Raw genomic sequence first — 72089 nt, forward strand, 5'->3', positions numbered from 1 at the left:
ATGAAAAAAAAAGATGGTTAATTTCTGCAAATTACTGGTGAAAATCAACAGCAAATGTGGAGAGGAATAAATACACAACGTTTAGGCCGAGCTCCCTTCAATATGCTTAGCCTGTGAACTCTTCTGCTTATTTGCTGCCTGAACTGCAGAGTTCCTCCAGCATTGTGTGTGTGTGGGTCTTTGTATTTCCAGCAACTGCAGAATCTGTTACATTTGTAAGAGGATTGTACTTTGGCATTAGATACACGGAATACCTGTTGATATTGAGCAAATCGTTTATGGGATCCGCTTTCTGTGTTAAAACAGCTACTGGGTATTCTACACAAAAAAAAACTGAGGTCTGGACATGGAACCGAAGCTTGCCGGAACATTTAATGGCACCGTGATTACCCAGAAAGCTCGGCATAACAATTTTCGCCGTCGCGGAAACACCGATCAAATGCGCAGGCGTCAGGGTTGATGTTTGTTCCCGAATATCGCGCATGCGCGCAGTGCAGTAAAGGCCTCGGAAAATCGGCTCCAGGTAGGAGACGGTTTACTGGTGGGGTTTTCAACACCGAATTCGGGATAATTATTGTGAGCTCCGGATACCGTGACCCGTAATCCCGGGACAGTCCTGTTCTCTTCCCTCTCTCTCTCAGCCCCACGACCCGTACACGGGCCCCGGGGAGCTTCCGGCTGGTGAGGGAATGGGAACCGATGGATCTCTCAGACAGAGCTGAGCTCCAGCTGTCTAAATGCAAGGATTGGGAACTCGGAGAAAGGGAACAAATCTTTTAAATCACCTTTGTTCTACCTCCTATCACAAACGAGAGAAAATCTGCAGATGCTGGAAATCCAAGCAACACACACGAATTGCTGGGGGAATTCAGCATTAGTACTCTTCCTTAGATGCTGCCTGGCCTGCTGAGTTCCTCCAGCTTTTTGTGTGTGTTGCTTCTTCTACCTGCTCTTGTTCTGGACTTTTCTACTCGTGAGAACACGGTTTGACCCACTCTCTCTGGGTACATAATTATATCAAACACTTTTGTCCTGGGCAACAAGTAGCTTTCACATCACAAATGTGCCGGACAGACTACTGCCTTTCCCTTCATATTCATTGGCATTGCCATCAATAAGCTCAGCACCGACAGTCACCTGGGAGGAGGGTTCAGGGGAAATATTTATGTACAATACAGAAACTGTGTGTATTGTGGTGATGCAAAAGTTGCTGGAGAATTTGCAAGTGGGAGGAAGTGGAGTGATATTTGGAAATCTGACTTTTAAAAGTGTCATTTAGCAAGCAAATCAGATATGGATGGTGTGCAAAAGCTGGAGTGAGAAAATTCTTCCTCACCCTGTACAGGCCTGCTATGTAGGTTGTGTGAGAGTGCAGATGAACTTGATCAAACCCAGAGGATAACAAAGTTCTTATTGACAGTGATTTACTAGCTGTTAAAATGAGTACCTCTATTTAAAGTTCAGTGTGCACATATTGTTGTCACTGGGTAAAAATTGCACAGCACAAGATTTTTTGGCACACCGCTCATTACAAATTAGATGGGACATTGGTGGGAAGGTGGGGAGACTTCAAGTGTCCTTGACACGCTCACCTGCTAGGTGTGCGTCCAGCTGCAGCTTGTAACCCTGCACGTTAGGGAGTTTGAGCTGGAAATGGATGAATTCCAGATCATTTGGGAGTTGGAGGCCGTGATGGATATGACATGAGGAGAGGTGAGTTACACCCAAGGTGCAAGACACAGGAAACTGGGTGAGAGTCAGGAAGGGGAATGAGGTTAAATAGCCATTGCAGAGTACTCTTGTTGCTATCCCGCACAACAACAGGTGGACCACTTTCGGAACTGTTAGGGGGGATTACCTAGCAGAGGAATTTCAAAGGGCTGATAGGGGCTTTGTTAGTTAGGGAATTAAAACTAGCAGAGGTCTAATATCCTAGTGGTGAGGCTTGCTAGCTAGTGCTAGTGTGTGGCAGGGGTTGGTGGTTAAATTAAAGTTGCAGGCGGGATTGGAGCCAGAATGGCAGAACAGATGGGTGGAAAGGGTGAATTGAAATGACTTATATCCTTAATATACATGAAGAGTAGAAATATTTACATTAATTCTCCATCTAAATGTGCAATGTGTAATTTCTAGTAATCTATAATAAATAGTACAGTCATTATAACATAGTAATACAATTTCATCAGTATGAATTAATCAGTCTGATGGCCTGGTGGAAGTAGCTGTCCAGGAGCCTGTTGGGCCTGGCTTTTATGCTGCAGTACCACTTCCTGGAGGGTAGCAGCTGGAACAGTTTGTGGTTGGGTAAATCGGATCCCCAATGATCCTTCGGGCCTTTATACGCACCTGTCTTTGTAAATGTCCTAAATAGTGGAAAGTTCGCATCTACAGATGCTCTGGGCTGTCTGCACCACTCTCTGCAGAGTCCTGCGATTGAGGGAAGTACAGTTCCCATACCAGGCAGTGATGCAGCCAGTCAGGATGCTCTCAATTGTGTCCCTGTAGAAAGTTCTTAGGATTTGGGACCCCATCCCAAACTTCTTCAAGCTTCTGATGTGGAAGAGGTAGACAGCCACATACCACACAGCCGGTGTGCACAGACCAGATGAGATCCTCGGTGATGTTCATGCCGAGGAACTTAAAGCTGCTTCCTCTCTCAACTCCAGATCCATTGATGTCTCCATTCCTTCTGTAGTCCACAACCAGTTCCTTTGTTTTTGTGACATTGAGGGAGAGGTTGCTTTCTTGACACCCAGACAGATGTTGTTCAGACAAAGTCAGCAATCAAAAGGTTGAGCATGGTATGATGAATGTGCAGAGCTGTGTTTTTCACAATGCAAGAAGCATCGTAGGAAAGTCAGATGAGTACAGGTCATGGAATCATGATATTGTAGCCATTACTGGGACTTGGTTGCATCCAACAGTCTGAGGGATTTAGAGGAACAAATTTGTAGAGAGATTGCAGACTATGCCAAGAAACATATGTTGATATCGTAAGTGATTTTTAACTTTCCAAATATTGACTGGGCCTCCCATACTGAAAAAGGACTAGCTGAGGTAGAGTTTGTCAAATGTGTCCTTCATCAATACGTAGAATTCCCAATGTAGAACTGTGCAAAAAGCTATTCGGAAATGATCCAGGGCTAGTGACAGAAATTAGTGTATGGGAACACTTTGTATCCGGTGATCATAATACCATGAGATTCCAAGTAAATATGGAAAAAGAGAGGTCTGAACCACAGGTTGAGATTCTAAATTGGGGAAAGGTCAATTTTGATGGCATCAGAAAGGATCTGACAAGTGTGTTTTGGGAAAGGCTGTTTTCTATCAAAGGTGTACTTGGTAAGTGGGAGGCCTTCAGAAGTGGAATATTGAATGTGTAGAGTTTATATGAGCATGCCAAATTGAAAGTTGAAAGGTAACTGGTGCAGGGATCCTTGGTGTTCAAGAGATATTAAGGACCCGGAGATCTTGTTCCTCTAAATGCCTCGGACTGTTGGGTGCTACCAAGACTCATTAATGACTGCAAATCATAAATCAATGTCCTGAGCATATCTGATTTTCTTTTTAGTTGTCTTCTGTTGGTTTTAAAAACTTTCCAATAGCTTTTGTTGTATTATTTGCCCTCTCTTTGGCCTTTATGTTGACGTTGGCTTTGTCTTCTCATTTCAGCCACGGTTGTGTCCTCCTGCCTTTCCAATGCTTCTACTTCTTTGGGATGTATCTATCACTCAGCTCCCGAATTGCTCCCAGAAACTCCAGCCATTGCTGCTCCATCGTTATTCCTACCAGTTTCCCCTTCCAGTCAAGTTTGGCCAGCTTCTCTGTCATAGAAGCATGGAGAAATTCTGTGCAGAAACAGGCCGTTTGTCCCCTCTAGACAATGATGATAATATTTAAGATGTCAAATGCAACCACCTGCACCAGGACCATCGCCCTCCATACCCCTACCATCAAGATACCTATCCCAGCTTCTTTTAAATGGTGAAATTCAGCTGGCATGAACCACTTGTGCTGGCATCTCATTCCACACTGTCACAACCATTTCAGTGAAGAGTTTTCCCACATATTCCCCTTAAATTTTCACCTTCACCACTTACCCATGACCTCTGGTTATAGTCCCACCCAACCTCAGTGGAAAAAGCCTGTTTGCACTTACCCTCATAATTGTGTATACCTTGAACAAATCCTCAAAGCAATGTATAATTTCCTTGTTTATGTTCAGAGCCGTTTTTACGTGTATAAGATGATGAGAGGCATTGATCGTGTGGATAGCCAGAGACTTTTTCCCAGGGCTGAAATGGCTAACACGAGGGGGCACAGTTTTAAGGTGCTTGAAAATGTGTATCAAGGGGATGTCAGAGGTAAGTTTTTCCACACAGAGAGTGGCGGGTAAGTGGAATGCACTGCCAGCAATGGTGGTAGAGACGGATACAATAGGGTCTTTTAAGAGACTCTTCGATAGGTACATGGAGCTTAGGAAAACAGAGGGCTATGCGTTAGGGAAATTCTAGGCAGTTTCTAGAGTGGGTTACATGGTCGGCACAACTTTGTGGCCTGAGGGCTCTGTAATATGTTGCAGATTTCTATGTTCTATGTTAAACAGCGAAACAACATTGGCTGTTCTCCAATCCTCTGGTTCCTCCCCCTGTCACCAAGGATGATTTAATTATCTCTGCTAGGGGCCCCGACAATTTCTGCACTTACCTCCGGTAGAGTCCGAGGGAGCACCTTGTCATGCCCTGGAGATTTATCCACCCTAATCTGCCTCAGGATAGCGAACATCCTCTCTTCTTTAATCTGTACAGGGTCCACGATGTTAATGCCACTTTCCCACACTTCCATAGACTCTGTGCCCATCTCCTGAGTAAATAGAGATGATCTTCCCCATCTGCTTTGGTTCCAAACATGGATTACCATTCTGGTCTTTCAGAGAACCAACTTTGTCCCTTGCAATACTTTTGATCTTAATGTATCTCCAGAATCCCTTAGGATTATCCTTCATTTTTTCTGTGAGGGCAATCTCATGCCTTCTTTTAGCCATTCTGATTTATTTCTTATTTGTTCTCTTGCATTTCTTATACTCCAGGAGAACCTGCCTGCCTATCCCTGTTATGCAACTCCGTTTTGTGCTCCACCAGGGTCTCAATATCTCTTGAAATACAGTTTCTATCTTTACCTTTTATTCTGACAAGCACATACCTGCTTTGTACTTCCAAAACTTCACTTTGAAGGCCTCCCATTTACCAAGCACACCTTTGCCACAAAGCAGCCTGTCCCAGTCCACAGTTGCCAGGTCCTAGTGTCATAATTCCAGGTGTTGATCCATGCCCTGAACACATCCGCCTTTCCTACGCTGCTGCTTGTATTGAAATATACAGGGCTCAGCATATTCACTGCACCATGCTCAACGTTTTCATTCCTGACTTTGTTTGAGGACAGAACAACATCTGTCTCCACAACCTCTCTACTATCTGTTCTGTTATTCAGGCTCCCATTCACCCTACAACTTTAGTTTAAATGTCCCCCCCCACCTCTCGACATGCAGCTCTATCACCCCTTTGGCTTTCATCTCCCAGATCAATAAAAAGGAGGTGCATACCAGGTACAGGAAAATAGGAACAAATGGGGTACTTATGAAGTTTGAGCCTCAGCTGTGGCAGCGTGTTTGTGTCTTTGAGCAAGGCACTTAGCCACACATTGCTCTAGTGTCTGTGCGAGGAGTGGCGCCCCACACAGACTTCCAACCTGCACCTTGTAAGGCATGAAAATGCCCGACGCGGGCCTCTCATGGCCTGAGTCGATGTTCCTTCCTTCCTTCCTATGAAGTACAGGAAATTCAAGTGAACACTTATGAAAGAAATAAAAGAAGGCATGGTTGCCCCAGCAGACAAGGTTTAGGAGACTCCTCAGGGATTCTGCAGACATGTTAAGAGCAAAAAGGTTGCAGGGAAAATATTAATCCTCTGGAAGATCAGAATGATAATCCATATGAGGAGACAAAATAGATGGGGGAGATATTTTTTTGCATCCATACTTACACAGGAGATGGACACAGAGTCTACAGAAGTGAGGCAAAGCAGCATCAACTTCATGGACCCTGTACAGATTACAGAGGTGGAGGTGTTTGCTGTCTTAAGGAAAATAAGCGTGGATAAATCACCAGGGCCTGACAAGTTGTTCCCTGGGACCCTGCGGAAGACAAGTGCAGAAATTGTCAGGGCCCAAGCACGGATACTTAAATCATCCTCAGTGACAGGTGAGGGACTGGAGGATTGGAGGACAGCCAATGTTATTCCGCTGTTCAAGAAAGGCTCTTAAAAATAAACTCAGAAATTGTACGTTGGTGAGCTTAACACCTGCAGTGGGAAAGTTATTGGAACGTATGTGCAGGAACCAGATATATAAGTATTTGGATGGATGTGGACTGATTAAGGATAGACAGCATGGCTCTGTGCATGGTTGGTCATGTCTAGCCAATCTTATCGAGTCTCACGAGGAAGTTATCAGGAAAGTGGATGAACTCAAAGCACTTGACAAAGTCTCATATGGGCGTTTGGTCAAGAAGGTTCAGTCACTCAGCATTCAAGATCAGATAGTAAATTGGATGAGACACTGTCTTTGGGAGAAGCCAGACTGTGGTAGCAGATGGTTGCCTCTCTGACCGGAGGCCTGTGACTAGTGGTGTGCCACAGGGATCAGTGTTGGATCTGTTGTTGTTTGTCATTTATATCAGTAATCTGGATGATAGTGTGGTTAACTGGATCAGCAAATTTGTGGCTGACACCAAGATTGGTGGTGTAGTGGACAGCAAGGAAGACTATCGTGGCTTGCAGTGGGATCTGGACCAGCTGGGAAAATGGTTTGAGAAATGGGAAATGGAATTTAATGAGACAAGTGCGAGGTGTTGCACTTTGGTAGGACCTAGAATTACACAGTGAGTGGTCGGGCGGTGAGGAGTGCTGTAGAAGCAACGGATCTGGGAATACAGGTCTATAATTCACTGAAAGTGGTGTCAGAGTTGAATAGGGATGGAAAGAAAGATTTTGACACATTGGCCTTCATAAACCAAAGTACTGAGAACAGGAGATGGATGTTATGTTGACATTGTACAAGACAATGTTGCAGCCTAATTTGGAGTATTGTGTGCAGTTTTGGTCACCAACCTACAGGGAAGATGTAAAAGAGGTTGAAAGAGTTCAGAGAAAATTCAGAAGGATGTTGCCACATCTGAAGGACTTGGGTTATAAGGAAAGAGTGAACAGGTCAGGACTTTATTCCTTGGAACATAGAAGATTGAGGAGCGATTTGATGGAGGTATACCACAATTAAGAGGGGTATAGATAGGGTAAATGCAAGCTGGATTTTACCACTGAGATTGGGTGGGACTATAACCAGAGGCCATGGGTTAAGGATGAAAGGTGAAATGCTAAGGGGAAAATGAGGGGAAACTTCTTAACACAGACGGTCATCTGGGTGTGGAGTGAGCAGCCAGCACAAATGGTGTATGCGAGTTCGATTGCAACATGTTAGGGGTTTGTATAGGTACCTGGATGGTAGGGGTATGGGAGTAGAAAGTTTAAATAGCTCGACAGCAACTAGATGGGCCAAAGGGTCTGCTTCTGTGTTGTACTTTTCTATGACTCTGACAAGAACCTTAAATAATACTAACATTCACTCTATAATTCCTTTTAACAGCTGTGCAGACTAACCATACATCTGAGTAGGAGATATTTACTAAAATATTTGCTAAAACTGTGGCACTTTAAATTAACAGTACATACAAGAAAATCCCAGCTGCACGTCAACAAAGGCTATTTGTGTGAGAGTGTTTCAGTTACTGTGGGGCCAGGAACCCATGCAGCTCAGTGTGAACAGGGAATAATACCAAGGGAGAGAGTCAAGCTGAAACAGGTGACAGATTGGAGATGGCAGAAATGCCCCATTCCTATCGAGACAGGAAGAACATCAGAGAGTTTGATGGTCATTTCAGATACCAGCACTGTGCCCAGTTAGAAGAAGATTTCTCTCTCCAACTTTGGTTGAACCTCACTGTAACAATGTGATGTCAGTTCACGTCTTAGCGACTGAAGTGATCTCATCTGAAATGTTGTCCTTCAGCCATTGATGGATTTTGTAAATCTTTTTACAGGTTAAAAATGACAAGAAATTTGTCTCTGGGAATCTCGAACACAGCACGCCAGTTTTGCTGTCTTTGGCCAGATATTTAAGAAGTGGAGCAAGGGATTCACTCAGTCATCCTACCTGCTCAGACTGTGGGAATGGATTCACTCGTTCATCTCAACTGAAGGTACATCAGTAAGTTCACACTGGGCAAGGCCATTTGCCTGTTATGTGCGTGAGAAGGGATTCAGTCGGTCTTCCAACCTGTGGACATACCAGTCAGTTCTAACTGGGCAAAGGCAGGTCATCTGCTGAATTTGTGGGGAAGGATTCACTCGGTCATCTGACCAAATGGCACACGAGCGAGTTCACACCGGGGAGCGGCCGTTCACCTGCTCAGACTGTGGAAAGGGATTCACTAAGTCATCCACCCTACAGAGTCATCAGCGAGTTCACACTGGAGAGAGGCCGTTTACCTGCTCAGACTGTGGAAAGGGATTCACTCAGTCATCCGGACTATTGGTACACCAGCGTGTTCACACTGGGGAGAGACCGTTCACCTGCTCGGACTGTGGAAAGGGATTCATTCAGTCATCCGGACTATTGGCACACCAGCGAGTTCACACTGGGGAGAGACCGTTCACCTGCTCGGACTGTGGGAAGGGATTCACTCAGTCATCCGGACTATTGGTACACCAGCGAGTACACACTGGTGAGAGACCGTTCACCTGCTCGGACTGTGGGAAGGGATTCCATGGATCATCCGACCTTCATAGACACCAGCGATTTCACACTGGGGAGAAGCTGTTCACCTGCTCAGACTGTGGGAAGGGATTCACTTTATTACATCACCTACAGAGTCACCAGCGAGTTCATACTGGAAAGAGGCCGTTCACCTGCTCAGACTGTGGGAAGGGATTCACTCAGTCATCGGGACTGCTGGCACACCAGCGAGTTCACACTGGGGAGAAGCCGTTCACCTGCTCAGACTGTGGGAAGGGATTCACTCGTTCATCTGATCTGCTGGCACACCAGCGAGTTCACACAGGGGAGAGACCGTTCACCTGCTCAGACTGTGGGAAGGGATTCAGTCGATCATGTGATGCTCTTAGGCACCAGCGATTTCACACTGGGGAGAAGCCAATCACCTGCCCAGACTGTGGGAAAGGATTCACTTTATTACCTGATCTATGGAGACACCAGTCGGTTCACACCGGGGAGAGGCCGTTCACCTGCTCAGTCTGTGGGAAGACATTCGCCCAGTCATCCGACCTACAGAGTCACCAGAGAGTTCACACTGGGGAGAAGCCGTTCACCTGCTCAGTCTGTAGGAAAGGATTCACTCAGTCATCCACCCTACAGAGACACCAGCGAGTTCACACTGGGGAGAGGCCGTTCACCTGCTCAGAATGTGGGAAGGGATTCACGCAGTCAACCCACCTACAGAGTCACCAGAGAGTTCACACTGGGGAGAAGCCGTTCACCTGCTCTCAGTGTGGGAAGGGATTCACTCAGTCATCTAACCTTGTGACACACTACCGGGTTCACACTGGGAGAAAATTTCAATAAGCTTCATGCTGGATATTTGTCCATCAACGTTGCTGAATGCAATTTTGAGAGTGACTGTCAGTGCTGAACTCTGCAATTATTGCTGCTGCTCACCACACCCAGTTCTGCACCCTGGTCACTGGGCATGGGAGGAGTTTCTTCTGCTGCATATTCACCTTTAATGGGACTGGAGTTTAATATTCTGGATTTGTGACATATAAATCAGTTCTATTTTAAACTCTGTCTCCGGTGAATTTATGACACACCTAGTGTACAGTAGAGAGTCGACTCAGGCTGGCTCGACCTGACCAGTGATTCTGTTCCACGACAGTCCTTTTCAATCCTCCCCTGTTGTTCCCCTCTCGCTCTCCCTGTGCTGATGGGTTCCAATCAGTCACCACTCTGTGGGTGAAGAGGTTTCTCTTGAATTCTCTGCAGACTGAAGAAGTCGAGCTGACTGCAGTTCTGTCTGAGATGTTCTTCGCCCCTCTAATCTCTGGACTGAGGAAGAATGACATTGGTAGTTAACCTCCTTAATCATGACTCACTTCCACATTACGGGTCATTTTCTCTGCTTCTAAAGGGTTGTTAGGAAACACCCCTGGCCTCTAAAGACTGAAAGCAGAATGGGAAACCATCAGTTGGATGTTCAAGGGAGCAGGGTCAGGAACCAGAGGCAGGTCTGCACAGGGCAGAGTTTGGGTCTGTGGACGATAGTCGGGGTAAGAAAGTATGATGAGGAGAAGGGAATCAGCAGCAGGACGTGGCAACAAATGTCAAGAGTAGCAACATTTGGAAGCTGATTGACAGAGAAAATTTTTCTGTTTTCTGACTGATGACACAAACAATATCTGTGGTGAGGTGCTCCACTGGTCGAGGAAAACGTGTTGAGAATGGTTATATCTAGTGTGGGAGCCATTCCTGCTTGTTTATCCTGTAATATTATATTTGAATGGTTATTATGGATTGTCCTATCTGAAATAATGTATTGATTATCATATAATTTGTAAGATTTGACTCTAAAACTGGATCAGGCTTGAATTTATGGTGCCTTAATGAAGTGATGGAGGGCATTGATGAGTTTGTATTTTAAAGCAAGATTTTGGTGAATGATATTTGCCACTTGATTGTACCTTTGTAATTAATCAGATTGAGTTAAACTGCTGCAGGATCCTGAGACGTGTTGGATTGTGTCTGGTTTGTCTTGGCATTTTCTGCATTTACTGCCTTGTTTGTTTGTATTTCATGTACTTTTGATTTTTTTTCCCTTTTGTTAACCACCTTATCCTGTATTTCTGCAAGGAACCCCTCTGTTTCTGGGAAGAGGTCTCCAACTCTCAGTCAGGTGCTCGATGCTTCCTTGTCACCATCTGGTCTGCTCAGATCATTGGGATGTCTCCCAAGGAGGGTCATACTCGTTCCACTGGTTAATGTTTTCTTCCATAGTGATGATTCATTTTTCTGAGTTGTCCTCTCATTGAAGTTTTCTGGTCTGTATTTCTTATCACGATGGCATAGACACACCTGGAGTGCTGAATCCTGTTCATTTCTGATGAAAATATATACTTAGAAATTTTATACTGTTGTGTGATTTCTTTTTCATGTGTGTTACTCCTCTAGCTCCCGTCCAAGGTAGTGTTAATCTAAGTGGGTTTGAGCGTAAATAGTCTTTTCTAAAGTTCTTACTTATCTTTGTAAATTTTACTGATTGAAGTGGCAGCAAGATATTTTTATTAAAAAAAGTCAATGTCGGTTTTGATGGAAGTGTTTATTGCCTTTGTTGTATTTGTTAACAACTGAGCTCTGTTTGGCAGGTTTTTTTAAGCCTTGAACTAAATTTTGTCAAAGGTTTTCACAATTTCACACTACTTTCTATTTTCTTTGCTTGTTGATATTCCAGATACGTGGGTGTCAAGAGTCCCGATGAAGGGTCTTGGCCTGAAATGGTGATTCCCATCCATAGATGCTGCCTGACATGCTGAGCTCGTCCAGCAATTTGTGTGTAGTTCTCCAGATTTCTCGCATCTGCAGGTCCTCTTGTTTCCAGATACTTATACATTTCTTGAAAGAACAAGCTGGTACTGGGGTTGTGTGGCTTTTTTACTAAAATATTAAACAAGATCATTAGAAAGAGGTGGCATAAAGTTGGAAGGTGCAGAATCTGTGGGTAGAATTAAGGAATAGCAAATGTACAAAAAAAATCCCTGATGGGAATTGTATAGAGACCCCCAAGCAGTAGTGAGTATGTGGTCCACAAATTACAATGGGAGATAGAAAGTGCGTGACAAAAGGGCAACGTTACAATAGTCATGGGGGATTGTCATGCAGGTGATTAGGAAAATTAGGACGGTGTTGGTCTCAAGAGGAGGAATTCCTAGAATGTCTACAAGATGCTTTTTTAGAGCAGCTGGTGGTTGAGCCCACTTGGGGATCAGCTATTCTGGATTGTGTGTTGTAATGAAGCGGAATTGATTCGGTCACTTAAGTTCAAAGAACCCTTAGGGGCAGTGATCTTAATATGATCAAATTCACCCTGACATTAGAGAAGGAAGAAGCTAAAGTCCGATGTGGAATAAAGAGAATTACAGAGGCATGAGAGCAGAATTGGTCAAAATTGATTTGAAAAGAACATGGGCAGGGATGAAAACAGAGCAGAGATAGCTGCAATTTCTGGAAGCAATTCGGAAGGCACAGGATATACAAATCACAAAGAGGAAGCAGTATTCTAAAGGTGAGGTGACAAAACCGTGGCTGATCAGAGAAACCAAAGACAACATATAAACCAAAGAGAGAGCATGGAGCAAAAATTACCAGGAAGTTAGAGGATTGGGAAGCTTTTAAAAACCAACAGAATGCAACTAAAATAAATAAGGGAAAAGATGGAATACATAGGTGAGCTAGGCAGTAATATCAAAGAGGATACTAAATTTTTCTTCAGGTACATACAGTGTAAAAGAGAGGTGGAAGTGGATTTCAAACCACTGGGAAATGATGCTGGAGAGGTATTAATGGGGTGGGGGTGCAAGGTGATGGCAGATGAACTGAATAAGTATTGTACATCACTCTTATCTGTCGAAGACACTGGCAGGAATATGAAAGTCCCAGATGTCAGTGGTCAGAATGTGTAAAGTTACGTTACTCGGGAGAAGTTTCTTGGGAAACAGAGATGGTCTGAAGGTAAATAGATCACCTGGACCAGATGGTGAACACCCCAGAGATCTGAAAGAGGTGGCTGAAGGGATGTGGAGGCATTAGCAATGATCTTTCGAGATCTTACCCCCACTACCCGAAATGTCCTCTCCTCACCCACCCTCCCAACTCCAGTCCTGTCCCCGCTTGCAGGGCAACAGTCTGCCGGTGTTTGCCCCCCAATGTGGTGAATCGCCACCACCGTGGGCTCAGACATTTCCACAGATGAGCCCCTCCTGTCCCCACCGGGACAAACATCCTGTCCGCCCCCTCTCTCACCGTCTTCATCCTCTCCCTCCCCGGGGAACCGGCATCAAACCGACGGGCCAAGCGGTCTCCTCCTACCTCTCAGCGATACATCAGACTCCGGCCGCAGGAGACGCTTCACAAACGCCCCAACTTCCCTCGGAGGGAAATGGAAATAAATCAGAAAGCGGACATTTACTTTCAGGTTTATCCCGCTTTGACGGAGAGATCGGACACGGGGTCAGCGGGGGTAACGCCCTCTCGGCCGGTCCGCCTTCGCGACTGGGTGTAACCAATGATTGACATCGGTTCGCACCAATGGGAATAGCCTGACGTCACACATGGGCCCTTTTCCCTTCCAAACAAGTTTGGCCAGCTTCTCTGTCATAGAAACATGGAGAATTTCAGTATGGAAACAGGCCATTTGGCCCATCTAGTCAATGCTGAAAAAACATTTAAGCTGTCTAATCCACTGGGACCATCGCCCTCCATACCCCTACCATCCAGGTACCTATCAAACTTCTTCGAAATGGTGAAACTGAGCTCATATTGACCACTTGTGCTGGCATCTCATTCCACACTCTCACAACCATTTCAATAAAGAGCTTTTCCACATGTTCCCATTAAATTTTCACCTTTCCCATTTACCCATGACCTCTGGTTGGCATCCCACCCAACCTCAATGGAAAAAGCCTGCTTGCATTTACCTTATCTATATTCTCATAATTTTGTATACTTCTAACAAATCCTCAAAGCAGTGTATAATTTCCTTGTTTATGTTTAGAGCCTTTTTCAGGTGTATAAGATGATGAGGGGCATTGATCGTGTGGCTAGCCAGAGGTTTTTTCCCAGGGCGGAGATGGCTAACACGAGGGGGCATAGTTGTAAGCTGCTTGGAAATAGATACCGAGTGGATGTCAGGGGTACGTTTTTTTACACAGAGAGTGGTGGGTGCGTGGGATGCACTGCCGGCTATTTGCGTGAGAATGTTTCAGTTACTGTGGGGCCGGGAACCCATGCAGCTCAGTGGGAACAGGGAATAATACCAATGGACAGAGTCAAACTGAGCCAGGTCACAGATTGGAGATGACAGAAATGGCCCATTCTTATTGAGACAGAAAGAGCATCAGAAAGTTTGATGGTCATTCCAGATACCAGCACTGTGCCCAGTTAGAAGATGGTTTCTCTCTCCAACTTGAGTTGAACTTCACTGTAACAGTGTGATGCCAGATCACACCTTGACAACTCAAGTGATCTCATCTGAAATGTTTTCCTTCACCCATTGATGGATTTTGTAAATCTTTTCACAGGTTAAGAATGACAAGGAATTTGTCTATGGGAATCTCGAACACAACACATCAGTTTTTCTGTCTCTGTCCAGATATTTAAGAAGTGGAGCAAGGGATTCACTTGATCATCCTTCCTGCTCAGATGTGGGGAGGGATTCACTCGATCATCTGACCGACTGACATGCCTGTCATTTTACGTTGGGGGGAACCCGTTCATCTGCTCAGACAGTGGGAATGGATTCAGTCGGTCATTTCAACTGAAGGTACATCAACAAGTTCACACTGGGACAAGGCCATTCACCTCTTCTGTGTGTGAGAACGGATTCAGTCGGTCTTCTCGCCTGTGGACACACCAGTCAGTTCACACTGGGCAGTGGCTGGTCATTTGCTGAATTTTTGGGGAAGAATTCACTCAGTCATCTGACCTAATGGCTCACCAGCGAGTTCACACCAGGGAGCGACCATTCAACAGGTTTCTGTTCCATATTATTATATGAAAATCTATCCCTGCCGTTCCCCTCTCACTCTCCCTGTGATGACAGGTTGCAACTAGTTACTACTCCGTGGGATAGGAGATTTCCCTTGAATTTCAGAGAATCATAGAAATCTACAGCACATTACAGACCCTTTGGCCCACAATGTTATGACGACCATGTAACTTACTCTAGAAACTGCCTAGAATTACACTACCGCATAGGCCTCTATTTTCCTAATCTCCATGTACCTATCTAAGAGTCTCTTAAAAGACCCTATTGTATCCGCTTCTACCACCGTTGCTGGCAGTGCATTCCACACACACACCTCACTTTGTTCAAAAAACTTAGCTCTGACGTCTCCTCTGTACCGACTACCAAGCAGCTTAAACCTATGCCCCCTCGTGTTAGCCGTTTCAGCCCTGGGAAAAAGCCTCTGGCTATCCACACGACCAATGCCTCTCATCATCCTACACACCTGCATGAATCTCCTGCATGCTTCTCTCCAGACTGAATAAGACGATGAGCACTCTGTGGTTTTAATGTTCTTCAGGGCTCTGGTCTAAGGTGTTTAAGCTCCTTCTTCCCTGATCTTTTCAACATTTTGTGTCACTCTCACTCATTTCAAAGGACTGTGCCTCTGACAGCTGGGTTGTTGCAATGCACCTCTAAAGTCTGACAGCAGACCAGCGAGTGAATGTTCGATGGAACAGAGTCAGAAACCAAATAATTACCAGCCTGAGTCAGGGCTTTTGGGCTCCGAGAAGAGATGGCCCATAGAGATTACAAGGAGGAGGAGAAAGAGAAATTAGACCAGCAGGATGTGGCTACAAGTGAAAGATCAGAAACATTTTGAAAATGTTTGATTGAAAAAAAAGGTGGTTAATTTCTGCAAATTACTGGAGGAAATCAACATATCAGGCAGCAAATGTGGAGAGGAATAAATGGAGAACGTTTAGGCCGAGTCCCTTCAGCATGCCTAGACTGTGTACTCCTCTGCTTAGTTGCTGCCAGCATTTTGTGTGTGGGCGTCTCTGTATTTCCAGCAACTTTTGTATTTCATATCTGCATTTGTAAGAGGATTATACCTTGGCATTAAATACATGGAATACCTGTTGATATTGAGTCCAGAACAAGGGGCCACAGTTTGAGGATAGAGGGGAAGCCTTTTAGGACCGAGATTAGGAAAAACTTCTTCACACAGAGAGTGGTGAATCTGTGGAATTCTCTGCCACAGGAAACAGTTGAGGCCAGTTCATTGACTATATTTAAGAGGGAGTTAGATATGGCCCTTGTGGCTATGGGGGTCAGGGGGTATGGAGGGAAGGCTGGGGCGGGGTTCTGAGTTGGATGATCAGCCATGATCATAATAAATGGTGGTGCAGGCTCGAAGGGCCGAACGGCCTACTCCTGCACCTATTTTCTATGTATGTTTCTATGTATATTGTTTGTGGGAGCCGCCAACACAAAAAAAAACTGAGCTGTGGATATCGAACTAGCGCTTGCAGAAACTTTTAATGGCATCGTGATTACGCATAAATCCTTGCGATAAAAATGTCGCCGTCGCCGAAGCACCGATCAAATGCGCAGGCGTCAGGGTTGTTGCTGTTAGCGAATATCACGCTTGCGCAAAGTATACAAAAGGCCTCTGATTATTCGGTGAAGGTTAGAGAGGGTTTGCGGGAGGGACAGTCGCTGTGACCCGCAATCCCGGGACAGTCCAGCTCTCTCGTCCCTCTCTCTCTGCCCCACGATCCGTACACGGGTCCCGGGGAGCTTCCGGCTGATGAGGGAATGGGAACCGATGGATCTCTCAGACAGAGCTGAGCTCCAGCTGTCTAAATGCAAGGATTAGGAACTCGGAGAAACGGAACAAAATCTTTTACATCACCGGTTGAGAAAATCACCTTTGTTCTACCTCCAATCACAAACCAGAGAAAAATTGTAGATGTTGGAAATCCATGCAACAGACACAAAACGCTGGAGGAATTCAACATTAGTACTCTTTTCCATAGATGCTGCCTGGCCTGCTGATTTCCTCCAGCATTTTTTGTGTGCTCCTTGTTCTACCTCCTCTGGTGAGAAAATCCTTCATTACCCGCTACAGGCCTGCTACATAGGTTGTGTGAGAGTGCAGATGAACTCGATCAAACCCAGATGAGATCAAAGTTCTTATCGCCAGTGATTTGGTTGCTGTTGAAATGAATACCTCTGTATATAAAGTTCAGTTTTCACATGTTGTCACTGGGCAAGAATTGTACAGCACAAGATTTTTGCAGACACTGGTCATTACAAATTAGAGGGGACATTAGTGGGAAGGTGGGGAGACCTCCAGTGTCCCTGATACCCTCACATACCTGACTCCCTGTAACCCTGCACGTTAGGGAGTTGGAGCTGGAAATGGATGAATTCCGGATCATTCAGAAATCAGAGGGGATGACACGAAGAGAGGTGAGTTACACCCAAGGTGCAGGACACAGGAAACTGGATGCGAGTCAGGAAGGAGAATGAGGTTAAATAGCCATCACAGAGTACTCTTGTGGCCATCCCCCAGGACAACAGGTAGACCACGTTAGGAACTGTTGGCAGGGAATTAGCTAGCACAGGAAAGTCAAAGGGGATTTGTTAGTTAGGGGAACAGAACTAGAAGGGGACTAATATCCTAGTGGTCATGCTTGCTAGTGCTAGTGGATGTTAAACTGAAGTTGCAGGGTGGATGGGAGCCTGAATACCAGAACAGATAGTGGAGTCATTGAAGTGAATTGACTTTATTACTTACATCCTTCATATACATGTGGAGTAGAAATCTTTATGTTCCGTCTCCATCTAAATGTGCAATTTGTAGTAATTTGTAATAAACAGTATGTACATCAGAATGGTCAATATAATATAGAAATACAATTGTATCAGCATAAATATATGAGTCTGATGACCTGGTGGAAGGAGCTGTCCCAGAGCCTGTTGGTTCTGGCTTTCATGCTGTGGTACCATTTCCCGGATGGTAGCAGCTGGAATAGTTTGTAGTTGGGGGTGAATCAGGTCTCCAGTGATCCATCAGGCCCTTTTTTACACATCTGTCAGTGTAAGTGTCATGAATAGTGGAAAGTTCACATCTACAAATGCACTGGGCTGTCCGCACCACTCTCTGCAGAGTCCAGCGATTGAGGGAGGTACAGATCCCATACCAGGCAGTAATGCAGCCAGCCAGGATGCTCTCTATTCTGCCCCTGTAGAAAGTTCTTTACATTTGGGGGCACATTCCAAACTTCTTCAGCCTTCTGAGGTGAAACTGGCATGCTTGTGCCTTTTTCACCACACAGCCGGGATGTACAGACCACGTGAGATCCTCGACGATGTTTATGCCGAGGAACTTAAATCTGTTTACCCTCTCAACTCCAGATCCATTGATGTCAATAGGGGTTAGCCTGTCTCCATTCCTTCTGTAATCCACAACCAGCGCCTTTGTTTCTGTGACATCGAGGAAGTGGTTGTTTTCTTGACACCAGTCAGATGTTGTTCAAACTTCAGACAAAGTCAGCAATCAAAAGGTTGAGCATGGTGCTTCGAATGTACTGAGCTGTGTAAATCAAATGCAAGAAACATCATGGGAAAACCAGATGAGCTCAGTGCATTGAATTCTGATATTGTTACCATTACTGGGACTTGGTTGAAACCAAAAGTCTGAGGGATTGAGAGGAACAAATTTACAGAGAGATCACAGACTATGCCAGAAACAAAGACTGATACAGTAAGTGATTTTAACTTTCCATATATTGACTGGGCGTCCCATACTGTAAAAGGACTAGATGGGGCAGAGTTTGTCAAATGTGCTCTCAACCAGTAGAATTCTCAAAGTAGAAGTGTGCAATAAGCTATTAGGAAATGATCCAGTGCTAGTGACAGAAATTAGTGTATGGGAAGACTTTGTACCTAGTGATCATAATACCATGAGATTCCAAGTAAATATGGAAAGAGAGAGGTCTCGACCACAGGTTGAGATTCTAACTTGGGAAAGGTCAATTTTGGTGGTATCAGAAAGGATCTGACAAGTGTGAATTGGGACAGGATGTTTCTGGCAAAGGAGCACTTGGTAAGTGGGAGTTCTTCAGAAGTGAAGTTTCGAGGGTTGTATGTGCCTGTCAAAATAAAAGTTTGGTAACTGGTGCAGGGAACCTTGGTTTTCCAGAGATATTGAGGCCCCGGATATTTTGTTTCTCTAAATGCCTCAGGCTGTTGGGTGCTACCAAGACTCATTAGTGACTACAATATTATAATTCCACGCCCTGAGCTCAGCTGACTTTTTTTGAAGTCATCTTCTGTTGGTTTCTAAAAGCTTCCCAATAGTTTTTGCTCTTTTGTTTGCCCTCTCTTTGGTTTTTACATTGGCTTTGGCTTCTCATTTCAGCCATGGTTCTGCCCTCCAGACTTTACAATGCTTCCAGTTCTTTGGGATGTATCTATCACTCACCTCCCAAATTGCTCCCAGAAACTCCAGCCATTGCTGCTCTGTTGTCAGTTTCTACCAGTTTCCCCTTCCAATCAAGTTTGGCCAGCTTCTCTGTCATAGAAACATGGAGAAGGTCAGTGCAGAAACGTGCCCACTCTGGACGATCAGTGAATGGTAATCTATACTGTGAATGGTATCTATAATGTGAAAAAGACTAAGGAGCTGGTGGTAGACCTGAGGAGAGCTAAGGTACTGGTGACCCCTGTGTCCATCCAGGGGGTCAGTGTGGACATGTGGTGGCCAGTGCTATCATGTTTGCTGTTGTGTGCTGGGGCAGCAGGCTGAGGGTAGCAGACACCAACAGAATCAACAACTCATTCGTAAGGCCAGTGATGTTGTGGGGATGGAACTGGACTCTCTCACGGTGGTGTCTGAAAACAGGATGCTGCCTAAGTTGCATGCCATCTTGGTCAATGTCTCCCATCCACTACATAATGTACTGGGTGGGCACAGGAGTACATTCAGCCAGAGACTCATTCCACCGAGATGCAGCACTGAGCGTCATAGGAAGTCATTCCTGCCTGTGGCCATCAAACTTTATAACTCCTCCCTTGGAGGGTCAGACACTCTGAGCCAATAGGCTGGTCCTGGACTTATTTCATAATTTACTGGCATAATTTACATATTACTATTTAACTATTTATAGTTCTATTACTAGTAATTATTTATGGTGCAACTGTAACAAAAAACAATTTCCCCCAGGATCAATAAAGCATGACTATGAATATACGAGGAGGCAAAATAGATAGGGTAGATTTTACATAGCATTCTTGCAGCTGTATTTACTCAGGACACAGATACCCATTCAAACTTCTCATCAATGGTGGAATCGAGCTCACATGCATCACTTGTGCTGGCATCTCATTCCACACTCTCAACCATTTCACTGAGAGGTTTTCCACATATTCCCCTTAAATTTTCACCTTCCCCACTTACCCATGACCTCTGGTTGTCGTTCCACCCAAACTCAGTGGTAAAAGCCTGATTGCATTAACCCTATCCATACCCTCATAATTTTGTATACTTCTAACAAATCCTCAAATCATGTATAATTTCCTTGTTTATGTTTAAAGCCTTTTTTAGGGGTCTAAGATGATGAGGGGCATTGATCATGTGGATAGTCAGAGGCTTTTCCCAGGGCTGAAATGGCTAACATGAGGAGCCTGAATAACAGAACATATAGTGCAGAGTTGTGGAGACAGATGTTGTTCAGACTTCAGATAAAGTCAGGAATGAAAAGTTTCAGCAACTTTAGTTTAATCCCCCACACACAAACACAAACCCACCTTCCACCATGCAGCTCTATCACCCCTTTGGCTTTCATCTCCCAGATCAATAAAAAGGAGGTGCATACCAGGTACAGGTAAATAGGAACAAATGGGGTACTTATGAAGTACAGGATATTCAAGTGAACACTTACGAAAGAAATAAAAGAAGGCATGAGGTTGCCCAGCAGACAAGGTGAAGGAGAATCTTCAGGGATTCTGCAGATATGTTCAGAGTGAAAAGATTGCAAGGGAGAAAATTAATCCTCTGAAAGATCAGAATGGTAATCCATATGAGGAGACAAAATAGATGGGGGAGATTTTTTTGCCATCTGTATTTACTCAGGAGATGGTCACAGGGTCTATAGAAGTGAGGCAAAGCAGCATCAACTTCATGGACCCTGTACAGATTACAGAGGTGGAGGTGTTTGCTGTCTTAAGGCAGATTACCATGGAAAAATCACCAGGGCCTGACAAGTTGTTCCCTATGACCCTGTGGAAGACAAGTGCAGAAATTGGTGGGGCCCAAGCACAGGTATTTAAATCATTCACAGTGACAGGTGAGGTACTGGAGGTTTGGAGCCAATGTTATTCCGCTGTTCAAGAAAGGCTCCAAATATAAACTAGGAAATTATACGTTGGTGAGCTTGACATCAGTAGTGGAAAAGTTATTGGAACGTATGTGCAGGAACTGGATATATAATTATTTGGATAGATGTGGACTGATTAAGGATAGACAGCATTGCTTTGTGCATGGTAGGTCATGTCTAACCAATCTTATAGAGACTCTCGAGGAAGTTATCAGGAAAGTGGATGAAGGCAAGGCAGTGGATGTTGTCTACATGGACTTTAGCAAGGCACTTGACAGAGTCTCATATGGGGGGTTGGTCAAGAAGGTTCAGTCACTCAGCATTCAAGATGAGATAGTAAATTGGATGAGACACTGTCTTTGGGAGAAGCCAGACTGTGGTAGCAGATGGTTGCCTCTCTGACTGGAGACCTGTGACTAGTGGTGTGCCACAGGGATCAGTGCTGGATCTGTTGCTGTTTGTCATCTATGTCAGATATCTGGATGATAACATGGTTAGCTGTATCAGCAAATTTGTGGCTGACACCAAGGCTGGGGGTGTAGTGGACAGTGAGGAAGACTATCATGGCTTGCAGAGCAATCTGGACACACTGGAAAAAATGCGTTGAGAAACAGAAAATGGAATTTAATGCAGACAGGTGTGAAGTGTTGCACGTTAGTAGGAACAAGGTCTTACACAGTGACTGGTCGGGCTCTGAGGAGTGATGTAGAAGGAAGGGATCTGGGAACGCAGGTCCATAGTTCACTAAAAGTGGTGCCCCAGTTAGATAGGGACGGAAAGAAAGATTGTGGCACATTGGCCTTCATAAACCAAAGTACTGAGTACAGGAGATGGATGTTATGTTGACGTTGTATAAGAAATTGGTGAGGCCTAATTTGCACTGTTGTGTGCAGTTTTGGTCACCTACCTACAGGAAAGATGTTAGAGGTTGAAAGAGTTCAGAGAAAATTTGCAAGGATGTTGCCACGTCTGGAGAATTTGATTATAAGGAAAGATTGAACAGATCAGGCCTTTATTTGTTGGAACGTAGAAGATTGAGGGGAGATTTGATGGAGGAGTACCAAAATTATGAGGGGTATAGATAGGGTCAATGCAAGCTGGCTTTTACCACTGAGATTGGGTGGGACCACAACCAGAGGCCATGGGTTAAGAGTGAAAGGTGAAACGTTAAGGGGAAAATGAGGGGAAACTTCTTCACACAGTTGGTCATTCGGGTGTGGAATGAGCAGTTAGCACAAATGGTGAATGTGAGCTCAATCTCGACACTTAAGAGGTATGAGTAGGTACCTGGATGGTAGAGATATGGGAGTAGAAAGTTTAGTTCAGCACAAACTAGATAGGCTGAAGAGTCTCTTTCTGTGTTGTACTTTTCTATGACTGTGACAAGAACCTTAAATAATACTAATATTCACTTTAATTCCTTTTAACAGACCAACCATTCATCTCAGCAGCAAATTTTTATACGGTGTTTAAACTGTGGCACTTTAAATTAACAGTACATAAAAGAAAATCCCAGCTGCAGGTCAACAAAGGCTATTTGTGTGAGAGTGTTTCAGTTACTGTGGAGCCAGAGACCTATGTAGCTCAGTGGGAACAGGGAATAATACCAGTGGAGAGAGTCAAACTGATCCAAGTCACATATTTGAGACGGCAGAAATGCCCCATTCGTATAGAGACAGGAAGAGCAACAGAGAGTTTAATTCCAGATACCAGATACCATTTAATTCCATATACCAGCACTCTGCACAGTTAGAAGATGATTTCTCCTTCCAACTTGGGTTGACTGTCACTGTAACAGTGTGATGTCAGATCACACCTTGGTGACTAAAGTAATCTCATCTGAAATGTTGTCCTTCACCCATTGATGGATTTTGTAAATCTTTTTACAGGTTAAAAACTACAAGGATTTTTTCTATGGGAATCTTGAACACAACACACCAGTTTTGCTGTCTCTGTCCAGATATTTAAGAAGTGGAGCAAGAGAACCACTCGATCATCCTTCCTCCTCAGACTGTGGGGAGGGATTTACTCGATCATCTGACTGACTGGCACGCCCATCATTTTACACATGGGGAGAGGCCATTCACTTGCTCAGACTGTTGGAATGGATTCCCTCAGTCATCTCAGCTGAAGGTACATCAGTAAGTTCACACTGGTCAAGGCCATTCACCTGTTCTGTTGGTGAGAAGGGATTCAGTCGGTCTTCCCACCTGTGGACACACCAGACAGTTCACACTGGGCAGAGGCTAGTCATCTGGTGAATTTGTGGGAAGGATTCACTTGGTCATCTGACCTCATGGCTCACCAGCGAGTCCACACTGGGGAGAAGCCATTCACCTGCTCAGAATGTGGGAAGGGATTCACTCGTTCATCCACCCTACAGAGTCACCAGCGAGTTCACACAGGGGACAGGCCATTCACCTGCTCAGACTGTGGGAAGGGATTCACTTTGTCATCTCAGCTACTGAGCCACCAGTCAGTTCACACCGGGGAGTGGCCATTCAACTGTTCAGACTGTGGGAAGGGTTTCACTTGGTCACCTGACCTACTGGTGCACCAGCGAGTTCACACCGGAGAGAGGCCGTTTACCTGTTCAGTCTGTGGGAAGAGATTCACTCGGTCATCCGACCTACAGAGTCATCAGCGAGTTCACACTGGGGAGAAGCCGTTCACCTGCTCAGAATGTGGAAAGGGATTCACTCAGTCATCCAACCTACAGAGTCATAAGCGAGTTCACACTGGGGAGAAGCCCTTTACCTGCTCAGACTGTGGGAAGAGATTCTCTCATTCATTTCACGTACTGACCCACCAGCGAGTTCACACTGGGGAGAAGCCGTTCACCTGCTCAGAATGTGGGAAGGGATTCAATCAGTCATCCACCCTACTGAGTCACCAGCGACTTCACACTGGGGAGAGGCCGTTCACCTGCTCAGAATGTGGGAAGAGATTCACTCGATCATCCGACCTACTGAGTCACCAACGAGTTCACACTGGAGAGAAGCCTTTCACCTGTTCAGAATGTGCAAAGAGATTCAGTCGATCATCTGACTTACAGAGTCATCAGCGAGTTCACACTGGAGAGAAGCCGTTTACCTGCTCAGAATGTGGGAAGAGATTCACTCGATCATCCACCCTACAGCGTCACCTGCGAGTTCACACTGGGGAGAAGCCGTTCATCTGCTCAGTCTGTGGGAAGAGATTCACTCGATCATCCACCCTACAGAGTCATCAGCGAGTTCACACTGGGGAGGGGCCGTTCACCTGCTCAGACTGTGGGAAAGGATTCACTCAGTCATCCCAACTACTGGCACACCAGTCAGTTCACATTGGGGAGCGGGCGTTGATATGAATCTCGAGGTTTCATTTCCTGTGGACTGTCATTTTAGGGGAGAGAGAGAGAGAGAGAGAGATTGAGAAGGTGAATCAGTCTGACTTGTAGCTTGTTTACATCACTCGCAGCTTGTTTAGTTTTAACCGAGGACACAGACACTCAGAGTCAGACAGAGACAAAGGAGAAAAAATGGAAGGATCGAAAGAAGGGAACTAGTGGCCAAGGGTCACTGTTTAGAACTTTCCTATGCCCACAAGGGTGGGTTAATTATTGATTCAGTGAACATCGAATGTCTGGTTATCACCTCATTTGATCCATTGGAGTGGATCGGATTTGTGAAGACCACTTATGTCTTATGTGCCTGGGTATGGTCTGGTAATTCACTTGAAGATGATACCCCTTGTGACAAGTCCCTTTCGGTGATAATTCGTACGTGGATTTAGAACGACAAGGATAAAATCTACAGCGACTGTTCTCTTGTTTTACCACCGTGGAACCTATGGAATTTGACATAATTGCCTTGTCTCGACATTTACCCTGGATTACAAATATCTCTCTCTCATCAACTATTCCATGGATGAACTGAACTTTCATACTTTACCATCTCAAGACCCTATCTCAATAGTTTGGGAGTTATATTTAAATATATATATATATATACACACACACACACACACACGTAACACTGTTCAATTTTGTTTATCTTGTTTTAGTTACTATCTTATAAGTAGATACTAATAAAGATAGTGATTTTAACATCAAAACCAGACTCCAGGTGTAGTCTATTGCTACTGGTTTGTTTCTAAAGCATTACGGTTTGTAACAAAATTGGGGCCTGCGTCCGGGATATGAACAAATTTGGGGGCATATTGATTATCAGTTTCATTGGGGAAATCCCTTTTGATTTATTTGTGTGTGAAAAATCAGCAGCAATGGATGTTGATAGATTTCTGCAAGCGCCAACCTCTGAAGCATTAGAGGATGCCAGAAGGATTGAGTTGTTGAGTCTTGCTAAAAAGTTAAAACTTGGAAAGGTGAAATTGACAATGAGGTCACAGATGCAGAGGATAATAACTGAGCATTGTTTATCCAAGGGTGTGTTTAAAGTGGAGGAGTTGGAGGTGTTTCCTGAAAGTAAACCCACTGAGTTTGCGCTCCTGTACAAGTTAGAAAAATTAAAGATGGAGGCTGCAGAATGGCAGAGGCAGCTTGAGGCTAGAGAGGCAGAAAAACAGAGGGAGGAAGCAAAACGACAGAGGCTGTATGAGCTGGAAAAGATAGATTGCTGCAAAGGGGTCTAATGTTACACTCTGGTGATAAGTTTGAGTCCAGTCAGGAAGTTAAATTAGTACCTCCATTTGATGAGGCAGAGGTTGATAAATACTTCCAGCATTTTGAGAAGTTTGCTCAGAGTTTAAAGTGACCAAAAGCGGGTTGGCCAATTCTCTGACAAAGTGTAATTAAGGGGAAGGTTCAGCGAGCCTATTCTGCCTTGACAGTTGATGAAGCAGCTGATTATGACATTGTGAAACAGGCTGTGCTGAAAGCTTACAAGTTGGTCCCAGAAGCATACAGGCAAAGGTTTAGAAATTTAAGAAAATTGTTGTATGAAATTTGCTTATGAGAAGTTTGTGTGTTTTGAATGCCGGCGCACATATGAAAATGTAAATGATGATTTTAACAGCTTGAAAGAGTTGGTTTTAATTGAAGAATTCAAAAGGTGCATCCCTGATGACATAAAGACATGCTTAGATGAAAAGGATGCTGCCACTTTGCAATAGTCTGCTAGATTAGCAGATGAGTTTGCTTTAACTCATAAGGTTCAGTTTACCCGGAATAAGAGCTTCCAAAAGAGTAGCAGGAATAACCAGGGTAAACCAGAAGTTAAAGCTGGGATTAGTAACAAGAGTAAGGATGAAGGGAAGCAGTTGAAGGAGAAATATTCTGATCTTTCTTGTTACTATTGTAAGAAAGCTGGTCATATGATAGCTAATTATTCTATCCCGAAGAAGAAAAAGGAAAAGGAGGCCGTCCGAAATGCCTGTGATCTGTATGTTGAAGCACCTATAAACCCACAGGGTTCTGAACATTCTGTTGAGGCTTAGTTAAGGACTGAGAGGTCTGACTGAGTTAAGAAGGGATTCGATCATTTTATGTCAGATGGGTTTGTATTAGTAAAGGAAGGGTCAACCCCGATACCAATGAAAATTCTTCGAGATACTGGGCTTCTCAGTCAGTTACGTTAGACAGTGTTCTAAAGTTTGGTGATGAGACTAACATTGGTGAGGTAAATCTTATTAAAGGCATTGGGGGTGGCATGGTTTCTGTGCCATTGCACAGGGTAACTTTATAGTCAGGGTTGGTTTTTGGACCTGTTAAAATCAGATTATGCTCCAGTTTACCGGTGGAAGATGTTACTTTGCTGTGAGGGAATGACCTGGCAGATGGTAAAGTTGTTCCTGCAGTGTAGTTGACAACTAAGCCAACCACTGATGACCCACAGATGGATTTTAATATTTATCCTTCCTGCGCAGTAACTCAAAGTATGGCTAAAAAGTCTGCCAATGGAGACGGTTCTGTGCAGCATGATTCTGGTACCTATGACAGCCAAAATCGGGATCAGGTTATGATGACTTGTAAGGGTCTTTTCTGCCTTCATTGTTTCAACAGGATTCAGGTACTAAGTCTGATGAGAAAGATTTATCCGTGTCTAGGAAGGAGTTTATAGCAGAACAGAATTGAGACCCTGAGACTGAACCTTTAAAAAAAAACAGCTGTCTCAGATGATGCGAATAAGAAAGTGCCAGTAGGGTATTATCTCAAGGATGGAGTGTTAATGAGGAAGTGGAGGCCACTTGCTATACCTGCGAGTGAGGAATGGGCAGTTGTTCACCAAGTTGTAGTCCCTAAAGTTTATAGGACTGAAATTTTAACTTTCCCCCACAGTATGCCCTTAGGTGGCCATTGAGAACCTAGAACAGTTCAGGCCCTATGGCCCACAATGTTGTGCTGACCCTTAAACCCTGCCTCCCATATAACCCCCCCACCTTAAATTCCTCCATGTACCTGTCTAGTAGTCCCTTAAACATCACTAGTGTATCTGCCTCCACCACTGACTCAGGCAGAGCATTCCACGCACCAACCACTCTCTGAGTAAAAAACCTTCCTCTAATATCCCCCTTGAACTTCCCACCCCTTACCTTAAAGCCATGTCCTCTTGTATTGAGCAGTGGTGCCCTGGGGAAGAGGCGCTGGCTATCCACTCTATCTACTCCTCTTAATATCTTGTATATTTTGGAGTGAATAAAACTGTAAGCAGGATTATGAAATAATTTTACTGGCCTAATTTGAGGAAAGATGTTGTGACCTATTGCAGAACCTGTCGCACTTGTCAAGCTGTGGGTAAACCCAATCAGTTCACCCCAGTGGCCCCACTCCGGCCTATACCTGCTTTCAGTGAACCTTTTTCCAAAGCTATAGTAGATTGTGTTGGCCCATTGCCAAAGACTAAAGCTGGCCATCAGTATTTGCTAACTATTATGTGCACTGCATCCAGATTCTCAGAAGCAATACCTCTCAGAAATATTAAAGCTAAAACTGTGGGGAGGGCTCTTATCAGTTTTTTTTTACTTTATTTGGTTTGCCTAGAGAAATCCAGTCTGATCAATGAAGTAATTTTACATCTGGATTGTTCCAGCAGGTAGTTTATGAACTGGGAACTAAAAAAATTACATCGTCTGCATACCATCCAGAATTACAAAGGGCTTTAGAAAGATTTCATTCTACCCTCAAAACAAAGATTAAGACATACTGTGTAGAAAATGGAAAAGACTTGGATGAAGGCAAACTGTCTTTTTTGCTTTTGTTCGCAGTAAGTGTCTCGGTACAGGAAAGACTGGGCTTTAGTCCATTTGAACTTATATTTGGTCATAGAGTGAGGGGAACTTTGACCTTGTTAAAGGAACAATGGACTGATGGGGATGTACATGTTAACCTGTTAGACTATGTTTTGAAGTTCAAAAATAAACTACACCAAGCCTGTAGTCCAGCGAGACAAAACTTAAAGATTTCTCAAAACAAAATGAAGTGTTAATTTGATGAGTGGGCTTGCAAAAGAAAATGTCAGATGGGGGATAACGTGCTTGCCTTATTTCCAATGTTGACGAATCCACTTCAGGCGAAATTCAATGGACCCTATGAAATAGTCTCTCCAAGTAATGATGTGAATTATGTTATTAAAACACCTGACCGACGTAAACTAACACAGGTCGTACACATAAATATGATAAAGCCTTATTTTGACAAGCAAACCACGTTCACAGTACATGACGTAGATATTGGTCAAGCCAAACCAATTAAGCAACAGCCGTATTGCATGAACGTAGAAAAGCATAAATTGGCTGAGCAAGAAATTGAATATATGCTGAAAATGGTATTATTAGGCCTTCAACATCAAATTGGAGCTCACCCTGCGTTATTGTGCCCAAACCTGATGGTAGTGTTAGATTTTCCACTGATTATAGGAAGGTAAATGCAGTAACATAAACAGATGCCTATTCAATCTCTAGGGTGGATGATTGCATGGATAAGGTTGGAAGAGGTAAATTTCTTACAAAGATTGATCTGTTGAAAGGGTATTGGTGTGTTCCATTGATGGACAGAGGTAGAGAAATTTCTGCGTTTGTGACACCTTCTGGGTGGTATGAATACAATGTTTTGCCATTTGGAATGAAAAATGCTCCAGGAACATTCCAGAGAATGATTGATTCTGTAATTCGAGGGTTAGAACACGCAGTTGCCTATATTGATGACTTAGTCACAGGGAGTGACACTTGGGAAGAGCATATCTCTGCAGTAGAAAAGCTGTTTGACAGGCTTTCCCAGGCCAACCTTACAGTTAACTTAGCTGAGAGTGAATTTGGCCATGCCACTGTGACCTATCTTGGCTATGTAGTAGGTCGAGGCAAGTTGTCACCTGTTCAGGCAATTTCTGAAGTTCCTATTCCAACTGGTAAGAAGCCTCTTAGAAGGTTCCTGGGAATGGTTGGATATTATCATAAGTTCTGTAAGAACTTTGCAGATATCGCTCTTCCTCTGACTAATCTCCTGAAGAAGGGTGAAAAGTTTGTCTGGACCGAGCCGTGTCAGGAGGCATTTGATCGATTGAAAGTTATTATTTGACATTAGGCCAATCAATGTAGTGTCATCAGCAAATTTAATTAGCAGATTGGAGCTGTGGGTGGCGACACAAGTCATGGGTATAAAGAGAGAAAAGGAGGGGGCCAAGGAGACAACCCTGCGGGGTATGTGTGCTGAGGGTCAGAGAGACAGAGGTGAGGGAGCCCACTCTTACCACCTGCCGGCGATCTGACAGGAAGTCCAGGATCCAGCTACACAAGGTCGGGTGAAGGCCGAGGTCTCTGAGTTTCTTGTCGATACTTCACGCTTTCGTATGGCTACCGCTCTGCCCATGACTGCAAGGAACTTCAGAGAACTTTGGAGAGCAGAGAACATCAGAGAAACAAGCCTCCCCTCCATGGACTCTTCCTACACTTCCCCTGCCTCGGAAAAGCTGGCCATGTACTCAAAGATCCTCACAACCCGGACATTCTTGCCGCAAACCCGCTCCCCCATCGGGGAAGAGATACAAAAGCCTTAAAGCGCGTACCACCAGGCTCAAGGACGGCTTCCTGTCTGCGGTTATAAGCCAAATGAATGGTCTCCAGTCCGATAAAATGGACTCGACCTCACAATGTAACTCACCGTGACCCTGCACCATATGTCTATCTGCACTGCACTTTCTCTGAAGCCATAATGCTTTGTTACAGTTACTGTTTTGTCGTATATCAGATCAATGTACTGTCGTAATGTATCGATCTGTGTGGATGGTACGTCAGGCAAGAATTTCACTGTAGCTCAGTACGTGATGATAACAAACAAATTCCCCATATTAATTGTGTGGAAATATTAGACAGACTGAGTTACTTTGGAACCACAGAAGGAAATTTAATTGTCATTTCTGAAGAATGCAAACAAATGGAAAAGGCTTCAATCTCGCATTATGATCTGCGGTAACTGGGATCAGGTGACCGGTGGTGAGTCTCCCATATCAATATCAGAATCAGGTTTAATAGCACCGGCAAATGTCATGAAATTGGTTGTCTCTGCGGCAGTAATAGAACCTAATTCATAACAATAGATTTTAACAATTGTGATATAAAATAAGAACATACATATTAAACAGTTAAATGATGTAAGTAGTACAACATAAAAATAAACTATTTTAATTGTGTGGAACTATTTGACTGACTGGGTTGTTGTATTGCAAATTCTGGAGTGAAGCTTAACTAAACTACACATTTATGAGAAGCTCAGATAAATAGAAAAGGCTAAATTCTCACATAAATGGGTCATAGATCCAGAAACATTGGCTGCACTTCAGCAGGTAAAAACAGTGGAATGAAACATGTTGTCCACCCACAACGAGAGGACGTGACAGATCCGGATCTCACTGCCTTGTCTGAACGGGTGAAAGATGAAGCTACACGGACACGTAGAGCAGTGACCGGAAGATGCTGCAGATCTGCGGGAAAACGTGAACAGGGAACGGGATCAGGTGACGGGTGGAGGGTCTCCCACCTGAACAGGTGACTCTGCTCCTCACTCCTCACACGCTGTCCGGCCCATCCGCCGCATTTCCCATATTATTGCATAGTTACATTTCCCTCTATACCTTTCCCGTCCCTTTCCCTCCACCTCCAGGTCACAGAGTTACGGGGTCGATTCCCATCCCGATCTGACAAACTTTTCAGACACAAACTGGAAATGTGCAGGTTTCATTTAAATCAGTCTGTGTTTATAAACACTAATTTCTATTCACATTCCTCCAGCCTCACTGGACAGGAACACGGAAACACCAAGTGAGAAACAGCAGGAGGTGGCCATTCAGCCCCTCTAACCATCAACAAGATGGCGGCTGCTCTCCCATCTCAGCCACATGTTTCTGCCTGATCCTCATTTCCTCGATCCCTTCAGTCTCCACACATCTGCCGGCCTCTGTTTTATGTGAGGACGATCACTGAGTCCTCACCGCCCTCTGTGGTGGGGATTTACAGACATTCACCACCTTCGGAGTGGAGACATTTCCCCTCATCTCAGTCCCGGACAGTCCACCCCCTTTTTCAGAGACTGGGATCCCTGGTTCAACCGGTAATGATGTTGTGCATTTCAATGTGTTCACCCCTCGGTCCTCGATTCTCCAAATGAAAGGGTTATCACATTTGATCTTTCTTCATATGATGACCCACCACTCCAGGGATCAGTCTGGTGAATCTTCATTGCACTCTCTATAACAAATACTCTCTAACCTCTTTGTTAACCCTCTATGGAATTAATTTCCATCTTCTGCAGCCCCGTGTTGCCCCAACCACTCACCTCCCACCCCTGTCACTATTTCCACCTTCCCACCTCCCCCTCACCTGGATCCACCTCTCACTCCCCAGCTCTTGCCCCATCCCCACCCCTCACCTCTTTTCTCGGACTATTTCCCGTCCACTCTCAGTCCAGAGGGAGGGTCTCGGCCCGAAATGTTGACGGTCCATTTCCCTCCACAGATGCTGCCCGACCCACTGAGTTCCTCCGGCAGTTTGTTCTTTGGTCTGTATAACCCGTGTTAGTGTGGGGAGCGGGATTTTACACCATATTCCCGGTACAATCTCAACAAAACACAAATAATTGTCACTTTGCCCGGACCATCGGCCCCGCTCGCAGGGCAACAGTCTGCCGGTGTTTGCCCCCAATGTGGTGAATCGCCACCACCGTGGGCTCAGACATTTCCACAGATGAGCCCCTCCTGTCCCCACCGGGACAAACATCCTGTCCGCCCCCTCTCTCACCGTCTTCATCCTCTCCCTCCCCGGGGAACCGGCATCAAACCGACGGGCCGAGCGGTCTCCTCCTACCTCTCAGCGATACATCAGACTCCGGCCGCAGGAGACGCTTCACAAACGCCCCAACTTCCCTCGGAGGGAAATGGAAATAAATCAGAAAGCGGACATTTACTTTGGGATTTGCTTTAAGGATTTCGGAGCTGCGGGCGACGGAGTCAGCGGGGGTAACGCCCTCTTGGGCGGTCCGCCTCCGCGACTGGGTGTAACCAGTGATTGACATCGCTTCGCACCAATGGGAATAGCGCGGCTTCAGAATCCTCTGTTGACAGCGGTGGGGGAGGGGGAAGAGGCTGGTCACGTGATTAGTAGCCCTGCCGTTAAACCAAGCTCGAGCTCCCCAGCGCGTGGGTGACGTAAGACACCACAGACGTGGGCGCAGATCCCGGTGTGGGGGACCCATGTGTGACGTCAGTCACTTGGGGGGTGTGACGTCAGGCGGGTGGGGGGCGCTTGTATTTAAAAGCACCTTAATGGACGTTTCTTATGATTTCAGTGGGACAACAACATTAATCACGGGTTTCATCACTGAATCCAGTGTTGTGAGATGTAAAGTCCCTGTTATGTGTCCGGCTGTGCCGTGTTGTTGGTGGAGTGGGCAGCGTGGTGTTTGTCTCGATTCGGGTCACAACACCAGAATTGCCAGCGGGGTCCACACACAGTGTATTAGTGACCAGAAAACCTCCCGTCCCTGCAGTCTCTGTCTCCTGGTAAACTCAACACCCTGACAATGTGGATCATAGACACCCCTTCCTCTCAGAGTCAGGGAATCATTCAGACAGTGATCAAAGAGAGGAATTATATTTATTGGTCATTAAAGTTCACCCAGATTCGTGTGTATGAATTTGATGCGGAGTTCGGGAGTGTCACAGTGAAAGGGCGGCAAGGCTGAACTCTCTCCCTTGTCCAAACAGTCTTTCCAGCTGAGGCAGCAATTCACAATTTACTTCCTCTGACCTTTCATTCCTCTGACCTGCTTTTCACTTCTCCCTGGGACCACCCTCCATCCCTTTCTCCTCCTGTCTAATCTCCTCTGCTATTAGATATTTTTCCCCTCCTGCTTTTGAGGTTTCCCACCGACCTGGCTTCAACTATCACCTTCGAGCGAGCCTTTTCCTCACCGCTCCGTTTTTATTCAGATATTTCCCCCGTTCCTTCTCAGTCCTGAAGAAGGATCTGAATCGTAATCGTATTTTTCTGTGAGGGAGGAGACCCGGAGGTGAGCTGGTCACACACGGTATCAGGAGAGTGACAGTAATGTGATTTCCTGTGTCACGGGTAGAGACAGAAGTCTCATGTGAGCAGTTGGTGAAGGTACAATTATCAGTTGTTTAGCAGAACTCGTTTGGTGTTTGTATTGTCCAGGTGATCTAAGGCCGTGTGGAGAGCCATTGTGATCACATCTGCCATGGACCTATCGTGGTGAGGGAGGAGTTCATTCTCACCATGACCAACCCTTCAACATCTCATCACCAGAGGTGTGAGAGCCACTGGATGATAGTCATTAAAGCAGCTCACTCTGCTCTTCGTGTTACTTGTCATCTGTAATCAGTAATTTGATTGAGAATGTACAATGGATAGTAAGTTTGCAGCAAGTAAGTTCAAACTACTATGTTTTCGAAAAACAGCACGTATAAACACTGCCCTCCCTTTCCTTGACCCCAATCAGCCTCTCCCCTTCCTTACTGCCTTCCATCTCCACCCCATCTTCCCTCTTACCCCCACTTTGGACATAAGTTCAGGGTGAAAGCTGAAATATTTGAGGGGAATCTGAAGGGGAATTCTTCACTCAGAGTTTGGTGAGAGTGTGGAATGAGAGTTAGGTGAGAATGCCAGCAGAAGTTGTGGATGTGGGTTCTATTTAGACACTAAAGAGAAATTAGGGTGACGACATGGATGGGAGGTGTATGGAGGCTATGGTGCAGGTAGTTGGAACTGGGCAGTGAAAACAGAAACAGGTCAGCATTGACTAAATGGGCCGAAGGGCCTGTTTCAGTGCTGCTGGGCTCTGTGACTTCAATAATATTGTAATTTGCAATTTCCAGTCAGTGCTTTGCTGCTAATGACTGAGCCTGGAAATTTACAGTGTGGGTGAAGAGGCTGCCCAGTGACTGTTCCTGTGCTCAAAGTCACTGGGACATCCCATCACTGAGCAGATATTGTCATCTCCATTCTCTTTCACTCAGTCTGTCATTCAACACGTTCACTGTTCACAGGAAATCACAGAACTCACAGAGAAGGGAACCCCGACAGAGGGTTCCCCGCTCTTCCTCTGTCTGGTGATGGGGAAAGGCTCCCAGTCCCAGGGAGTGATGTGGGAATCCTTTGTGGAAATGAGGAATGGGTTGGCAAAGTTGGACACAATGCTGAAAGACGTTCTGGAGGTTGGTATGTTAAAACAAGACACTGAACTGAAAATCACATTGACACATTGCAGACTGCACAATATTACAGAACATAGACAGTACAGCACAGGGACAGGCCAAAATATTGTGCTGGATTGAATAAATTAGTAACCAAATGGCCAACTAAACTACACCCTCAATGTGCTCATATAACATGTGAATGGTTTTATGGTACATTTCAGGAGCTGATGCTATTCCAAATGGATGCCGAAGAAAATGGTATCTGGCAAAAGGAGTGTTAAAGGTACACAACTTTGAACTCGGTTCATCTCGTTTAAGTTGCCAGAATCCAGAGGATGCATCTAATTTACTAAAGTACTTTGCATTAGCAAGCTGTGACATAATTTCTTCACGAGTAGGCAATTTGAAATGCTCTCTTTCAAAGGTCCAATTCAAGTCTCTCTGGTCTAAGCAAATCCTCAGTTTTCTATTTTTCTTATCAACCATGACAAGCAAATTGACCCTTTTAGTCAGTTCATCAATATTTGTTATGACTCCGAGCCATTCCATTCTGTCAACCTCTGTTTCAGTTGATGACGTAATGCAAAAGGTACCCTTCTACATGGATGTACTACGGGTGGCTCTGTGTTGTCAATTTTAATTGTGTGCTCTCCTGGAAGACAAATAAGCCCTTTGAACAAGTCCTCATACTCTTTCATCAAGTCACTGTATTCTGACTCTGTGCCACTGTCCACGACTAATTCTCTTTTCACCAAATTCAGTCTCTCACTGGCAAATAAACCCCAGTATTGACTGTACATTCTTTGGCACCACCATAAATGAAGCGTGTGCACAATATTTTTGTGTGATACTTTTGTGGCACTTGAATACCCAGTCACTTTTATATTTGTCTTATGTAACTTTGGTCTTGGCTTTCATGCATTAAACTCAGATTCTGCAAGAACATTTACTTATGCTCCAGTATCAAGTTTAAACAGAATATTGTTTTGGTTCACTTGCAATGGAATAGTCCAGTCATTTTTACTTTGATTGTTTTCACAAAGCACATCTATATAAAACTGAAGTTCATTTTCAAGCACTGCATTTACTTGTTTTAATTTCTTTCTACTTCTGCAACAGTGTGAAAAATGATTACTCTTACTGCAGCTGTTGCACATTTTCCCGGATGCTGGACACTGTTTTGGCCTATGCCGCTGCCCACAGCGAGCACATAGCTTTTTTCTCTCATATGACATCTTGCTCTCTGTCGGTTTTGTTGTCCTTTTATTATTTTTTCTAATTTGTTCACTGTTCCTCACTGCGTCTATGCTGGAGCTCTCAATGAAAAGTTCTTTAGCATGTGACATCACGGTTTTGGAAGCTTTGCAGAGCACCAAGGCTTTTTCCTAGTCTATGTCTTGTTCTCTTAACAGTCTTTCTCTCAGACCATTATCCAGAATGCCACAAACAATTCTGTCTTTAATGAGAGAGTCTGTCAGTTCTCCAAACTCACATGTTTTACCCCGGTGCCTCAACTCAGGAACATATTGATCAATATGTTTACATGTAAAAAGTTTATACCGCTCATACATCACATTACGCTTCAGTATACAAAATGCTTCAAATTTGTCCATTATCAATTTAACTTTAAATTGTCTCCATTTTCAAAAATAAAATGATTATATACATCAGTTGCATCATCGCCTATTACATGGAGTAGAAGGGCAGCTTTTGTTTTTTCCTGTTTTTTATCTGCTTCGATCGCCGATAAAAACAGTTCAAAACATTGTTTAAATCTTCTCCAGTTGTTAGCTACGTTCCCAGACAATTGAAGTGTTGGTGGGGGCTGCAACCTTCCATTTGTAAAACTGTTAGCAAACACCAAAACAGTCCAAACTCTTTTTTTATCTTCGATTCTCCCATGTTAGGAAATGTATTATTCTTCAAGAGCGACTTCTGACACCATAATATAAAAATTGCTGGTGAACGCAGCAGGCCAGGCAGCATCTCTAGGAAGAGGTGCAGTCGACGTTTCAGGCCGAGACCCTTCGTCAGGACTAACTGAAGGAAGAGTAAGGGATGCCCCACCTCCCCCTCATACCCAATCTGTTACTTATTTTTATGCACACATTCTTTCTCTCACTCTCCTTTTTCTCCCTCTGTCCCTCTGAATATACCTCTTGCCCATCCTCTGGGTCCTTCCCCCCCCCCCCGTCTTTCTTCCCGGACCTCCTGTCCCATGATCCTCTCATATCCCTTTTGCCTATCACCTGTCCAGCTCTTGGCTCTATCCCTCCCCCTCCTGTCTTCTCCTATCATTTTGGATCTCCCCCTCCAACTTTCAAATTCCTTACTCACTCTTCCTTCAGTTAGTCCTGACGAAGGGTCTCGGCCTGAAATGTCGACTGCACCTCTTCCCAGAGATGCTGCCTGGCCTGCTGCGTTCACCAGCAACTTTTATGTGTGTTGCTTGAATTTCCAGCATCTGCAGAATTCCTCTTGTTTCTGAGACCATGTTGTGTTCTTTATATTAATACAGTACGTATCCTGGGTTATTAATAAAGAACCATATTCTGAAAGAAATAGAACTTTTATTTCACAAGCACCACGCTTTTACAAAGCCACGTTCATGATCATTCTATCATTCCTGCACAAGCTCAGAACTCTCCCCAATCATGTTCTTACACATCATATCACCACAATTGCAAACAAGAGAAAATCTGCAGATGCTGGAAATCCAAGCAACACACACAAAATGCTGGAGGAACTCAGCATTAGTACTTTTTTCCATAGATGCTGCCTGGCCTGCTGAGTTCCTCCAGCATTTTGTGTGTGTTGCTTGTTCTACCTCCTCTTGTTTTGGACCTTTCTACCCGTGGGAACATGTTTTGACCCATTCTCTCTGGGTACATAATGATATCAAACACCTTTGTCCTGGGCAACAAATAGCTTTCACATCACAAATGTGCCGGATTCCAATGAGACAGACTACTGCCCTTCCCTTCATATTCATTGGCATTGCCATCACTGACTTCACCACCGTCAATCACCTGGGGGAGGGTTCAGGGGAAATATTTATATACAATATAGAAACTGGTCTTACCCGTGTGTAATGTGGTGATGCAAAAGTTGCTGGAGAATTTGCAAGTGAGCAGAAGTGGAGTGATATTTGGAAATCTGACTTTTTTAAGTGTCACTTGGAAATCTGACTTTTTTAAGTGTCATTTGGCAAGTAAATCACATATGGATGGTGTGAAAAAGCTCTGGCGAGAAAATCCTCCATTATCCATTACAGTCCTGCTACAGAGGTTGTGTGAGAGTGCAGATGAACTTGATCAAACCCAGAGGAGATCAAAGTTCTTATTGACAGTGTTTGCTAGCAATTAAAATGAATACCTCTCTACATAAAATTCACAGTGCACATTTTGTCACTCTGTAAAAGGATGTACAGTACAAGATTTATGTGCACACTAGTCATTACAAATTAGAGGGGACATTGGTGGGAAGGTGGGGAGACCTCCAGTGTCCCTGACGCCCTCACCTACAAGATGTGCATCCAGCTGCAGCTTGTAACCCTGCACTCAAGGAGTGGGAACTTGAAATGGATGAATTCCAGATTATCCAGGAGTTGGAGGGGGTGATGGATATGACATGAAGAGAGGTGAGTTACACCCAAGGTGCAGGACACAGGAAACTGGGTGAGAGGAAGAGGAATGAGGTTAAATAGCCATCGCAGAGTACTCTTGTTGCTATCCCACACAACAACAGGTAGACAACAGGAATTCTGCAGATACTGGAAATTCAAGCAACACACATCAAAGTTGCTGGTGAACGCAAAAGGCCAGGCAGCATCTCTAGGAAGAGGTGCAGTCGACGTTTCAGGCCGAGACCCTTCGTCAGGACTCAACAACAGGTAGACCACTTTAGAAACTGTTGAGGGGGATTTCCTGGCAGAGGGAAGTCAAAGGGGCGATAGGGGATTCGTTAGTTATTCATTATTGTCCCACTGGGAAAATACACTATAGTTTCAGCCTTCAAAAGGGGTAGAAACTTGAAAGACATACTAGTCAGAACCAAATTACGAGCAGCACCAAACTGTGAGGTGGGAAACTGCAGAGTATGCACATACCTGCGAATTTCAAAAAGCATACACAACAGAGCTACAGGAAAGTGGGCTGCAATAGAGCAGAGGATAACTTGTGAACAAAAGAATGCAGTATATGCAATCCAGTGTCAACAATGCCATATTATACACAAAGGGGAGACAGGCAACAGCTTGAGAACCAGACTCACAGGGCACCTCCGTAATATCACAACAGGAAACCAAAACAGACCAGTTAGTAGGCACTTCCTGAAGCACGGAATGTACTCCTTGGCAATCCTGGGCCTGGAAACTCACATAAACTGGTCAAAGCTCCGAAGAAAAAGAGGATATGGATTGAAAAACTACAGACATATTTCCCAAATGGCCCAAACGAGGCCTAAAAAGCTCGGCCAGCAAAATAAAATATACCCACTGGAGGGCCAAAACTACACCCAATAATTAAGAAAATTATTGAGAAAACCAGAGTAGGGAGGAAGAGGATGATTCCCTTCAGTCACCCACCCAGAAACAAAATTAAGACAGGTGTCCATTAAATAGGAAAAGTATGTCTTATTTTGGAAATAGAGCCTAACAACTAGGCCTCAGAACAGAACCTAACTCCCCAAATAGTAACATCTAAACAGAATAGAGAGAGATAAAGGTAGAAATTATAACTCTACAAGGGACAACCACTAGGAAGGATATACTCGTAACGACCAGTTTGATCCAGACTCAGCACTCACTCTAACCTCCCAGCTTCCCCCCATGGGGAAGAATGCGTACCCATCACATGGCCCTGCCCTGAAACCTAACATCTTCAAACCCCCATAAACACAAGTCCTCTTCTCGCCAGGGTGCCTAACTCACCCCACACCACTAATTCTACCTCCCGCCACCCAGCGGACATCCCTCGACCCTACCCCCCCCCCCAACCTAATCCTAACATCCAAAGGACCACACACCCTAACTAAACCGGACAACATCCCAGTTAACCCTGGCCACACCCCCACAAAGGGGCTTACTTAACACTGGGACCCATGCCCCTTTCTTCCCCCCACCCCATGGGGAGGCCTGCATCCACATTCCTCAGCCATAGCCCTAAACATAACAACTTCACCCATCCTACACACCCCCATCGACCTGAGCCCTCTCTCTACCGGGAGGCCAGGTTTACCCCACTTCACCATTGGTTTGGGTGCTCTTTCAACTCCTCCCACCACCGCAAGGTCCCGTGGCCCCACCACCCAGCCATACACCTGAGTCTAACACTTCCAACCCCCCTACACACCCCCATAAACCTGTGCCTTCTCCCCACCAGGGAGCCAAGTTCACCTCACAAACATTCCCAACCCTACCCTTCACCCTAATCCTAACTTCCAACTGACCGTGCACCCGAACTAAACTGGACAGTGCTCCAAATAATCCAAGCCACATCCCATAAAAGGGCTTACATAACAGCCCTTTGCCCTGCCCCTAAACCTAACATCTCCAACCCTCCTACACACCCCCATAAACCCAAGACCTCAACCCACCAAGGGGCCAAATTCACCCAATATCACCAGCAGTTCAGTTCCTGTTTCAGCCCTCCCCCCTACTGCAAGGTCCTCCAGAAACCCCACCCCCAGCAATGCCAATTGCCACCCCACCCCACCCCCCTTCGCTGTGAATCCTCCACCCCCATTACCTAACTCTACCTCCGGGCCTGTCCCTGCCCACAGCACCCCTCAATAAGCTACTGCACAACCCCCAGATTACAGCACTCAGTTCCTATAAAGCCCACCACCCCCAAAACATTATCCATAAGCAATAACTCCACCATTTTAGCAAACTTCAAAATGGAGGTTAACGAGGAGCGAGATCCCAAGAAAGGCAAGTCGGGGACCAAGATGATGACAATCTGGGCCAAAAACAAAGTGGCAGGGTGAAGTGATACTCATCTCCAGTACGAGATGTACAAACACCAGAGGGATATTTTGCCCACTACCCGCACACTCGCATCCTAACTCTGTGGACAGTGTTTGATGGTTGTAATGGTTATAAATGGTTATATAATAAACCCCACGGTTCCAGAATGTTCTTGCCATTTTCAGTTTCAATAAAATATATTTAAATCATTATGGCTGTTATGTCTGCATGTCAAGGGTAAAATAGGACATGATATTGTGTGATAGTAGATGTTTTTTCTCCATGAACGAGTGGTGTAAAACCTAAAAAAATACTCTCCCTGCTCTCTGAAACATTAATTAAGGATTAATCACCCATTTATTAATGTCAGATAGGCTGTTTTAGCATTCTGAATAGATCTGTGGTTAAAACTTTGGTCTAGACACTTGTTATGAGGGGATTCTTGGGCCAGGTCAAAATTGACCCAGACCGTACTGTGAAGGTATAGAATAGGAACAGTATTGAAGGGTTAAAGATATATGTGTTCATGCCATTGGGTTGTAAACTACCCGGATGTAATATGTGTTGTTCCTCCAACCTGAGAGTGAACTCATCGTGTTAGTTAAACAATGAACTGGAAGGGAGAGTGGGTTCATAGTTTTCCCCTGGGATCCCTATTAAATCAATCCTCTCTCACCTTAAACCAGTGCCGTCAGGTTGTTGATTCCACAAAGGAGGGGAAAGGACTGCGCACATTCCCCATTTCTGTTGTTACATACCCTGTAACGGATTAAAGAACCAGCCGAAATGGAACACACCTGGAGTCTGGTTTTGCTGTTAACTATTTCTATTTTTATGAGTAACTGCACAAAACAGTAATATATAACCAGAGAAATCAAACAGGTTAGCAGAACTTATGCATATACAGGTGTGTAAATACAGAACCCAAACTTCTTCAAGTTTAGGTGGTGAGGGACACAGTCTTACGATGGATTGTTCAGTTCAATGCTCACGTTAATTAATGCAAGGTGTTTGTAGTCCAAAAGGTGAATGCTGTGAGAAGGCAATTCTGTCGAAATTCCACAGATTCCATGACAGCAATACAAGATAACAATAGTAGTAGGTTTCATCTCCGAAGTTGTTCCACTCCACACATGAAGTATCACCGACAGTGATCTTCAACAAATATCCTTTCAACACAAGCGGTACCACACTCAAATTCAGCTACGGGTCATCCCAAAGTGGTGGCCACAGGATACTCAAACCAAATCGGCGTATGGATTATCTTCAACAGTAGCTTATCACAAAGGGAACCCTCTTCAAGGGAACCACCACCCAGCCAAGGGTAGACACACCAGTAGATTCCACAAGGTTACCCCAAACACACAATGTGATAGCCACTTATCCAGCTCCACGACATACGAAATAACTCCAACGGTGATTTGCCACAGGGGTGTCTTTCTTCAGTGAACTACCACACCCAGACAAGGGTAACACACAAGTGGTATTCACAAAGGTTTCCCCCTCACCAGAGAATCCTCTCTTGTGGATTAACTACGTGACAATCACACCTTCGTATTCAAATGGAACTCAAACTCACCCCTTACGGGCTACAGAGGAGAGAGTCCAAACAGTGACCTCTTTGTCACTCGGTTTCTTCTGTTTCAAACCTTCCTCTCCTCTCTTCTCTTCCTGCAAACTTGTTCTAGTTGCAGAAAACTTGTGAGTCATTCATCAATACCAGGATCCATCTCAACTCAGCCCTTTTGGGCTGCTGACCGACTCACTGGTGTCTTCCATTGACCAAATCCATCTTGACTCTGAGCACGCGCTTCTCTGTGTCCGTAACTGTTCTTGTAGAAAGTAAACACGCTGCAGAGAAACCATAACATCAAATGTCCATCAAATAACTCCACCTCTCTCTCTCTTTCTCTTTCCATGGCAACCCACAAGCTGACAGCAATAGTCGGTGTCCTTGTAAAAGTGTAAACACGAGCTAAAGGCAGTTCCGCCCCTCTCTCTCTCTCAACAGAAATCCAAAAGTTAGTCTCAGTTCTCTGTTGTTCCTTAAAGTGACAGTCCACAGCAAAAAATAACCTTAGGGGTTCATAACACTGTACATTCATGGTTTGGAACACCTGCATCATGTCAGCCTCAATCTCCTGCACTTCAAGGTGTGAAGTCCCAACCTGCCCAGCCTCTCTCCAGACCTCAGTCCCTCGAGTACCGGCACCATTCTCGTAAATCTCCTCTGCACTCATTCCAGCTTGATGTCCTCTCCCCTGCAGAATGACCAAAACTGAATACAATAATCCAGGTGCTGATACCCTAACAAACACTAATGCAACCTCACTGGCTTCTTCTTCAGGCCTTGAGCCATGAGACATGAAACAGAGGCTGCTCAGCCAATCGAGTCTGCTCCATCATTCCTTCGTGTCCAGTTGATTCTCTCTCTCAACCCCATTCTCCTGCCTTCTCCCCATAATCTTTCAACATCATTTAAAATACATTCAATGACTTGGCATCTACTCAGTCCGTGGCAATGAATTCCACAGATTTACCGCTCCCTGACTACAGGAATTGCTCCTCATCTCTGCCCTCAGTGGATGCCCTGTATGTTGAGGCCGTGGCCTCTGCTCCCAGACTGACACAGTGTAGCGTGCATCTTCTTCATAGCCACTCTGTCCAGGCCTTTCAGTATTCAATAGGTTTCAATGAGATCCCCTCTCTTTCTTCTGGACCAGCGAGTACAGGGTCAAAGCTGTTCAACGCTCCTCACACGTTAACCCTTTCATTCCTGGAATCATTCTGGTGAACCTTCTCCCGACCCGCTCCAATACGAGCACATTTTTTCCTCAGTTAAACTGCTCACAATACAGCAAGAGTGATCTGACCAATGAGTTATAAAGCTACAGTGTCACATCCTTGCTCTTATATGCTAACGTTACAGTTGTTATCCTTAATCAACTCAATCTGCAAGCAAATGTTTAGGGCCTCCTGCTCAAGCACTCACAAGTACCCATACGCCTCTGATTTTTGAATTTTCTCCCATTTAATTTTTTTTCTACACCCTTATTCTTTCTACCAATTGTACGTGACCGTACACTTGCAGACACTGTATTTCATCTGATACTTCGTTGTCTGTTCTCCAAACCTATCAAAGTCCTTCTGCAGACTCCCGCTTTGCTCCAAACTACCTATCCCATACCTATCTTTGTATCAACTGCAAAGTTTGTCACCAAGGTATCGATTTAACATTAAAAGATGCAGTCTCAATACTGACCCCCACGGAACACCATTAGTTACCGACAGCATAACGGAATTCTCCACATTATTCTGACTCTTTCTCCCTTGTCAGTCAGCCAATCTTCCATCCATACAAGCATCTTTCCTGTAAATCCATGAGCTGTGATCTTGTTAAGCAACCTCACGTGCAGCACCTTAGAGACATAGAAAACCTACAACACAGTACAGGCCCTTCGGCCCACAAGGCTGTGCTGAACATGTCCTTACCATAGAACTACCTAGGCTTATCCATACTCCTCTATTTTTCCAAGCTCCATGTACCTATCCAGGAGACTCCTAAAAGACCTCATCGTTTCCACCTCAACACCGCCACTGGCAGCCCATTCCACTCACTTACTGCTCTCTGCGTAAAAAATTCACCCGATATCTCCTCTGTACCTACATCCACGCACCTTAAAACAGTGCCGGCTCGTGTTAGCCATTTCACCCTGGGAAAAAAAAACCTGTCTGTCAACATGATCAGTGCCTCTCCTCATCTTATACACGTCTATCAGATCACCTTTCATCCTCCCTCACTCCAAGGAGAAAAGGCTGAGTTCACTCAACCTATTCTCATAAGCAGTGCTCCCCAATCCAGGCAACATCCTTGTATATCCCCTGTGCATTGCCCTTTCGGCGTGCATTTCCTATCCCCCATTGTAATTTGTCGACCACATACTCACCACTGTTTGGAGGTCTCTCGACAATTCCCATAAGGGATTTATTTTTTTTAACATTTGCTATCCCTTAATTCTACCCACAGATTCGACACCTTCCAACCCTATGCCACCTCTTTCTAATGATTTTATTTAATATTTTACTAACAGGGCCACACAACCCCACTACCAGCTTGTTCTTAGCTTGTTCTTTCAAGAAACATACAAGTATCTGGGAAACAAGAGGACCTGCAGATGCTGGAAATTTAGAGAACTATACACAGTGCAGGAGGAGCTCAGCATGTCAGGCAGCATCTATGGATGGGAATCAACATTTTGGGCCAAGACCCTTCATCGGGACTCTTGATAGCCACGTATCTGGAATATCAACAAGCAAAGAAAATAGAAAGTAGTGTGAAATAGGGAAAACCTTTGACAAAATTTAGTTCAAGGCTTAAAAAACCTGCCAAACAGTTCAATAGTTAACAAATACAACAAAGGCAGTAAATACTTTCATCAGTACCAACATTGACTTTTTTAATGAAAATATCTTGCTCCCACTTCAATCAGTAAAATTTACAAAGATCAATAAGAACTGAAATGACAACTTTAGAAAAGACTATTTACACTCAAACCCACTTAGATTAACACTACCTTGGACAGAAGGAGGAAGAGAAATAACACACATGAAAAAAAAATCACACAACAGTCAGGTAAAACATCTAAGTATATATTTTCATCAAAAATCAACAGGATTCAGCACTCCAGGTGTGTATATGCAATCGTGATAAGAAATACAGACCAGAAAACTTCAATGAGAGGACAACTCAGAAAAATGAATCATCACTATGGAAGAAAACATTAACCAGTGGAACGAGTACGACCCTCCATGGGAGACATCCCAATGATCTGAGCAGACGAGATGGTGACAAGGAAGCATGGAGCACCTGACTGAGAGTTGGAGACCTCTTCCCAGAAACAGAGGGGTTCCTTGCAGAAATACAGGACAAGGTGTTTAAACAAAGGAAAAAAAAAATCAAAAATACATACAATACAAACAAACAAGGCAATAAATCCAGCAAATGCCGAGAAACCAGACACAATCCAACACATTCCAGGATCCAGCAGTTTGAATCAATCTGATTACTTATGAAGGCACAATGAAATGGCAAATATCAGTCACCAAAATCTTGCTTTAAAATACAAACTCATGAATGACCACCATAACTTCATTAAGGCACCATAAATTCAAACCTGATCCAGTTCGGGACAGAATCTCACATTTCATATGATAATCAATAAATTATTACAGACAGGACAATCTCAAATAACCATCTGGATATAATATCACAGGATAAACAAGCAGGAACAACTCCCTCAATAGATAAAACTATTCCCAACACACACATGTTCCTCGAAGTGGAGCACCTCACCATGGGCATTGTTTGTGTCATCAGTCAGACAACCGAATTATATTCCCTGTCAATCAGCTTCCAAATGTTTTTACTCTGTCATTCGTTACCACACCCCGCTGCTGATTCCCTTCTCCTCATCATACATTCTTACCCTGACCATCGTCCAGAGCCCCAAACTCTGCCCTGTGCAGACCCGCCTCTGGTTTCTGACTCTGCTCCGTTGAACATCCAACTGATAGTTTCCCATTCTGCTTTCAGTCTTTAGAGGACAGTGGTGTTTTCTAACAACCCTATACAAGCAGGGAAAGTGACCCATAATGTGGAAATGAGCCATCAATAAGGAGGTTAACTACCAATGTCATTCTTCCTCAGCCCAGAGATTAGAGGGGCGAAGAACATCTCAGACAGAACTGCAGTCAGCTCGACGACTTCAGTCTGCAGAGAATTCAAGCAAAACCTCTTCACCCACAGAGTGGTGACTGTTTGGAACCCATCACCACAGGGAGAGCGAGAGATGAACAACAGGGCAGGATTTCAAAGGACTGTTGTGGAACTGAATCACTGGCAGGGTCCAGCCGGCCTGAGTTGACTCTCTACTGTACACTAGGTGCGTTATAAATTCACTAAGTACTGGAGACAGAGTTTAAAATAGAACTGATTTATTTGTCTCAGATCCAGAATATTAAACTCCAGTCCCATTAAAGGTGAATGTGCAGCAGAAGAAACTCCTCCCATGCCCAGTGACCAGGGTGCAGAACTGGGTGTGGTGAGCAGCAGCAATAATTGCAGAGTTCAGCACCGACAGTCACTCTCGAAATTGCATTCAGCACGGTGATGGACAAATATCCAGCAAGCAGCTTAATCAAACTTTCTCCCCAGTGTGAACCCGGCAGTGTGTCACAAGTGTAACACACTGTAAGGTTCCACTGCTAATGTAACGGCCTCTGTGCAGTGTTTCACTGCTGAGGTAATGGTTTCTCTGTAGCAGCAATGTTTAGGTTGTGACCGGAGATAACAGGGTTTTGGAGTGCGGGGTCATCCAGTGAGAGAAATGTTCTTTCTTGTGAGTCTGGAAGAGGGATTTTCGTGTTCTTTTGTTGGGGAGAAATGAGAAGATGCGAATGGAGAGAGTGGGCCCTTTTCTTTTTGTTTACTTCACTAACCATATAGAACCATAGAACACTACCACACAGAATCAGGCCTTTTGGCCCTTCTTGGCTCTGCTGAACCATTTTTCTGCCTAGTCCCACTGACCTGCACCCGGACCAATTTACCACATTATCATCCAGATCATTGATGTAGATGACAAATAACAATGGACCCAGCACTGATCCCTGTGGCACACCACTAGTCACAGGCCTCCACTCAGAGAGCATTCCTCTACTACCACTCTTCGACTTCTTCCATTGAGCCAATGTTTAATCTAATTTACCACCTCTCCATGTATACCTAGCGACTGAATTTTCCTAACTAACCTCCCATGTGGGACCTCGCCAAAGGCCTTACTGAAGTCCATGTTGACAATATCCACTGCCTTCCCTTCATCCACTTTCCTGGTAACCTCCTCGAAAAACAGATTGGTTAAACATGACCTACCACGCACAAAGCCATGTTGACTCTCCATATTATGTCCCTGTGTATCCAAATACTTGTAGATCCTATCTTTTAGTACTCCTTCCAATAACTTACCTACTACCGACGTCAAACTTACCGGCCTATAATTTTCCAGATTACTTTTAGATCCTTTTTTAAACAACGGAACAACATGAGCCATCCTCCAATCCTCCAGCACCTCACCCGTAGATACCGACATTTTAAATATATCTGCCAGGGCCCCTGCAATTTCAACACTAGTCTCCTTCAAGATCTGAGGGAATACCCTGTCAGGTTCTGGGGATTTATCCACTCTAATTTGCCTCAAGATAGCAAGCACCTCCTCCTTTTCAATCTGTACAGTTTCCATGATCTCACTACTTGTTTCCCTTAATTCCATAGACTTCATGCCAGTTTCCTTAGTAAATACAGACGCAAAAAAACCATTTAAGATCTCTCCCATTTCTTTTGGCTTCACACATAGCCGACCACTCTGATCTTCAAGAGGACCAATTTCATCCCTTACAATCCTTTCACTCTTAATATACCTGTAAAAGCTCTTTGGATTATCCTTCACCTTGACTGCCAAGGCAACCTCATGTCTTCTTTTAGCCCTCCTGATTTCTTTCTTAAGTTTTTTTTCGCACTTTTTATACTCCTCTAGCACCTTATTTGCTCCCTGTTTCCTATACATGTCATACAACTCTCTCTTCTTCTTTATCAGAGCTCCAATATCCCTTGAGAACCAAGGTTCCTTATTCCTATTCACTTTGCCTTTAATCCTGACAGGAACATACAAACTCTGCACTCTCAAAACTTTCTCCTTTGAAGGCTTCCCACCTACCGATCACACCTTTGCCAGAGAACAACCTGTCCCAATCCACGCTCTTTAGATCCTTTCTCATTTCTTCAAATTTGCCCCTCTTCCAGTTCAGAACCTCAACCCTGGGACCAGATCTATCCTTGTCCATGATCAAGTTGAAACTAATAGTGTTATGATCACTGGAACCAAAGTGCTCCCCTACACAGACTTCCGTCACTTGTCCTAACTCGTTTCCTAACAGGAGATCCAATATTGCACCCCCTCCAGTTGGTGCCTCCATATACTGATTTAGTAAACTTTCCTGAACACATTTTACAAACTCTAAACCGTCTAGACACCTAACAGTATGGGAGTCCCAATCAATGTATGGAAAATTAAAATCCCCTACCACCACAACTTTATGTTTCCTGCAGTTGCCTGCTATCTCTCTGTAGATTTGCTCTTCCAAGTCTCGTTGACTATTGGGTGGGCTGTAATACAATCCCACTAATGTGGCCATACCTTTCCTGTTTCTCAGCTCCACCCAGAAGGACTCAGTAGACAAGCCCTCTAATCCTCAGTCCTGCCTGAGCACTGCTGTAATATTTTCCCTAACAAGCAATGCTACTCCCCCACCTTTCATTCCTCTGCCTCGATCACATCTGAAACATCGGAACACTGGAATATTAAGCTGCCAGTCCTGCCCCTCCTGTAGCCAAGTTTCACTAATTGCTATAACGTCATAATTCCACGTGTCAACCCACGCCCTCAACTCATCCGCCTTCCCCGCAATACTCCTAGCATTGAAATGTATGCACCTCAGAAGATTTTTACAACCACTCACAACCTTTCTATCAGCGGATTTGCTTAAACTTTCAACATCATTTATTTTCACCGCAGCCACACTGTCAGCTCTGGCACTCTGGTTCCCATCCCCCTGCAAATCTAGTTTAAAGCCTCCCCAATAGTACTAACAAACCTCCCTGAAACGATATTGGTCCCCTTATAGTTCAGGTATAACCCATCTCTCTTGTACAGGTCCCACCTGCTCCAGAAGAGATCCCAATGATCCTGAAATCTGAAACCCTGCCCCCTACACCAGTTCCTCAGCCTCAGTCAAAGTAAGAATTATAAAGCTCAATCGTTTAATCATATATTGTGTACTGTTTATTATTTCCGGGTACTGATTTGTAACAGGGGACACATCACGCAGCATCCACCCAAACGAGATTTCTTAAGTTTGGCCGGGCAGGGGGGCTATCACCCCCTATATTAAGCTGCTAGCTGAAGCGAGAGTTACATAAGGTTAGATGACTGAGTGAATCCTTTCCCACATTCACAGCAGGGGAACGGCCTCTCCCCAGGGTGAACTCAGTCATGCACATTTGGTTGATTTGGCTGAGAGAATCTCTTCCCAATGTCTGAACAGGTGAACGGCCTCTCCCCAGTGTGAAGTCGCTGGTGTCTCAGTAGGTGGAATGACCGAGTGAATCCCTTCCCACATTCTGAGCAGGTGAATGGCCTCTCCCCAGTGTGAACTGACTGGTGTCCCTTCAGTTGAGATGACTGAGTGAATCCCTTCCCACACACTGAGCAGGTGAACGGCCTCTCCCCAGTGTGAACTGACTGGTGTCCCTTCAGATGAGATGACCGAGTGAATCCCTTCCCACAGTCTGAGCAGGTGAACGGCCTCTCCCCTGTGTGAACTTGCTGATGTCCCTTCAGATGAGATGAGTATGTGAATCCCTTCCCACAGTCTGAGCAGGTGAACGGCAGCTCCCCTGTGTGAACTCGCTGGTGTGCCTTTAGGTTGGATGACCAAGTGAACCCCTTCCCACACACTGAGCAGGTGAATGGCCTCTCCCCAGTGTGAACTCTCTGATGTACCTTCAGTTTAGATGACTGAGTGAATCCCTTCCCACAGTCTGAGCATTTGAACGGCCTCTCCCCAGTATGAACTGACGTGTGTACCAGTAGGTCAGATGACCGAGTGAATCCCTTCCCACAGTCTGAGCAGGTGAACGGCTTCTCACCGGTGTGAAATCGCTGATGTCCCTTCAGTTCAGATGACGAAGTGAATCCCTTCCCACAGTCCGAGCAGGTGAACGGCCGCTCCCCAGTGTGAAATCGCTGATGTATCTTCAGTTGAGATGACGAACTGAATCCCTTCCCACAGTCTGAGCAAGTGAATGGCCTCTCTCCAGTGTGAACCCTCTGATGTAGCTTCAGTTTAGATGAGCAAGTAAATCCCTTCCCACAGTCCGGGCAGGTGAACGGCCGCTCCCTGGTGTGAACTGACTGGTGTCTCAGTAGGGCGGATGACCGAGTGAATCCCTTCCCACAGTCTGAGCAGGTGAACAGCTGCTCTCCAGTGTGAACTCGCTGGTGAGCCATTAGGTCAGATGACCTAGTGAGTCCTTCCCCACAAATTCAGCAGATTACCAACATCTGCCCAGTGTGAACTGACTGGTGTGTCCACAGGTGGGAAGACCGACTGAATCCCTTCTCACACACAGAACAGGTGAAGGGCCTCGTCCCAGTGTGAACTTGCTAATGTACCTTCAGTTGAGATGACCGACTGAATCCATTCCCACAGTCTGAGCAGATGAATGGCCTCTCCCCTGTGTAAAATGACAGGCGTGCCAGTCAGTCAGATGATCGAGTGAATCCCTCCCCACAGTCTGAGCAGGAAGGATGATAGAGTGAATCCCTTGCTCCTCTTCTTAAGTATCTGGACAGAGACAGCAAAACTGGCGTGTTGTGCTCAAGATTGCTGCAGACAAATTCCTTGTCGTGTTTAACCTGTAAAAATATTTACAAAATCCATCAATGGGTGTACGACAACGTTTCAGAAGAGATGAATTGAGTTGTCAAGGTGTGATCTGGCATCACGCTGTTACAGTGAAGTTCAACCCAAGCTGGAGAGAGAAATCATCTTCTCACTGGTCACAGTGCTGGTATCTGGAATGACCATCAAACTCTCTGATGCTCTTCCTGTCTCAATAAGAATGGGGAATTTCTGCCATCTCCAATCTGTGACCTGCTCAGTCTGACTCTCTCCATTGGTATTATTCCCTCTTCCCACTGAGCTGCATGGGTGCCTGGCCCCACAGTAACTGAAACACTCTCACACAAATAGCTGGCAGTGCATTCCATGCACCCACCACTCGCTGTGTAAAAAACTTACCCCTGACATCCCCTCGGTATCTATTTCCAATTACCTTAAAACTCTGCCCCCTTGTGTTAGCCATTTCAGCCCTGGCAGAAAACCTCTGGCTATCCACACAATCAATGCCCCTCATCATCCTATACCCCTAAAAAAGGCTCTAAACATAAACAAGGAAATTATATATTGAAGATTTGTTCGAAGTATACAAAATTATAAGGGTATAGATAGGGTAAATGCAAGCAGCTCTTTCCACTGAGGTTGGGTGGGATGACAACCGGAGGCCATGGGTGAAAATTTAACGGGAACATTTTGAAAATCTCTTTACTGAAATGGTCATGAGAGTGTGGAATGAAATGCCAGCACAAGTGGTGAATATGAGCTCGGTTTCACCATTTCGAAGAGGTTTCGATGGAAGCCTGGATGGTAGGGGTACGGAGGGCAATGGTCCCAGTGCAGGTGGTTGCATTGGACAGCTTAAATGTTTTTTTGGCATTGAATAGATGGGCCGAATAGCCTGTTTCAGAACTGAACTTCTCCATGTTTCCATGACGGAGAAGCTGGCCAAACTTGTTTGGAAAGGAAAAGGTCGGAGTGACAACTGAGCAGCAATGGCTGGAGTTTCTGGGAGCAATTCAGGAGCTAAGTGATCGATACATTCCAAAGAAATGGAAGCATTGGAAAGGCAGGAGGACACAACCGTGGCTGAAATGAGAAGCCAAAGCCAACATAAAAGCCAAAGAGAGGGCAAACAAAAGAGCAAACACTAACAGGGAATGGAGTTGCACAGTGTGAACTTGCTGATGTACCTTCAGTTGAGATTACTGACTGAATCCATTCCCACTGTCTGAGCAGGTGAATGGGTTCCTCCCTGTGTAAAATGACGAGCGTGCCAGTCAGTCAGATGATCGAGTGAATCCCTTGCTCCACTTCTTAAATATCTGGACAGAGACAGCAAAACTGGTGTGTTGTGTTCAAGATTCCCGTAGACAAATTCCCTGTCATTTTTAACCTGTAAAAAGATTTACAAAATCCATCAATGGGTGCAGGACAACATTTCAGATGAGATCACTTGAGCTGTCAAGGTGTGATCTGGCATCACACTGTTACAGTGAAGTTCAACCCAAGTTAGAGCAAGAAATCATCTTCTAACTGCGCACAGTGATGGTATCTGGAATGACCATCAAATTCTCTGATGTTCTTCCTGTCTCTATGAGAATGGGTTCAGAGGAGATGTGAGGGGTAAGTTTTGTTACGCAGAGAGTGCTGAGTGTGTGGAATGGGCTGCTGGCAACGGTGGCAGAGGTGGATACAATAGGGCCTTTTAAGAGACCCCTGGACAGGTATATGGAGCTCAGAAAATTAGAGGTAATTTCTCAGGTATGGACATATTCGGCACAGCTTTGTGGGCCAGAGAGCCCGTGTTATGGGGTAGTTTTTTTTTCTATGTTTCTACCATCCCCAATCTGTGACCTGGCTCAGTTTGACTCTCTCCATTGGTATTATTCCCTCTTCCCACTGAGCTGCATGGGTGCCTGGCCCCACAGTAACTGAAACACTCTCACACAAATAGCCTTTGTCGACGTGCAGCTGGGATTTTCTTTTATGTATTATTAACTTTTCTTTTATGTATTATTAACTGCCACAGATTTAACACCATATAAACAATTCCTGCTGAGATGAATGGTTGGTCCGCACAGCTAGTAAAAGGACTTAAAGTGAGTTTTTGTATTATTTCAGGTTCTTGTCACAGTCATAGAATAATACAATACAGAAACAGGCCCTTTGACCCATCTAGTTGGTGCCGAGCTACTTAAACTTTCTACTGCCATACCCCTACCATCCAGGTACCTGTACAAACCTCTGAAATGTTCAACTTGAGCTTGCAGGCACCGGGCGTGCTGGCTGCTCATTCCACACCTGCATGACGGTCTGTGTGAAGACGTTTCCCCTCATGTTCCCCTACCCTTTCAGCTTTCACACTTGACCCATGGCCTCTGGTTGTAGCCCACCCAATCCCAGTGGAGAAAGCCAGCTTGCATTTACCCTATCTATGCACCTCTATCACAATCAAATCTCCCCTCAATCTTCCACATTCCAAGCAATAAAGTCCTGATCTGTTCAATCTTTCCCAATAACCCAAGTCCTCCAGACCTGGCAACATCCTTGTGAATTTTTTCTGAACTCTTTCAACCTCTTTTACATCTTTCCTGTCGGTAGGTGACCACAACTACAAACAAGACTCCAAATTAGGCCTCACCAATGTCTTCTACAAGTCAACATAACATCCATAGGACCGAAAGAAGCTGCAGAAGATCGTGAACACGGCGCAGCGCATCACACAAACCAATCTTCCATCCTTGTACTCACTTTACACCGCACACTGTCGGAGCAGTGCTGCCAGGATAATCAAGGACACGACCCACCCAGCCAACACACTTTTCGTCCCTCTTCCCTCCAGGAGAAGGTTCAGGAGCTTGAAGACTCGTACGGCCAGATTTGGGAACAGTTTCTTTCCAACTGTGTTTAACCAACACCCCCGACTCCCCACTCTCGCACAAGCCAAACTTACCACTAGAATATTAGACCTCTGCTAGTTTAAATTCCTGAACTAACAAATCCCTTGTCACCGCTTTGACTTTCCTCTGCCAGGTAATTTCCCGACCCCGAGCAGTTTCTAAAGTGGCCCACCTGTTGTTATGCAGGATAGCATCAAGAGTACTCTGCGATGGCTATTTAACCTCATTCCCCTTCCTGACTCTCACCCAGTTTCCTGTGTCCTGCACCTTGAGTGTAACTCACCTCTCTTCATGTTATATCTATCAACCCCTCCAACTCCTGGATGATCCGGAATTCATCCATCTCAAGTTCCAACTCCTTAAAGTGCAGGGTTACAAGCTGCAGCTGGATGCACATCTTGTAGGTCAGTGGTCCCCAGCCACCGGGCCATGGACCGGTACCGGGCCGCGAGGCAACGATATGATTTGGCGATATGAGTCAGCTGCACCCTTCCTCATTCTCTATCATGCCCACTGCTCTGCTGAACTTGCACGCATGAGAGGTCAAACCGCACACGTCATCCATGTCAGCACGGGAAGAAGATCGACTCCTCGAGCTTGCAAATGACGGTGGGCTGAAAAGTACATTTGACATAACATCTCTGCCGGCATTCCGGATCAAAGTCAAGGCTGAATATCTTGGGATAGCCACGAAAGCACGAAAAACGTTGATTCCATTTCCAACATATCTCTGCAAAGAGGGGTTTTCTGCAATGAATGCAATGAAAACTAAATTGTGGAATAGACTGGACATAAGGAACCCCCTTCGAATATCGCTGTCTCCCATCACCCCTCGATGGCACCGTCTTGTTGCAGGGAAACAAGCCCAGGGCTCCCATTGATTCAGCGATATTGGTGTGTTGCAATGATTTTATATGTTCATACGGGGAAAATACGTGCTGTGTGTTTAATATCCAAACGTTACTTAAAATGTTATGATGACTTACAAGTGACTTATAATTGACTTATCACTATATAACAGTAATATAAAGTAAAAGCTGGAATGATACGATAAATACCCAGCCTATGTAAAGTAGAAATAATGTATGTACAGCGTAGTTTCACTGAACAGAATCGCCAAAAACAATTTGTAGAAAAAAAATCGGTACGTACACGCATGCACACACAAGTGCCCGTGCAAGGCTTCATGGTCATTGTAGTCTTTCTCAGAGTAAACACAACTTATTTGACTGCTATCCTTGTCCCTTGGTAACTCTACCCCGCCCCACCCCGAGTCGGCCGGTCCACAAGAGTATTGTCAATAATAAACCAGTCTGCGGTGCAAAAAAGGTTGGGAACTCCTGTTGCAGGTGAGGGCATCAGGGACACTGGAGGTCTCCCCACCTTCCCACCAATGTCCCTTCTAATTGACCAGTGCGCACAAAAATCTTGTACTGTGCATTTTTTCCACCCAGTGACAAAATGTGCACAGTGAATTTTATATAGAGAGGTATTCATTCTTACAGCTAGCAAATCACTGGCACTAAGAACTTTGATCTCCTTTGGGTTCGATTGGGTTCATCTGCACTCTCACACAACCTATCTCGTAGGCCTGTTAACGGGTAATGAAGGATTTTCTCACAAGAGCCTTTGCACACTGTCCAAGTGCACCCAGTGCTCCTGAACCCCAATCCTCCCAGTGCTCAGATACGGCGGCCGCTCGGGTAAAAGAGATCCACACAGGGAATACTGAGGATTATTCCGAGACAGGGAGGGAAGAATCCAATAAAACCCCAGAGGTAATGGCTCCACAAAGACAATTGCCCACCCAAATGCTGCCCAATCCACGAGCAGGAGGAGGGACAGCCCTCAGTGATTCCTCTGTATGCACCCTGGAAGCCTTAAGAAATGATAATGATCATGAATCAGGCCCCAGATAGAAAAGAAAAACCAGCACAGTTTGCTCAGTATGTCCACAGTACTACACAAATGTATAAAGTGACACCGCAAGATTTATTCTGTCTCTGCTGCACGATTCTCTGAGCTGAGGAGGGGGAAATGAAAGGCAGAATTGAGATACCAAACCTATCAGGAGTTACCAGTGGGAAACCATAATGAGAATGAACAGACAGACCGGATTATTCAAGCCTTGGAAAGGGCCCTCCGGCAACCTGTAAACATCACTAAAGTACTTGAATGCAAACCTAAGCCTGGGGAATCGGGACCAGACTATTGGGAGCGATTTGTGGCCTGCTACGGCACTTTCACAGGAGACCAAGCCTTTAATGATGGGAATCCGTCTGCCCAGTTTGATGTCTTACTGTTCCAATGCTTACCAACTAAGTTAGCCAACATGATTAAAACAAATAATATGGATTGGCCTGACAGTGAACAAAATCGAATGCGACGAGCTTTGACATACTATTGCGAGCCGACTTTCGAATCCTGATCAACCCCGAAGAGCACTAATATTAAAGGTGAATATGTTCAGCAGGGTGAAGGACGCGAGCAAGCTATATCTGGGGATCAGAAATGGGAACAAAAACCTACCAAGGGACAGGTGGGGACAACAATCCATATAGAAATTGACAAGCAAGGATGCTTCCTACCATGAGTACCACCCCTCGGGAAGAGCCCAATGTAATATTGCAAGCTGCTGGAATTCCAATTCTGTTTATGATTGATATGGGGGCAACCACAACCACTCTCAACCAGGTATCGGAAAATAGTATTGGAAAAGGGATTCCAGCTATCAGATTCTACAATCACTCTGTCCGGGTTTGAAGGCACAGAACGTACTTATTCACGTACCCAGCCACTGAAGGTGGAATTCCAGGGGGACCCAGTGTGTGGTTTCATTTACAGTCACCACCAGTCTGAGGTGTAATCTAGCAGGGAGAGACTTGCTCTAACCATTGTAAGTCAAGATTCTCTGCACAGACAAGGATAGCACTCTGGGACCTCTCCGAGGGAAGAAACTGGAGTTCCTTGCCTACACCCTGACAAAACAAGTCCCCAGCACCAAGGGAGACTGGCAAGACTCTGCCGCGGGCCAACTCCGATACTGGAAGGAGTCTGAGGTGAAGACGGGACATCTGGTAAGGCACACTTTTAATATTGACCGAACCCAAGATGTTATACCCCATCTCTGGGCAATTTCAGGCCATGAAGTCGGCCACACCAACTGCTCCCTATCCGGATCACCGTGAGAGAAGGACAGACTCTCCCACCCATTTCGCAACATCCCCTCAATCCCGAGGCAATATTTTATGAGGATGGAAGCTCTTTGTGAATCCAGCACGATATTCTGGCTATGCGATAGTGACGGACAGTGAAATAGTTGAGCAAGCCTCTTTTGAGGCAGCTGTCTCCACCCAGAAGGCTGAGCTGCTTGCTCCGACTCGTGCCTGTATCCTTGCAACAGACAAAAGTGCGAACGTTTACACAGATTCCCGTTATGCATTTGGAGTTGTACATAAATAATCTTCCGGAAATTGTACATGACTACGGGCCAACTAACCAAAATTCTCCAAGCATTACATTCGCAGGTATGGCAGGCTTACAAGGAAGAGAACTACCCCACAGAGAGGAGTGACTATTCCACCATAGAACTTGGGAATTTTGTCCTGATCAAGAACTGGAATTGAGGGAAACTCGGACCTCAGTGGAGAGGACCACATCAGGAGTTACTGACCACTCCCACGCTGTGAAACTGAAGGGGCAATCTCAGTGGATACATCAAACAGACTACAAATGTGTTACTGAAGGAACTGAGTAGACGGACTCTCTTGGACTAAAGGAAAATGTATTGGTTAATAGTGGTGTTCGTGTTTACATCTTTGAGAGGGCTCACCCCAGAATCCGGGGGCCCCCATGTTAACACCTTTCTGTCACACCTATGCCAAACAGGTAGAAGTAGGGGCCTGCTGGGTTTGTACTGAAATTTCCCAGCATGGTAAAACTATGATTCCAATGTCAGTAATCCCGCTCAACCAGACTGAGGAACTCCCAGCCTGGGCTTTCTCAAATATCACCCGGGGAAGTGAGGTGAGGAACTGTGGTTCAGTCAGAGATGACTGTGGCTGTCAGTGTCTTGAGGGATGGTATCTCAGGCCCCCACCAAACAGAACTTCCTATACTGGGAAACATGCATCCTGGCCATACTTGCAGGTGCCCAACAGCGGAGAGGAATAACTGAGACTGAGCGATTTTGGATGATCGCTTTTCTCTCCTATGGAGTAGCCAGGAATTCATGAGAGAGAATCAATTTGGCTACAGCACTTGAGGAGCTGGCCACAATACTGCAGGGGCCCTGACAGAAACACAGGCCCAAGTAACAGAAATATCCACTGAAATGATTGCAATCCGGCAAACAGTCCTATAGAATCGTAAGGCTTTAGGTTTTATCCTGGCTGAGAAAGGGGGAACCTGTGCTATTACTGACACAGAATGCTGCACCTATATCCCTGATGACTCTACTAACATTACATCCCTCTCCGAGCACACTGCCAAGGAGATTGACAGCATCAAGAAAGTAGGGCAGGATTTACACGGGTTCACCAAAGGGTCGAAATGGTGGTCTTCGAAGGCCTGTTCGGTAATATGTGGGGCATGATATTGCATTATGGCCTAATAGTTGTACATATGATTGTTATCATTACCATTGTTGCTTTCTCTGTAAAAAATTACTGCTTTGTAGATCAAGTAATAATCAAAAGGAGGGAATGATAAAGTATGTAAAAGGGTTAACACTTCGTTAAACAATAGCAGCCTGTTTTTCTGAAAGAAACTGCTGATGATCAACAGATGTGCTGAGCCATGCTGAGCCATATTTCTTCTTGAGGGTAGCTAGCTAGGGTTTCAGGATGCTTATCTCCCTGTGCACTCATGCATAGAGATAGGACAGCTTCAGTCTGTTCTGTGTGTGTAAGCCATGATGACTACTTTGTAATTTGTCTTTAGGGGCTGTCATGTTGTAAATAACTTTGGCTCCAGCCTGTCTTGTGTGGGGGGTATCTGGACAGATATACCTGTGGTGTAAGGGGAATTGTTAGTCAGTTACTGGATAGGGCAGGTACAGTCATAGACTGTTCCTGTTTGAGCGACGAACTGAGTAAGCTCCGGGTGCTTGGAAAAACGAGTTTGTACTTATACAGTCTCTGAGTGACTTTATCCGGATTCAACTTCCACAGAATGTGAGTGGTTTTAAAGGGCTGGGCTGCTGGAAACACATTACCAGACCTGGAGTGATTGCAACTGGGTCTGACAGAGGCATAACTGGTACTTCTGGGCACATTCAGTCTCACTCCAACTATTTCCTCCCTTCCTTTGTGCAGGTATGTAATGCCTAAAGGACCAGTGTTTGAGTAAATGAGACTCACCAAACTTTCTCCTGATGAATCACTGGATCCTCCAAATCAGATGGGTTCTCTCCAGTTAATGCTCAAAATCCTCGGGCTGGTTCAGATGTTGTTGTTCCCTCATTTGAGTCGTGGTTTGCTTCCAGTTGGGGTTTTCTTCCAATGAATCTCTCACTGCAGGTCTAACTGTAACACGAAAGGTAATGAAGCACATTAACAATAAAAAGGAGAACCAAACATTTCTGCTTAATGTTACTAAGAACAAAACTCAGAAAGCTAAACATTGAAGGCAGGTATAATGATCTCAGTGAACAATCTTTTATTGTCCCTCACACGTCACAAAACGATATGGCATAAGACATGGTGAGACATAAGAGACAGGAACAGAATTAGGTGATTCAATCCATCTTGTCTGCCCCACCACTCAACCATGGCTGAGTTTTATTCCAACCCCATATTCCTGCCTTCCTCCTGTAACCCTGAAGCTACTTAGCAATCATGAATATATTAATCTCTGTTATAAAATTACTCAAATGGCAGCCTCAACCAACCTCTGTGGCAACAAATTCCACAGATCAGATATCTTTAGGCCAAAAAATTTTCCTCATCTCAGTTTTAAAGGGAAGCATTTTTATTCTGAGACTGTGCTGTCAGATCAGACTCTCTGTCTAATGGGGACATCCTCTCCATATCCACTGTGTCCAGGCTTTTCAGCATTCAGTAGGTTTACTTAACCATACATCCCTCCTCCAGCTGCTCGAAATTTCTGCTTCATTGCAGAAGGACGACCATCCAGCCCCATCTGTAGAAGCACTAACCAAAGTCAAAGCCAAAACACCAACAGTTCCATATGCCTGGAATGTAGATCACAGGATTATAGCCGAAGCACCAACTCTCCCAGTACTCTTTGCTGCCAGTAAAATGCTGCAGTGTGTCAGCCAGTCACAGTTCAATAACTAGCATCTCCACACCAATGCACAACAGAACTGGAACCTGATGACCCTCTGGCATTCCAGCTAACAAAAACTGATTCTGGAAATAACTCAGCAAGGCCAAATGTGCAAAAGAACACTTCACAATGAAGACAAAGGGTAAAAGAAAGATTGCTGATATATAACATTGAGGTGGTGGGATACAGGGTGGACCGAGGTTGACCCAGATGGTTGATGCATACCACTGAAGCGGGTGGCAGGAGACTAAACAGAGGTTGAACAAGATGGGCAGGGATGAGCAGAAGGAACCAGGTGGGAGAAGGGATCAAGGACGATCACTGATACACAGATACTGAATTAATCGCACATAATAAAAGCTCATAAAATGACATAGTTAGAACAAACAATAAGAATTTTGGCATATGCCCTTTGACCCTCACCAAATTTTTATCAACACACCATAGAAAGTTTCCCACCCAGACTCTTCACACTTTGTATGGTAACTACTCTGCCTGTGACTGCGAGGAACAGCAGAGAACTTTGGATACAGATCAGCACATCACAGAAACCATTCTCTCCCCCTAGACTTCCCAGTCCCTCGGTAAAGTAGGCAGTGAAATCAAAGATCCCCAAAACCTGGGACGTTCTCCTTTCTCACCCACTCTAGTCGGGGAGAAGACACAAGATCCATAAAGCTTCAGGACAAATGCGAGGAGCCTCAGGAAATGAGGCGAGTTGGGGGAAGTTAACAGGACTCGGTGGCCAACATCAGATTTCCCCAACGCAACATGGAGGAAGCATCACCACCCATCCGGTGACTGAGGGACACACGACATGAATTTGCATCGCAAAGCGGAGGGTGGGGCAGATCTGTGGCACACAGCCTCACTGAAGCTGTTGGCGGGAATTCTGCGGAAATAGGCAGCCTGGGCTCCTGGTTTGGATCGTTCAATGCAGATTAAGTGAAGTCGACACATTTTTTGAAGAGCCCAGATAACTGGGTACTAAATGAGTAATTGGCTTTCGGTTCAGGGCTCACGGCCAACATCAGATCTCCCCGCTCGGGATCGGTCTCAATACACACCGATGGGAAAGTGATATCTTTGGCCCACAGACAGTGATCCCAACCCCTGGCACCCCGACCCAGGAGGCGAAGACACTTTCCCAATCCTGCAGATGATCCAATCCAGTCCAGCACTGAGCGGAAAGGAAAACACGGCTCACCCGGAGACTGTGAGCATGCACAAAGGGCTTGTTACATCTGTGGTTAAATGCGACGGGCAAATGGGATCACGTGACTGGTGGGGGTCTCCCATCAACCCAAGCAGAGCATTCCAGCTACTCACTACTCTGTGGAAAGAAACAAACTTGCCGCTCACATCTCCTCTCACCTTAAATGTGTTAGACATTTCAACCCCCGGGAAAAATATATTGTCTGTCCACTCTATCTATTCCTCTCGTAATCTTATAAACGTTCATCTAGTCTCAGCCCAGCCTGCGCCGCTCTGGAGAAAACAACACAAGTTTGTCCAACCTCTCGTTATAGCTCATGCCCTCTAATCTAGACAATATCCTGGTAAGCCTCTTTTACACCCTCTACTATTATTCTGATATTTCACATTCTTAAAATAAAGTACTGATCCTAACTGACCTAAGACAGGGAATGTTTTCTTGGATTAAATGTCAGGAATTGTGTAAAACTGAGTGGTGTATGGTGTATGTAAACTTCTGACTTCAACAGTAGCCATTAATATGAAAAAGAAAATTTGCTAGCATATCAAACAGAAAAAATGGCAAATTTTCTGTTCTCATTGATCAATCAACAAGCCTGAGCATTAAGACCACCGAAATAGTTTATTTGAAACGTGATAAGGAAGGTGATCCCCATTTTATGTTTTTAGATCTAATTGAACTGCCTGATCAGAAAGCTGCAACTATTGTTAAGCATCTTCTGAATTGTCTCATGAACCATGGGTTTGATGACTCTTACTTGAAACAGAACCTTGTAGCATTTGCTAGTGATCGGGCGAACGTAATGCCTGCTGTCAAATCTGGTGTTGCTACAATTCTCAAGGAACATTACCCTGTGACAAATTGGCACGGTCTTAGTCACAGATTAGAACTTGCAGTAGGTGATTCAGTGAGAGAAGTTCACGGAATTAATCATTTTCAATCATTTATGGACAAATTCTACTCTGTTTACAGTAGATCACCTCCAAATCAAAAGGAACTGTCTGAATGTGCCTCTCAACTAGAACAACAAATTTGCAAAATAGGCCGTGTTCTGGGCACCAGGTGCGTGGCTAGCTCATTTCGAACAGTTTCAGCAGTGTGACAAAATTATGAAGCACTGTGTTTTCACTTTGAAAAAGCAATGAAGAATGAAACAGGATCTGGGAGTGACAGAAAAACCTATGAAGGTCTGTTGAAAAGATTCTTCAGGACAGTTTCTATTGGACTTCGCTCTAACGTATGACACGTTGCATGAACTTGGTTTACTGTCAGAGTGTTTACAGAAACACACTACTACGACTGTTTATGCAGACAAACTGACCCAATGGATCAGAAGATCACTGCATGGACTGAAAGACCAACCTGGTACAAAAACTCTAGAAGCTCAAGAGGCAGTTGAAAAGGGGAAATTTGGAGAAATTACCTTAACAAGCAACAACAAAATTGTCTCCATTAACTATCGACAATTTCTTGCTCGTCTTATAAACAATCTGCAGCACCTTATGTTCACGGCAACATCCTTGAAAAGTTCTCAAACTTCTAAACCTCAAAGTATGTATTAATTCCCAGCCAAATGAAATGTGTGTCCTTGATAAAGATAACTGGCCTGCTAAAATACTGCTTAATTTTTTTTTCCAAGTCAAGTCGTATTTTATCATCATTTCGACCATAAACTGCTGGTACAGTACACAGTAAAAACGAGACAACGTTTCTCCAGGATTCTGGTGCTACATAAAACAACACAAAACTACACTAGACTATGTGAGACTGCACAAGGCTACCCTAGACTACATAAAAACAACATTAAAAAACTGCACTAGACTACAGACCTGCACAGGACAACATAAAGTGTGCAAAAACAGTGCAGGGCAGTACAATAATTTATAAACAAGACAATAGGCACAGTAGCGGACAAATAACAATATAATAATAAATGATGTGGATGTCAGTCTAGACTCTGGGTATTGAGGAGTCTGATGGCTTGGGAGAAGAAGCTGTTACGCAGTCTTGTTGTGTGAGCCCGGATGCTTCGGTACCTTCTGCCTGATGGAGAATGATGGAGAAGCTGCAATATCATCTCTCTGTAAGAGGCTTAAGCTTTCTTCTTCCTCTGTAATAAATGCCTTCAGAGATTATGTGGAGGATCGTGGACGCTGCATCCCCCAAGATTTACGCCCATTACTGAGCTGTTCACAAGTTATTCCTATTAGTACTGCTGAGTGTGAGAGAGGATTCAGTCACATCAACTTGATAATAACAACAACACACTCAAGGACTCTCATAGATCATGTATCAGCACTTATGTTTGTTAAACTACACAGACCTCCTCTCGTTCAGTGGAATCCTGAGCCGTATGTCACAACATGGCTGCAGTACCACAGATCAGCAGATGATACCAGGACAAGAGTTGCTTCAGACCCACGAATACATATTACACCTGACCCTTTGTGGAAATTATTGTGAAACTTCTCATTGGTGGCATTTGGTAAGTAGGTAATTATTTTTAAATTGGTAAAATACATGATTACTGTCTTTTTCTTTACTTGCTTGATAATTATATTTTATGATAATTAGTGAGTACAACCATGTAATACTTTGTCATATTATTAAATTATTATATGTTTTATTGTACCAGTTATACACTGAAATGTACTGATAGGCTATACTATTGTTAATGTTTTAACTATCACTATATTTCTGTGGAGCTCTGGAATTGATATATTTCTTTCATCTTGGTTTACCATTATACCAGCGCCAAAGAAGAAGAATGTGGGCTGCCTTAAGGACTATTGCCCGGTAGCACTTACATCGACAGTGATGAAATGCTTTGGGAGGTTGGTTATGACTGAAATGAACTCCCGCCTCAGCAAGGACCTGAACCCACTGCAATTTGCCTATCGTCACAATAGGTCAATGGCAGATGCAATCTCCATGGCTCTTCACACGGTTTTAGACCACCTGGACAACACAAGCATCTATGTCAGGCTGCTGTTCATCGACTACAGCTCCGCATTTAATACCATCACTCCCACTATCCTAATTGAGAAGTTGCAGAACCTGGGCCTCTGTAATTGTATTCTCATCTTCCTAACCAGAAGAACATAGTCTGTGCAGATTGGTAATAACATATCCTCTTCGCTGACGATCAACATTGGCGCACCTCAGGGGTGTGTGCTTAGCCCACCGCTCTACTCTCTGTATACACATGACTGTGTGGCTGGGCACAGCTCAAACACCATTTACAAATTTACCCACAATACAACTATTGTTGGTCGAATCTCAGGTGGTGACGAGGGGGCGTACAGGAGTGAGATATGCCAGCTAGTGGAATGGTGCCACAGCAACAACCTGGCACTCAATGTCAGTAAGACGAAAGCGCTGATTGTGGACTTCAGGAAGAGTAAGACGGGGGAACACGTACCGATCATCATAAGAGTGATCATAAGTGGAGAGAGTGAGTAGCTTTAAATTCCTGGGCATCAAGATCCCTGAGGATCTAACGTGGTCCCAGCATATCGATGTAGTCATAAAGAAGGTAAGACAGCAGCTGTACTTTATTAGGAGTTTGAAGCGATTTGGCATGACAACAAACAAGCTCAAAATCTTCTATAGCTGCACTGTGGGGAGCATTTGGACAGGCTGCATCACTGTCTGGTATGGAGGGGCTACTGCACAGGACCGTGAGAAGCTGCAGAAGGTTGTAAATCTAGTCAGCTCCATCTTGGGTACTAGCCTACAAAGTATCCAGGACATCTTCAGGGAGCGGTGTCTCAGAAAGGCAGCATCCATTACAAAGGACCTTCAGCACCCAGGGCATGCCCTTTTCTCACTGTTACCATCAGTCAGGAGATACAGAAGCCTGAAGGCACATACTCAGCGATTCAGGAACAGTTTCTTCCCCTCTGTCATCTGATTCCTGAATGGACTTTGAAAGCTTTGGACACTACCTCACTTTCTAATATACATCATTTCTGTTTTTACACATCTTTAACAATCTATTCAACCAATTTTTTGAGGAAATTACCAGTAGGCTAGACAAGGGAGATGCAGTGGATGTTGTATATTTGGATTTTCAGAAGGCCTTTGACAAGGTGCCACATATGAGGCTGCTTAACAAGATAACAGCCCATGGAATTACAGGAAAGTTACATACCTGGATAGAGCGTTGGCTGATTGGCAGGAAACAGAGAGTGGGAATAAAGGGATCCTATTCTGGTTGGCTGCCGGTTACCAGTGGTGTTCCACAGGGGTCCGTGTTGGGGCCGCTTCTTTTTACATTGTACATCAACGATTTGGATTATGGAATAGAGGGCTTTGTGGCTAAGTTTGCTGACGATACGAAGATAGGTGGAGGGGCCGGTAGTGCTGAGGAAACGGAAAGTCTGCAGAGAGACTTGGATAGATTGGAAGAATGGGCAGAGAAGTGGCAAATGAAGTACAATGTTGGAAAGTGTATGGTTATGCACTTTGGCAGAAAAAATAAACAGGCAGACTATTATTTAAATGGGGAAAGAATTCAAAGTTCTGAGATGCAACGGGACTTGGGAGTCCTCGTACAGGATACCCTTAAAGTTAACCTCCAGGTTGAGTCGGTAGTGAAGAAGGCGAATGCAATGTTGGCATTCATTTCTACAGGAATAGCGTATAGGAGCAGGGCTGTGATGTTGAAGCTCTATAAGGTGCTGGTGAGACCTCACTTGGAGTACTGTGGGCAGTTTTGGTCTCCTTATTTAAGAAAGGATGTGCTGACTTTGGTGAGGGTACAGAGAACATTCACTAGAATGATTCCAGGAATGAGAGGGTTAACATATGAGGAACGTTTGTCCGCTCTTGGACTGTATTCCTTGGAGTTTAGAAGAATGAGGGGAGACCTCATAGAAACATTTCAAATGTTAGAAGGCATGGACAGAGTGGATGTGGCAAAGTTGTTTCCCATGATGGGGGAGTCTAGTACGAGAGGGCATGACTTCAGGATTGAAGGGCGCCCTTTCAGAACAGAAATGCGAAAAAAATTTTATAGTCAGAGATTGGTGAATCTATGGAATTTGTTGCCACGGGCAGCAGTGGAGGCCAAGTCATTGGGTGTCTTTAAGGCAGAGATTGATAGGTATCTGAGTAGCCAGGGCATCAAAGGTTATGGTGAGAAGGTGGGGCAGTGGGACTAAATAGGATAAAATAGATCAGCTCATGATAAAATGGCGGAGCAGACCCGATGGGCCGAATGGCCTACTTCTGCTCCTTTGTCTTATGGTCTATTCATTATGCATAATGATTTAGTTTTTTATTTATTATGTTTTAATTTATTATCTATGCCAGAATATGTATTTATGTATTGCATTCAACTGCTGTTGCTGAGTCAAACAAATTTCACTTCAATTGCCTGTGATAATAAATCTGATTTTGACATAAGATATATATATATATACCACACTCAATTTGTTTACCTGTTCATTACTCGAATGGGGCAAGGAGGTTGTCCAGTACATGAAATCAGCAGGTACACAAACTGGGTGAGAGAGAGGATCTAGGAAATGGCAAGCATTTTGTCAGCTCCGGCACCTGAAACAATTAGCACTGCACCCCTGCTGAAAGGACATCCCACTTTCTAACAACCGCCCCCTTTCAGGCCTAGGGTCCCACATCTTTCCGACCACTCACCCCACACCCACAGTCCACCCGTAACCTCTACCCACACACAGACAGATCCCCTTCACCCCAAACCCCCTCCCAGCCTGGGAACCACAACTGACTGATCCCACAGCCCGGGCTCGGGCGCAAAGCTAAAACCGGGGCTGCGGGACCGGACAGCCCGGAGCCTGCAGCCGTCCGGCAGAACTGGGTCCCGGCCCTTTCCAACTGCAGCAAACCCCCGATTTACACAAACTCCATTACTCACCTCCCCGACAGCAGAACCGCCGGCGACAACTGTGATGGGCACCGGGCCGACGTTCAGCAGGATATTCGCCGCAGCACCACCCGTGGCCGGAGGTCAATGCAGCGCCACCGGTGGCCGGAGGTCCACGCAGCGCCGCCGGTGGCCGGAGGTCCGTGCAGCGCCACCGGTGGCCGGAGGTCCGTGCAGCGCCACCGGTGGCCGGAGGTCCGTGCAGCGCCACCGGTGGCCGGAGGTCCGTGCAGCGCCATCGGTGGCCGGAGGTCCTTGCAGCGCCACTAGTGGCCGGAGGCGTGAGTGACAGCGGAGATGTAAATCACAAACACAACAAAGTCTGCTGATGCTGGAAATCCAGAGCAACACCAACAAAATGCTGGCGGAACTCAGCAGGCCGGGCAGCTCCTATCGAAAAGAGTTAACAGTCGACGTTTCCAGTTGAACTGAGGACTGAGATGGAATGAAGGAAATATCTGAATAAAATCGGGGCGGGCGAGGAAATGCCGAGCTGGGGGGTGATAGGTGAAGCCAGGTAGGTGGGAAAGCTCAAGAGCAGAAGAAAATAGAATCTAATAGGAGAGGAGAGTGGAGAATAGGAGAAAGGGATGGAGCAGTGGATCCAGAGAGAAGTGTTCAGCAGGTGAGAGGACGTGAAAAGTCAGAGAGGAAGAGAGGGAGTGGGAGGGAGAGGTGAGGGGGAGATTTGTTCGGCGGAAGGAGAAATCGATATTCATGCTGTCAGGTTGGAGGGTACCCAGACGGAATATGAGGCGCTGATCCTGGACCCTGAGGGTGGCCTCATCTTGGCACAAGAGGAGGCAATGGGTTGACACGTCGCAACGGGAATGGGAATCGGAATGAAAATGTTTGGACACCGGGAAGTCCCGCTCGGAGCAGATAGTTCAAAGGTTAATTAATTATCAAAGCAGATCTCCATAAACAGCTCTGAGTTTTTTTTTCTTCTCCAGTGAGCCACGGAACAAAGAACATGAAAGTCGTTCAGAGAGAAACATCAAACTCCCATCCCACCCCCGCATAAAAAGGAACGGCATCCCGATCATCAACCCCCAAAACCCCACTCCTCCCGCAAATGGGAAAAATAACATCGATCCCCCCGAAAAAACAACCCGACCCCGCACAACTGCGGAGGAGCCGGTGTCACCGGTGTAGAGGAGCCGCATCGGGAGCAGCGGACACAACGGGCGACCCCGGGAGATTCACAGGTGAAGGGTCGCCTCACCCGGAAGGATGTTTGGACAACGGGGAGAGTTCGGCCGTCCGGCCCTTTCACTGTGACCCCCGAACTCCACATCAAATCCGTCCAAACGAATCTGGGTGAACTTTAATGACCAATAAATATAATTCCTCTCTTTGATCAGCTGTCTGAATGATTCCCTGACTCTGAGAGGAAGGGGTGTCTATGGTCCACATTGTCAGGGTGTTGAGTTTACCAGGAGACAAAGACTGCAGGGACGGGAGGTTTTCTGGTCACTAATACACTGTGTGTGGACCCCGCTGGCAATTCTGGTGTTGTGACCCGAATCGAGACAAACACCACGCTGCCCACTCCACCAACAACACGGCACAGCCGGACACATAACAGGAACTTTACATCTCACAACACTGGATTCAGTGATGAAACCCGTGATTAATGTTGTTGTCCCACTGAAATCATAAGAAATGTCCATTGAGGTGGTTTTGAATAAGAGCGCTCCCCCACAGGTGACGTCACACAGACGCACTCACGTGCCTGACGTCACACATGGGCTGGAGAGCTCGAGCTTTATCGGTTTAACGGCTGGGCTACTAATCACGTGACGAGCCCCTTCCCCACCCTCACCGCTGTCAACAGAGGATTCAGGAGCTGCGCTATTCCCATTGGTGCGAACGGATGTCAATCATTGGTTACAACCAGTCGTGGAGGCGGACCGGCCGAGAGGGCGTTACCCCCACTCACACCGTCGCTCGCACAAGTGTCAAACTCCTCATTAAAGCGGAACAAATCCCAAAGTAAATGTCCGCTTTCTGATTTATTTCCATTTCCCTCCGAGGGAAGTTGGGGCGTTTGTGAAGCGTCTCCTGCGGCCGGAGTCTGATGTATCGCTGAGAGGTAGGAGGAGACCGCTCGGCCCGTCGGTTTGATGCCGGTTCCCCGGGGAGGGAGAGGATGAAGACGGTGAGAGAGGGGGCGGACAGGATGTTTGTCCCGGTGGGGACAGGAGGGGCTCATCTGTGGAAATGTCTGAGCCCACGGTGGTGGCGATTCACCACATTGGGGGCAAACACCGGCAGACTGTTGCCCTGCGAGCGGGGCCGATGGTCCGGGCAAAGTGACAATTATTTGTGTTTTGTTGAGATTGTACCGGGAATATGGTGTAAAATCCCGCTCCCCACACTAACACGGGTTACACAGACCAAAGAACAAACTGCCGGAGGAACTCAGTGGGTCGGGCAGCATCTGTGGAGGGAAATGGACCGTCAACATTTCGGGCCGAGACCCTCCCTCTGGACTGAGAGTGGACGGGAAATAGTCCGAGAAAAGAGGTGAGGGGTGGGGATGGGGCAAGAGCTGGGGAGTGAGAGGTGGGTCCAGGTGAGGGGGAGGTGGGAAGGTGGAAATAGTGACAGGGGTGGGAGGTGAGTGGTTGGGGCAACACGGGGCTGCAGAAGATGGAAATTAATTCCATAGAGGATTAACAAAGAGTTAGAGAGTATTTGTTATAGAGAGTGCAATGAAGATTCACCAGACTGATCCCTGGAGTGGTGGGTCATCATATGAAGAAAGATCAAATGTGATAACCCTTTCATTTGGAGAATCGAGGACCGAGGGGTGAACACATTGAAATGCACAACATCATTACCGGTTGAACCAGGGATCCCAGTCTCTGAAAAAGGGGGTGGACTGTCCGGGACTGAGATGAGGGGAAATGTCTCCACTCCGAAGGTGGTGAATGTCCGTAAATCCCCACCACAGAGGGCGGTGAAGACTCAGTGATCGTCCTCACATAAAACAGAGGCCGGCAGATGTGTGGAGACTGAAGGGATCGAGGAAATGAGGATCAGGCAGAAACATGTGGCTGAGATGGGAGAGCAGCCGCCATCTTGTTGATGGTTAGAGGGGCTGAATGGCCACCTCCTGCTGTTTCTCACTTGGTGTTTCAGTGTTCCTGTCCAGTGAGGCCGGAGGAATGTGAATAGAAATTAGTGTTTATAAACACAGACTGATTTAAATGAAACCTGCACATTTCCAGTTTGTGTCTGAAAAGTGTGTTTGATCGGGATGGGAATCGACTCTGTAACTCTGTGACCTGGAGGTGGAGGGAAAGGGACAGGGAAGATATGGAGGGATACGTAACTATGCAATAATATGGGAAATGCAGCGGATGGGTTGGGCAGCGTGTGAGGGGCGAGGAGCAGAGTCACCTGTTCAGGTGGGAGACCCTCCACCCGTCACCTGATCCCGTTTCCTGTTCACATTTCCCCGCAGATCTGCAGCATCTGTCGGTCACTGCTCTACGTGTCCGTGTAGCTTCATCTTCTGCCCATTCAAACAAGGCAGTGAGATCCAGATCTGTCACGTCCTCTCGTCGTGGGTGGACAATATGTTTTTATCTGCAATATTTTCAGCATGTTTCATTCCACTGTTTTTACCTGCTGAAGTGCAGCCAATGTTTCTGGATCTATGACCCATTTATGTGAGAATTTAGCCTTTTCTATTTATCTGAGCTTCTCATAAATGTGTAGTTTAGTTAAGCTTCACTCCAGAATTTGCAATACAACAACCCAGTCAGTCAAATAGTTCCACACAATTAAAATAGTTTATTTTTATGTTGTACTACGTACATAATTTAACTGTTTAATATGTATATTCTTATTTTAAATCACAATTGTTAAAATCTATTGTTATGAATTAGGTTCTACTGCTGCTGCAGAGACAATGAATTTCATGATATATGCTGGTGCTATTAAACCTGATTCTGATATTGATATGGGAGACCCACACCGGTCACCTGATCCCAGTCACCGCAGATCGTAATGCGAGATTGAAGCCTTTTCCATTTATCTGCATTCCTCAGAAATGACAACAGTTAAGTTTCCTTCTGTGGTTCCAGAGCAGAAGCTCAGTCTGTCTAATATTTCCACACAATTAAAATGGGAATTTGTTTATTATCATCACGTACTGAGCTACAGTGAAAATCTTGCCTGACGTACCATCCACACAGATCGATACATTACTACAGTGCATTGAGCTGATATACGACAAAACAATAACTGTAACAAAGCATTATGGCTGCAGAGAAAGTGCAGTGCAGATAAACATATGGTACAGGGTCACGTTGATTTACATTGTGAGGTCGAGCCCATTTTATCGGACTGGAGACCATTCATTTGGCTTATAACCGCAGACAGGAAGCCGTCCGTGAGCCTGGTGATACGC

General features: G+C 45.2%; 1 protein-coding gene across 5 annotated transcripts; it reads left to right on the forward strand.

Annotated features, from left to right (window-relative positions):
* The first annotated feature begins 449 nt into the window (after window positions 1-449).
* LOC140193358 (uncharacterized) lies at window positions 450-25653 on the forward strand. Of its 5 annotated transcripts, none has more exons than XR_011884754.1 (5): window positions 450-523; window positions 8153-8311; window positions 11573-11703; window positions 14418-14868; window positions 15500-15982. XR_011884754.1 is itself a non-coding variant. In XM_072250688.1 (5 exons), exon 5 carries the CDS (start codon window positions 23528-23530, stop codon window positions 24578-24580), a length of 1053 nt encoding a protein of 350 aa, XP_072106789.1. In that variant the 5' UTR covers window positions 450-523; window positions 8153-8311; window positions 11573-11703; window positions 14418-14868; window positions 23121-23527; the 3' UTR covers window positions 24581-25653. The 5 variants fall into 5 exon arrangements, 3 of the variants coding, with proteins under 3 accessions (XP_072106789.1, XP_072106788.1, XP_072106790.1); XM_072250688.1 differs by lacking the exon at window positions 15500-15982 and adding an exon at window positions 23121-25653; XR_011884755.1 differs by lacking the exons at window positions 11573-11703; window positions 14418-14868; window positions 15500-15982 and adding an exon at window positions 10975-11436.
* Window positions 25654-72089: the final 46436 nt, after the last annotated feature.

This window comes from Mobula birostris, unplaced genomic scaffold (assembly GCF_030028105.1).
Source record: "Mobula birostris isolate sMobBir1 unplaced genomic scaffold, sMobBir1.hap1 scaffold_532, whole genome shotgun sequence".
Taxonomy (NCBI): Eukaryota; Metazoa; Chordata; class Chondrichthyes; order Myliobatiformes; family Myliobatidae; genus Mobula; species Mobula birostris.

What these genes read in the sequence shown, in the direction of transcription:
- LOC140193358 (XM_072250689.1), top strand. Translation starts at nt 8,476, where the DNA reads ATGGCACACGAGCGAGTTCACACCGGGGAGCGGCCGTTCACCTGCTCA. An exon ending in GGGTTCACACTGGGAGAAAA is followed by an intron (nt 9,685 to 14,605) that starts TTTCAATAAGCT and finishes GTTGGGGGGAAC; the next exon opens with CCGTTCATCTGCTCAGACAG. An exon ending in TGTGTGTGAGAACGGATTCA is followed by an intron (nt 14,724 to 23,504) that starts GTCGGTCTTCTC and finishes ATTTGTGGGAAG; the next exon opens with GATTCACTTGGTCATCTGAC.